At 44.5% G+C, this 70875-nt stretch overlaps 2 protein-coding genes across 7 annotated transcripts; one reads left to right on the forward strand and one right to left on the reverse strand.

The window, feature by feature from the left end:
• Positions 1-1936: 1936 nt before the first annotated feature.
• EIF2D (eukaryotic translation initiation factor 2D) lies at positions 1937-20562 on the reverse strand. Of its 4 annotated transcripts, none has more exons than XM_029231025.1 (15): positions 20384-20562; positions 19282-19472; positions 17708-17791; positions 17134-17224; positions 14464-14571; positions 12369-12622; positions 11751-11868; positions 9883-9928; positions 9388-9491; positions 9117-9266; positions 8657-8746; positions 7839-7934; positions 6653-6773; positions 3656-3830; positions 1937-2142 (listed from the first exon to the last, which is right to left on the reverse strand). In XM_029231025.1, the coding sequence occupies exons 1-15, from the start codon at positions 20437-20439 to the stop codon at positions 2072-2074; spliced, it is 1755 nt and encodes a 584-aa protein (XP_029086858.1). In that variant the 5' UTR covers positions 20440-20562; the 3' UTR covers positions 1937-2071. The 4 variants fall into 4 exon arrangements, with proteins under 4 accessions (XP_029086858.1, XP_029086861.1, XP_029086859.1 ...); XM_029231028.1 differs by having other exon boundaries at positions 19341-19472; positions 20384-20456; XM_029231026.1 differs by lacking the exon at positions 17708-17791 and having other exon boundaries at positions 20384-20544.
• A 21465-nt stretch (positions 20563-42027) lies between these two features.
• DYRK3 (dual specificity tyrosine phosphorylation regulated kinase 3) lies at positions 42028-58204 on the forward strand. Of its 3 annotated transcripts, XR_003794659.1 has the most exons (6): positions 42028-42266; positions 44118-44229; positions 49685-50814; positions 52198-52267; positions 54051-55997; positions 57240-58204. XR_003794659.1 is itself a non-coding variant. In XM_029231053.1 (5 exons), exons 1-5 carry the CDS (start codon positions 42190-42192, stop codon positions 54138-54140), a joined length of 1479 nt encoding a protein of 492 aa, XP_029086886.1. In that variant the 5' UTR covers positions 42028-42189; the 3' UTR covers positions 54141-58204. The 3 variants fall into 3 exon arrangements, 2 of the variants coding, with proteins under 2 accessions (XP_029086886.1, XP_029086885.1); XM_029231053.1 differs by having other exon boundaries at positions 54051-58204; XM_029231052.1 differs by lacking the exons at positions 52198-52267; positions 54051-55997; positions 57240-58204 and having other exon boundaries at positions 49685-51499.
• Positions 58205-70875: the final 12671 nt, after the last annotated feature.

Genomic DNA, 70875 nt, shown 5'->3' on the forward strand with positions numbered 1-70875 from the left:
GGTAACCGTGGTAATAACCACGTAAAAGTTATTAGAAAGAAATTCTCGCCTGCCTTCCGGTATTGATCACACACAGTGCAATGAATGGGGGCCCCCGGAGCTCATCCAGTCCACTCCCAGCCTCCCTCTAGGAGAGCACCCCCTGTCCAATAGACATTCTTAAAAGTGTCCAGGAATGGGGCACATCTGTAATGTGTGCTCACCTAGACCTCCAAGAAGTATATTTTTCAATAATTTTGCCAAAACCCAGAAATGAAAAAGTTTCTGCTTTTCACTGAAACTCATTTGGTTATAATATGGGATTAAGCTTAAAGTTGTACATTTGACCTTGGTATAGATTATTCAGTTTAGCACACAGAAAAAGGAATCCTTTGCACAGCCTAACTCTCCCCTGCCTCCTCACATGTACCTATGTTATTCACAAGGAGGAAAGGGAAGATGAGTCATTGCAAATGTGTCACCATTACTGGAAAAACCGTTCGAAGCACAAGTCCTGACAACACTGTTTCACAGCAGAATTCTGGGTCAAACCACAGTGAAGAGTTGGATGTTTATTTTAGATCCAGCCTCACCATCTACTGGCTTGTGTCTTTAGCAGGGATTAACAAGGCAAGACACAACCTCTCTCTGAGGCTCCAATCCCTCCAAGGTTGTGCAAAACAAATCACGTCTGTGAAAGAACTTTATAAAGTACTACATGTTATTTGTATTCATATGAGGACCGTATTTCATGACTGCTGTACATACTGTGCTCCCTTAGATGAAACTCTGTCTGTCCAAGGGTTCTGCTGTAACAGAATCTTGTTTGGGGTCAATTTCTAGAACTCTCTTTCTCAGTTTCATATTGCTTATGTCAACAGAGTGGATCGGTAAGAAAGGAGTTTACTTATAGTGAGTCAGCAGTGAAAAGGACAGTTATTCGGGGCCTAATAACAAAAGGCAAGGAACCTCACACACACATTTTCATACTCATCCCCTTCTTCTTTTTCAAGCCCCAGATGGGGAATTTGTGAATACTGTAGATAGTTTCAAGCCTTTATCTTGGTTTAAAAAAAACAAAAGTGGTATGACCAAGGGAAAAAAGGAAGTAAACTGAAGTGTGTTTTTTTGATGGTCAAACCAGAGAACTCTGCAGTTATTCAGCTCAGCCCTTCTTCCTATCGTACAAGGAGAGCCCTGGTACAGAAATGACTGCCACAAACTGAGCAGGGACCACAACAGGGGTTCTGAACCTTTTTGGCATCACATGATCCTGCTGGGAATTTGACAAAAGCATGGTAACCTCTTTTAGGAAAATGAGCATACAAAATCTTGCACACTCTTTCGGAGAAGTTCGTGGACCCTCTGAAGATCAACTGAAGACCTCTTCCATGAGCCCCAGGTGAAGAAGTTTGAGGCTAAAGAAAGCATTTGTTGGCTAAGACTTCACTGCAGCAAAGCCATCATCTTGCAGCCACATCACAACTTACGGCTGTTAGTGGCAGTTGCCAATGTTGGGGAAAAATCATTGCTCTATAGAATTCCATGTCCTAATATGCTTTCACTGTTTCATTTCTGTATAGCCTAAACTTTGCTATAACTTAAGGCCAACGCTTCCGTCTTTTGCCTTGATTGATGACAAATATAAATATCTATATAAATAGCCCTTTAAAGAGGTGAAGGAGTGATTTTGGGCTAGGAGGTTAATTAGGTAGTAAGAATAGCAAGAGGCTATTGAATATTTGGTAGAGGGACTTTAAAAATGGGAAGGGCCCACCTGCCTGAACTCCGGATGGGCTATTCAGCCTTGAAAGCAGAGGACGAACTAAAATGACTGAAACCACGTGAATGGAAAAGGCACGCCACAACGGCCTTGAGTGTCCATTTAAAATGGCTTCTGATCTGAAAACTTCGTACAACATTTTAGCTAAGTGGAGGAAACAGGAGGGAAATCAAATTTAGATTAGAATAAAAATTTATTTTGGTAAAGAATTATATATTTTTTTAATTTGCAAAAGCAGAAAATACTCATATAAATTACCAGCCCACAGCTTGGATTTCCTCTGGATCAACCACATGAAACAAGAGTCTGTCACTTCTTCTTGCCAGGTTTGGGGGCCTTTTCCAGGCCCTGGATGTGTTTTCGAGGAAGCCGATACTCTTCTACAATCCAAAAGGCAGAAACTCCTCAGTGAGGCATGTGTATGCTCTCCTCCCCGCAACTCCTTCCCCTTTGTCTACAATGACCCTCCTTGGCCCCGACCTCCAAGGTCCCCAATCTGCACAGCTACCTCCTGGCCCTCTTGCCCCACTGTGTGCTCATTCCTGCTGTCAACTCTCAGTTCAAACCATTTCCATCATATGACCTGCTCTTCTACACCCAGCTCAAACTCAACTCCGACGGGAATGGACCATTTATCCTTACACCTCGAGGATGAAGTGTGTATTTCAGCAATTTTCACATTGATAGCTACCTTCTAGGTGTACTTCAGGCATTTATAATTTTCTCACGAGACAGAATGTGTGTGTCTGAGTTCAGTCATGTGTTTATCTTTTTTCCTCTGTATTTCGTATGGGGTTTTTCACTTAAAGGAGCTCAACTGTAAAAGTTAACTGCTGTGTACTGCCTTAGACCATAAAATAAATTTGCTTATTGAGCATTTACTATGGGCCAGACCCTGGGCATGAAAAAAGGATGAAAAAGGTAAGGTCTCTGATTCAAGAAGTTCGGTCTAACAAGGAGTTCAGACAACAGAATAAATTAGCCAAGTTGTAGACACTAACCAGAAATACAAACACGATTGGAAAGTACTATGTTAGCAGTTTTTTAAATGTCAATTTAAGGAAACAGAAAAAAAAAAGGGGGGACACGTTCCAAGACAGGCTTCCTGTGACCCCTGAGCTGGGCCAATGAGCCTTTAAGGTCAGGCTGTGAGAGGCCACGCAAGGTGAGGCGACAACACAGAGGAAAGCACCCAGGTGTGAATATGCAGGTGCACATGGGGAACAGCAAAGGAGACCAGCACGGCTGAAGCCTGGCGTGGGGATCAGGGACCTGCCAGAGAACCCGGATGGAAGATGGGGTTGGGCTGGGAGGGTCTTGTTTATTGAGCTTAAGAGTTTATTCTGAAGGCATTAAGGAGATATAAAAAGTTTTTCAGAGAGGAGTGATGTGATCACATTGTTTCAGGAAGCTGACTCCGGCAGCTGGAATTGAGGACAGACTGGAGGCTGGGTGACTCAGGGTTGGCAGAAAGAACCTAGGCTTGGGAGTCAAGCAAATCAAAGTTCAGAGCCCAGCGGCAGCACTGAACAGCTGAATGTCTCAGCGCAATGTCCTGAAACTTAGTTTCCTCATCTGCAAAACAGGAACAGTTCTGCAGCATCATTATGATTCAGAGAGACCAAGCCTGCAAAAAGCCCAGCAAAGTGCCTAGCAAAGTTTGGGTGCTCAACAAATGTCTTACAAAAAAAGGAAAACCAGGAAGAAAACTACTAGCATGGTGGAGAAAACAATGAATTTGGGGGCTAAAGGATCTAGTTCAAACATTAGTTCCACCTCTCTCTGGCTGCTAAAAGCTACATATATGGTAAACTCACTAGAGAGAGTTTAGTTGGTAGGAAGATCTTTGCCAAGTTAGACCAATGTGTCTGCTTCTTAAGAGGGGATGCTCACCGAGCAACAGCCGGCCGAGGTGGTGGATCTGATTTCCCTGGATCTGAACCTGCAGGATGTCCTTGGTCCCAGGGGCAGGAGTGACAGTAGTGCTAGCCTGGCATCGCTGCTGGAGGATGGTAGCCACTGAGCATGGGTCCAGACCATAGGCCTCCAAGTTCCGGACCACAGTCACCTGTGGGGGACAGAAGACTGATGGTGGGTACAGACCACATGCCCTCCCCTCCAGAAACCTTCCAGGGCCTCAGAAGCCTCCTCACCCGCTATGTTCACCATCCCTACAACCATGGTACCTTCATCCAAATAATTAATTTTTGTGCTTCTAAATTGATTTTTTCTTTCTACCCCATCCAATACAGGCACACCTCAGAGGTACTGTGGGTTCAGTTCCAGACCCACCATGATAAAGCGAGTATCACAGTAAAATGAGTCACATGAATTTTTGGTTTCCCAGTGCATATAAAAGTTACGTTCTCATGAAAATCAAAACCACAATGAGGTACCACCTCACACTGTTCAGAATGGCCATCATTAAAGTCTACAAATAATAAATGCTGGAGAGGATGTGGAGAAAAGGGAACCCTCTTACACTCTGGGTGGGAATGTAAATTGGTACAGCTGCTATGGAGAACAGTATGGAGGTTCCTCAAAAAACTAAAAATAGAACTACCATATGATCTAGCAATCCCACTCCTGGGCATATACCCAGGCAAAACTATAACTCGAGAAGATACATGTACCCCTATGCTCGTAGCATCACTATTTACAATAGCCAAGACATGGAAACAAACTATCTATCATTCTATTTACAGATGAATGGATAAAGAAGATGTGGTACATATATACAATGGAATATTACTCAGCCATAAAAAAGAATGAAATAATGCCATTTGCAGCAACATGGACGGACCTAGAGATTGTCATACTAAGCGAAGTAAGTCAGAAAGAGAAAGACAAATACCATGTGATATCACTTATATGTGGAATCTAAAATACAACACAAATAAACCTATCTATGAAACAGAAACAGACTCACAGACATAGAGAACAGACTTGTGGTTGCCAAGGGGGAGGCGGGTGGGTAAGGGAAGGATTAGGAGTTTGGGACTAGCAGATGCAAACTAGTAAATACAGGATGGATAAATAACAAGGTCCTAGTGTATAGCACAGGGAACTATATTCAATATCCTGTGATAAACCATATGGAAAATAATACAAAAAAGAATATATACATGTATAACTGAGTCACTTTGCTGTACAGCAGAAATTAACACAACATTGTAAATCAACTATACTTCAATGAAATATTTTTAAAAGTTATGTTCTCACTATACTGTTAAGTTTGCAATAATATTATGTCTTAAAAAACAAAGTATATACCTTAATTAAAAAATACCTTATTGCTAAAAAGTGCTACCCATCACCTGAGCCTTCAACGAGTTGTAACCTTTTTCACAATGGTAACATCAAAGATCACTGATCATCGATCACCATAACAAATTTAATAATGAAAAAATTCATATACTTTTTTAAAGTTTTTTTTATGGAGAATTTAAAATATAAATAAAAGTAGAATAGTACGATGAGCTCCCATGTACCCATCATGAATTTTAACAGTTATCAACTCATGACCAACCTTGATTCATCTATATCCCCACCCACCCCCATTCCTGTGTTACTTTAAAGCAAATCCCCCTAGACATCAGATCTCGTCTGCAAATATTTCCGTATGTATCGCCAAAAGACAAGGGCTCTTTTTAACATAAAGACAAAACCATCATCACACATAATTACACATTCAAGAAATGGTGGCTGTTGCTAATCATTAAGGTTATCATTGTTTGGTTCTCATTTAGTGAATGTTTATATGCCAACTACTATTCTAAGTGCTCCGCCTACAAATATTCCTTCATTTGAGCCTCACAGTGCCTTATGAGGTAGGTATTATCCCCATTCTTCAAATAAGGAAACTCAGGCAAAATAACATTAAGTAACTTGCTCAAAGTCAAGCAGCAAGGCCACACTGGAACCCAGGTCTCTAATCTGAAAGCCCACGTTCATAACCACACACTACTAGAAAGTTCTTTATTTTGAACCCAAGTCTGGCTTCTTGGGATTTCTACCCAATAATCTTATTTCTGTCTTCTCAAGGCATACAAAATAAGTGCACTCCTTTTCCAAGTACAGCTTTTCACATATTTGAGGACAGATGTAATTTGTTCCCTACGACTTTGTGTTGCCAAGCTAAACACACTCAGTTCCTTCAGCGATTCTTTTTTTCTTTCCTTTCTTTTGGCTGCGTTGCGTCTTCTTTGGTGCGTGTGGGCTTTCTCTAGTTGCGGCGAGCAGGGTCTACTCTTCGTTGTGGTGCCCGGGCTCCTCATTGCGGTGGCTTCTCTTGTTGCGGAGCACAGGCTGTAGGCATGCAGCCTTCAGTAGTTGCGGCACGTGGGCTTCAGTAGTTGCGGCATGTGGGCTCGGTAGTTGAGGCACGCGGGCTCTAGAGCGCAGGCTCAGTAGTTGTGGCGCATGGGCTTAGTTGCTCCACAGCATGTGGGATCTTCCCAGGCCAGGGATCGAACCCATGTCCCCTGCATTGGCAGGCAGATTCTTAACCACTGCACCACCAGGGAAGTCCCTCCTTCAGCGATTCTTTAGTAGTTATTTTCACTGAGCAAGGCCCAAGAGGTAACAGAATGAGTAAGAGCTGAAAGCCCCTACCATAGTTCTAAGAAAAAAATAAATATAAGATCTTGTTTACTTTTAGAACCAGGCTCTAGCAAGTTTCCTAGCACAAAATCCTAGAGAGCAGTGAGGGAGGGGGTCAGCTTTACCTGTTTTACATAGGGCCTAGCCCAGTCACACAAACATGGGTGTTTCCTAAACAATCTTTGAGGCGTTTAAGGCCAATCTAGAAACCTCCGATCACATTAGAGACTAGAACTTAGCAGGGACATTAAATCACCATCTTCAAACGTTGTGTCTTTTAAAAATTACCTTTTTGTTAGAAGCTCTCTGTGCTAGGGTGATGTCAATTGGGCAGATTTTGCCTTTCTTCACAATGGGCTCTTGTCCCGGAAAGGTCACTTGATAGGCAGGCTGCAATTTTTCCAAACATCTGAAACGGGAGTTAATGAGTTGGTGACTGATAAAGCCGGCAGAAACCATTTCCTCATATCCCATTCCCAGCAGACAGCTAGATGGAAGCTGATCTTACAGGTGGCGGTTCACCTCTGCCTGCACAGTAGAATCATTCAAATCAGCTAGGGAACTAAACCCCAGACCAATTAAGTCAGAAACTCTCATCAGGAAGATTCATTTTTTAAAGCTCCCCAAAGCGTGGCCACAGTCAAGACCCACTGACTCAGGGAAGGGAACATCCGAGACTCGAGCCCCTAGAAACTGTCCACTTGCCTGGCCTTCTGAAAACCTGCCCAGGCGGGCTTGTGGAGTTTACTATCTCAAGAGTCTCCCTTACCCAGCAGAACAAAGTGCTGCTTCACATTTCTGACATGCTGCAATCATGCATCATTTATAGACACCTTTACCACAAGGAATTTCTACCTTTTGTCTAACCAGATTTTCTTTTGCTAGCATATATATTGAGATTGACAAACTTTTTCTAGAAAGGGCCAGGTGGTAAATATTTTAGGCTTTCAAGGGCCATATGGTCTCTGTTGAAATTACTCAACTCTGCCATTTAGCAGGAAAGCAGCACAGATAATATGTAAACAAATGGGTGTGGCTGCGTGCCAATAAAACCTTATTTACAAAAACAGGTAGCAGGCCAGATTTGGCCCACAGGCTATAGTTTGCTAACTCCTTATAGAAGTTATTTTCAGTTTTGGGTCTACGGAAAAGAAAGAGTATAAGAATCCTTCCTTTGAAAAGACTTTAAGACAATCCCCACCCACCACCCACACCTTCTTTTTTTGAAGCTCTTATTTCTAATTAATGTTCCTCTTCTCTCTCCTTCTCAAGTTCTTCTATACTGTGTTGGCTCATATCGCTCCAAAGACCCTCCACATCAGAATTACCCAAGCCTGTGTTTATGTAGACTGACATGGTGTGAATTATGGAAAGAAAGTCAGAGATGATGAGAGGGACAATTCTGAAGTCCAATGTGATAGACATCAAGGGGAGGGGATGGAAACATTGGGGAGGGGCTACCAATCCCCACTACCTGTTCAGGAGACTGTCCCATGGAAGCTTCATGACTGTGTGCTGTTCACCTTTCTCTAAGATGCAGTCACATAGGATGGGATCCAATTTCACAAGACTAAAGGGAAAGAAAAGGCAGTAAAGAACTCCTAGCCCCGCCCCTTCTGATCCCAGGGTCCACTCAGGATTCATGTGTTATGTGTTGTTTAAAGTCATTCAACATTATTAGAACCAATTAGGGGTTCACAGTCCATGAAGCAACGTACCCTCTGGATGGGAGGTACACGTCTGCTTTCCTAGAACAAAGGAGAAACAGGCAGTGGAGGAGAAAGTGGGATGGGAAAAAAATTCGGAGACCGGGATCCTGGCTCACTTCTGCTACTAACTAACCATGATTAATCCAGTAGTTCCCAACTTTTTGATCATGAGGGTATCTTCTGAAATTTAAAAAAAGTAATTAATGAAACACTCTTCATTTAGTTTACCTTCTATATCCACTTACTAAGAAAATAGAGAATACCAAAAAGCTAAGACGGCATTGGTAAAATTTTTTAACGTTTGCATTTCGTTCCTCACAAGAGCAAGTGCATTTGAAGATCAACAGCAGATACATATGAGATGATGCTTACTCAGGCTACAGTCAATGTTGACAGCATATCTGGATCTGACTACCTTAGACCACAGCTCTAAGTGTCCGCAGCCTATGGTTTAGAAACCACTGGCCTTGATTATTTCTAGCAGTCTGTGATCTCCTGCACCCCTCCCTCCCAGCCACCCCCCACATGTTCTGAAGATGAACACTGAAAGACATGGGGCAAGCTCCCCTCCCCATCCACTCACTTTTTGTTGTCTGCATCAACCAGGTCATTTTTCTTGGCGTAGTTGATGACGATTGTTCGGACCTCACTGCCCTCGAGGATGCTCCCCTTCCTAGGTGAGAAGTGACGGGGGGGCGTTATTCACGCTATGCTGGGAGACCAACTGTAAATACCAAGATTCACTTCCTGCTCAGCAGGGCGCTGTCCTCAGCTTCTCGACCTCTGGGTTCTTCCCTTTTCCTGCCAGGGGCCAGCAGGGCCGTGTGAAGAATAATTACAGGTAGAAAAGGGAGAGACCTACTCTCTCATTCACTTAGTCCAGAGACCCTTCCCAGGGGAAGGAGGCTTGAAGCTGGATCTGGGAGAAAGGGAGGAGGGGGCAGAGCAGGTTTTGCCAGTCACAGAAGAACACTACTCAGGCTGAAAGGATTATAGGCCAGAACACCAAGCAGGCAGAGAAGGGCTGCTCTCCAAAAACTCACTTGTGGCCAGACTCCTGGAAGAGCAGGGTCATGCTGGCTGGGACACAGTAGAGGGATTTTATATCTGGAGGGTGATAGGGCTGTTCCCTGCTACCCTCCTGGATTGTCTGGGAGGTCGGGGAGGGCTCGGGTATGACGAAAGATGTGATCCTAAAACCCAGCAGAAGGAAAGAAAAAACACATTTTATACTAGTGTCTCGGGGATTCCCGGTCCGTGGCCCAGGTGCCCTGGGGCCAGCTGAGCTGCGGTGACCAGGCCCCCTGCACTCACCTCGGGTGCTTCCAGTCCACAGCCACAATGCTCTCCACCCCTTTGCTCAGCTCCTGCACCTGTATAATCTGCTCCTGCTGCATGTGCTGCAGGAACTTAGAGAGCTAAGGGAGAGAGGGCCAGTGGTAGGGGACCTCATCGACTCTGCACACACGCTGAGCACCTGAGACATGCCAGACACCGAGCTGGGCAGGTCCCGGGGAGGGACGTGGGACAGTCCCTGTCCTCATCCAGTTAGGAAGGGAAGGGCCCCTGCCGGTGAAGCCTTTCAGAACTTGGATCAGATATAAAGGGGTGGGAAGGAGAGAGGGGAGTGGGTGCCCACCCAACTGCCTCAGCCCAGGGAGAGTTTTCTTCCGCCCCCTATACCTGGAATCAAAAAGCTTAATTCTAGCCTCAGCCCTGCACATAGGGCTTCCCCATGTCCACCAGCTCACGCCACGTGTGCCCCTACACAGCTCCCTGTGTGGGTATGCAGAGAAGGGACCCGCTTACCTTTTTGTAGCTTGACTTCTTTATGTCCAGTTGTCGTCCTTCGGGGCTGATGGCAGATGGAAAAGGCAAGTTAAGCTAACAAAGCAGTAGTGGTACGGCCTGCCTGACACTGAGAGGAGGACATTTTCCTCAGCCTTCCTCCTGCATGTTCAGAAAGAGGCCGCTGTTCCAGAACTCTCTGCCCATCGGCAGCATCAGAGAGAGATGCAGACTTTAGCTCCTCCAGGTCCTTGCTGTCCAATAGGCCTTTCTGTAAAGATGGAATGTCCTCTGCTACCAACGTGGTGGCCACTAGACAAATGTGGCTATTAAGCACTTGAAACGTGACGAATGTGACTAAGGAACTGAATTTTAAATTTTATTTAATTTAAATTTAAATAGCCACACATGGCTTGTGGCTACTGTACCAGATACAGTTTTAGATTCCTTTCAAACTAGACAGCCTTCTGTGGCCTCAGAAGTTTCACCTCCAGGTGAGCCTCTGCAACACCAAGCTCACTGTGGCAGCAAGGCAAACCACATCCTGCAGGCCAAATCTGGCAATGCCCATTCATCTACCGTCTATGGTTGCTTTACTGCCACAATGGCAGACTTGCACAGTTGCAATAGAGACTGTAGGGCCTGCAAAGCCTAAAATAATTACTATCTGACTCTTTATAGACTGTTAGCTTTGGGGGAAAGATCCCTAATGAAAGCTGTAATCATTCTATCTCCCCAGAACGTACATCTTCTCTCAAAATGTGACAAGCAAAAGCAGTGGGATTCATAGGGATCCCTTCTAGAACCCACCCCAGGTTAAGAACCTCTACCCCTTTCCCAGTTACTTGCAACCCAGCAAGGTCAGAACAAATTACCAAGTATCCTGCCACGCACTCCAGACCCCATACTTGTATAGAATGCCTTAAAGAAGCTCACATGTAGAGGAAGAGAATTACATTAAAACCACTTTTTTTTTTTTTTTGCAGTACGCGGGCCTCTCACTGCTGTGCCCTCTCCCGTTGCGGAGCACAGGCTCCGGACGCGCAGGCTCAGCGGCCATGGCTCACGGACCCAGCCGCTCTGCGGCACGTGGGATCCTCCTGGACTGGGGCACGAACCCGTGTCCCCTGCACTGGCAGGCAGACTCTCAACCACTGCGCCACCAGGGAAGCCCCTTAAAACCACTTTTTTAAAAAACAGAGCAAAATTCTCAGAAAGAAATTCAGACTTGAGGTGAAAATCAATAAGCAAATCTCCTGGCATGATAATATTTACTGGGTGCTTTTTAAATGTCAGGTTATTTGATCTTGACAGCAATCTTACAAGTGTTAGAAATCAGGGCTCAGAGAAGCCTGGTAATGGGCTCAAATACACCTTTGCTCCAACACCCTGGGGAGCTGGCTTTTGAGCCCAGATGGCTCTGTCTTCAAAGTCCAGGTTCAACCCACATGTAACACTCCCTCTGCTGGTGGCTGTGTGTGCGGGTCGGGTGGGGGGTTCACACCGATTCTTCCTGCTGACACAACCTAATCTGGCCCACCTACTCTTCAGAAAGGTGTGAGGGGATTGAAGCCTCCAGACAAACAGGCTGCCCCAGGGCCCTTCCGGGGCGGAACATGCTGCCCGATCAGTAAAAGAGCCCAGAATCACCACAGCAGAGGCAGTGCTCAAAGCGCCTTGCGAATTTTAACCTTCATTTCCTCAACATCCTTTTACTGGCTAAAACTTAAGTCTTTAAAACTCAGTATTTGCTAGATCAACCCTCCACTTCACTCTTTCCACATCATGTCCCTAAAACAATTCCCCCATCAGCCTTGTCCCATCCTACCACCAAAGAGCAAGAGACAGACCCGCCGCCCGGCCCCCAGCCCACACCATGCCTTCCATACCAGCAGGAGAACATGTGGCTGCCCAGGAGAGTGCTGGTGAGTAAAGGGAGGTCAGCCTTTTTGACGCGGTACTTCAAAGCATGCAAGAAGCATCTCTGCAACAGTTCGTCCATTTGCTCTGCAAGGAAAAGACAAGAACCACATCCTTCCTGAGGGCCGCAGAAGGCCCGCGCAGCACAGGTAAACTCCCCGCACAGTGACATCCATACCTTACCCCTCAGCTCTGAAGGAGCCCATTCCCAGGCACCAAAGCTCGCAGACTCCTAGAACACTGAGCCTTTACAGAGGTCTCACCCCACAGAAGGGGTCAGGCCACAAAGTCCCACCCAGCCAGGCGCAGATGATTCTCTGATAGAGAAGTCAGAGCCAGAAGAAAACTAAGAGGGCCGTGTAGCTGGGAACAGTCCAAATAGCAGAGTCGACGGGTATCCAGGGAAACGCGACATATGCGGAAGACTCCCAGGTAAGATGGCAAAGGGCTGTGGCACCACCCTCAGCAAAAATAAGGACTTTCCCCTCCCCTCCCGGAGCTGTAGTGCCGCTCTAGTCAGAAGCAGAGCAGAGCACTTAAGTCTCCTACACTGAGAGGAGACTGCCCTACTTCTGCCAGAGCTGTACCTTGAAGGGTCTTGCTGTCCGTGGGGTCTGGGTTCAGGCCCCCGACACTGGGGTCTTCTGTGGCTTCCGACAGGGACTTCTCCCCACACCTCTGCTGAACCTCCCCCTCCTCCTCCTCTCCCTCCAGGGTCAGGCGCCTCATGTCTCCCTGCAAGGTGGTGTCTGCGTGGACAGACCCCTTCTCTTCACTGAGATCTGGGGGATCCAGGGCCAGTGGAGCAATGGATGGTGGAGAGGACTTGTCTCCAGATCGCCTGCAAAAACCTCATGTCAGAAACACTGAGCAGCAGCCGCAACACTCTCCAGCCCCGGTCAGGGGGTCAGCGGGGGTCCAGAGAGAGTAAGACCCACAGGCAGGGGTGTCCAACAGAGGCCAGAGAACCTGGGTGTGCCTCTCAAAATCTGTTTCCAATTCTGGGCCCAGAGAAGTCCCATGCCTCAGTTTCCTCATCTCTGAAATGGGGAGAGTAATTCTTGCCTCCTCCTTAACCCAAAGGAATAATAATATTAACAGAAATTCAGGGACAGAGAAAAATTAAAGACAACATAGTTAAAGTGGAGCTCCCCTTCCAAAGTATTCCCTTCACATAAATTAAAAATAAAACTATTTTGAATTAAATAACCAAATTAAGATTGCAAACGCATCTGTAGTACCAGTTTGGTGAAATACAAACCCAAGGTTGAGCGTATGGAACAAATTACAAACACCTGGACTGCTCAAGACTGCAAAAACAGTTGCTTCTGTGTTAAATCAGAATGCAATCTAAAATAGATAAATGACAAGGACCAACTGTAGAGCACAGGGAACTATATTCAATACCTTGTAATACCCTTTAATGGAAAAGAATCTGAAAAGGAACATATATGTATATATCTATATCTAGAATCACTAGATATACTAATGATCACTAGAATCACTTGGCTGTACACCTGAAACTAACACAACATTGTACATCGACTATACCTCAATTGAAAAAAAAGGATGCAATCTAACCTGCGGAGTAGAGATTACAATGGTTTTATGCCATTAAGCCTTATGAAGACAGGAAAAAAAGGGATGCCACGTAGCAGAGCGGTAAAAGCCAAAAGCTTTATGTTAACTAAGATTATGCAAGTCGACGTTTTACTAACAGTTGCAGCAAGGCTTATTAGTATGGCTACTAGTGAGGCCACAGCGCATGTTCAGGCTATTCTGATCAGGTAAATACCACAAGTACTTTGAAAGGGTGGGAGGAGGGGAGACTGAGGCAGCCACTGATAAGACAATTTAGACAACAGGACCTTAATTGCCCAGACTAAGAGTCAGAAAACAAGGTGCTGGGAGTGCGTGAGTAAGCAGCCCTCAAACGCCTGCTGAAACCCAGGCTGATGAGGCTGGACCGCCAGCAAAGCAGGGCTTGGCCAATACTTGTAAAACAAGTAACTCCAAGACGGACTAAAAACGTAAGGGTAACTCTATACCAACAGGCCACCACACTTGGCCAAAAGACCAGGTATACTGCTTTCGAGAAAAGCACTACTTACTATTTTGGTTAAATGACAAGAAAATAACAAGAAAATAAACTCACATACAGCTCCAGAGAGCAACTGTCACAGTGAGAAAGTGCAAGTTCCATAATGAGGACGAGATCCGAAATGTGGAACTTGAACAACATGAAAGTAATCAGGTTATCACCCAGGTGCCTGAGGATCTACTCTACTTTGATTTGGATTCAGATGTGAGAATTCCCGAGCACTCGTCATGGGGTCAGAAAATGCCTTAATGTACACAGCAGAAAAGGCCACATCGACCAGTGCCATAAAAATAAAGAATATCACTGTACTGAGAGGCAGAGAAGACAATCCCTAAGGCCTTCTTCCAGCCCTAGGATTCTACAATTCACCTAGAAAATAAAGTTCTCCGTAATTTCTTTTCTAAACAGGCAAAAATATATATATATATTTTTTTCTCCACATTTTGCAAGGAAATTAATGTCTGGGGTCAGCAACTTGACTAAGGACACAGCAGGGATCAAAACTCTCGCTTCTGAATCCAGGCCCTGTGCTCTCTCCACACACCCAGCTCCCTATAAAACAGAAAAAGCATGGAACCCACCACAAGTGGTCCTGGTAGGTGTGGAGCACAGAGAAGCCCCTTCCCTTCAGACCTGAGGTCAGCATCTCGGCTGTGGACATGGCAGCAACTCCGATGGCAACGGGGGCTCTGAGAGGAGGAGGCCAGAGACAAGGGTCAGGGAAAGTCTTCCAGGAGGGCACATGTCAGGACCAGCTTTCTACACGTGTTCAAAGCAGCACGGTTGCAAATCTGAAGCATCCACTTGTATCACAGAGCTAAAACTCAGTGCAGTCTCAATCTTATTCAAATTACCTACACATATGACTTTCAAAAATTCCTTGACCAAATATTCCCTTCTGTGTAAGTAACTCCTCTACTGATGTTATCATTGTTATATTATTATGAATCAAACCCAGGCAGGACTCAGAAGGATATTTAAAGTTTCCTTTCTTTAATTTCAAAAATATAAATTATCTCCCCATTTAAAAAAGGCATAGCCATCCTATATGGAAATTCAGAAGGGAGGCCATTCATATGCCATAAATTAGGCTGAGGGATGCCACAGGGAAGAGAGAAGAGAGATACAGTGGTACCAACTAAAGGTTCCTTCTGAGTTGGTTCTTTGTAACAGGGCTTGCTCTGTATAACCGTCTATCTAAGAACTGGATGTGTCCAAAATATAAAAAACAACCACATTTACAATAACTACAAAAAACTACCAAAGCCCAAATGGAAATCTCTGTCACCCCACTGTTACTCAGCAATGCTCACACATTGCCTGTAAGGATTGGTGTCCAGCTGGCTAACAGGAGGGGAATATACAAGCCTGGCAACGTTGCCTGGACCTAAGGTAGACGATTCAAGGGCAGATTTCCCAACACCTGAACTTCAAAAAAATGTTTGCTAATCCGGTGGCTCCACTTACTGTGCCCATGGGTCAGTTCCTGCCACAGAATCTTTGAATTTGGCTTCTTTCCCAGTTCCTAAAAGATGGGTCTTTGTCTTCCACCCTTGGAACGGTCAATGGCTCAAGAACTTCGGTCTCGAACCTGGCTTGTAGTTTTAGTAAACTCCCTTGTACCCTCACCCCCTTCCATAAACCACCTAGGCTTCATTCCCACATACATTCTAAATGACAAACTGAGAGGCCAAATACACATTTATGTAGTTTTCTCCTATATTGGATAGAATACTGGGGGGAAAAAAACAATAATTTCACCATTCTTTTCAACTTCAAGTCTTGCTACAGGTAAACAAGGAAGGAAACATTTCTAGGTGCTTGGTTCCAAAAGGTTCAAGGAAAATAGGAGAATATGAGCAGCAAAAATAAGATCTTTAAACACTGAGCCCTCCCATGCCTACCATGTTTCTCTCTCAAAGAAGCAATGAGTAAAATAATAAGATGTCATTTTTCATTCAGGATGATACAAATGAAAATGACCCATCATATCCAGTGTCGGTGAGCATGTAAGGAAACAGGCTCCATATACCCTGTAGGTAGGAGGGAAAACTGACACAGCATTTTTATAGGGCAACAGAAAATATGCACGCTCTTCAGCCAAACAGTTCTGCTTCTTAGTATCTACTTTAGAAAAAGACTGGCACTAGTGTCCCTAGAGGCATCAGGAAGATCTTGTTTGTGGTAGAGACAAAGTAGAGGCAACCACAATGTCCACTAGAAGAGGACTTTTCCCATCACCCCACAGCAGGTAAAAAGATTCAGCTTATCTGTGCTTGCTGACATGGAAAATGTCCCCACTACCTGAAGTGAAAAAGTAATAGGGATAGTTTGTTTATTTGTATTTTTAAACATACACACCCCAGACCATACGTTTTATATGCACGTGTATATATGCATTGAATAAGGCTGACAAGGACATGCATCAGAATGATAATGGTTACTTCTAGGAGAAAAGGATTATGGGGTGAGAGGGTTTTGATTTTTCAGAACTGTTCATACGATTACTTCCTAATTTATTTTAAAAAAGAGACACTGTGGTGATGGCTGAACAACCCTGTAAATACACTAAAAAAAATCACTGAACTGTACATTTGAAACAGGTGAATTTTATAGTATGAAAACTATATCTCAATAAAACTATTAAAAATAATTAAAAGATGAGGATGATGATGTGGATGTTAGACAAAAATAATGTTGAAGCCATGAAAGGCAGGAAAGGCCAAGAAAATGTCACAGACAGGAGACTAAGAAGGCATGACAACTAAATGCAATGTGGTACCTAGACTGGATTCTTGAACACAAAAAAAGAAAAAAGACATCGTGGGAAAACTGGGGAAATATGCATCAAGTCTGTAATAGTGTCAAAAGGACTGTACCAATGTGAATTCCTTAGTGTTGGTAACTGTACTGTGGTTATACAAGATGTTATCATTACAGGAAGCTGGGTAAGGACTATTTCAGGACTCTGTACTATACTTGCAACTCTTCTGTAAATCTAAGAAAAACATTTTTAAAGGAGAAAAAAAACAAATAAATTTTAAAAAAGAAGCAGCAGCAGGAGCAAATACACTTGGCCCAGATGTATGGACACCCCAGAGGCTCACTGCCATTCCCCACTCTCTGATTGTTCAGGAAGAATCTGTTTTTTCTTTTAATCCTTTATCCATATGCTGTGAAGCTGTCATTCCCACCCCTCCCAAGTTTTCCCTAAGTTTTTTCCCCATAGGCACAGCTGACTGGCACAGTACCTGTTCCCCACCAAGGCAATGGCACAGAGGTCACCCTTCTGTACCTGAGGCAGACCAGCAGGGGGCACCACTAGTCCTGGCAGCATCAAATCTGCAGGAAACAAAAGCATTGCAACTAACTCCACAGTTTACTTCATCATTTATTCATTTGCTCAACAAACATACATTTATTAAGCATCAACTACATTATTCATAATGAAAATAAAAAGTGGCAAACTGAGGATCAGACCTTTTCCTTCTGGGAGACTAGTGGTCAAACTGAAGCACCAAGCTGAGGGTCCAGTTCCATGATCTATCATATTCTGGTTTCCTAAATTCAGTTTATTAATCTAAAGTATAGCATATGGCAGTTCACAAAGCACTTTCATGTCACTTATCTTATTTAAGCCTTACAGCAGGGTCAGAGAGGCCCAGAGAGCTCATAGAAGCAGCCAAGTAAGAGATGCAACAGACATGGGGGAAAAATTCTACTTTTCAATCATATGAATGCACAAAATGAGTACATTTATTAAAGTAGTTGGCCTTTACTAAGTAGGTTTCAGCCAGTATCCAGAATATAGGAAAATACTCTTACCTGCTCCCCCCACCAGTTTTTCAAGCACCAGGGGCCATGTTGTAAATGTTGGTAGAAGATCGGGATAAGACCACAGGGTGTACACTGTCCAAGAAGAGAGCCAGAAAACACTTACTGCCCAAAAGTCAACCTCCTGGGGAATGGCAAAGCCAAACACTAAGGGCACATTAATCAAGATGTAGAAAAGAAACTCAACTCAAAGCTAGAGAGAAGGTTGTAAGGGGTGCCCAAAGAAGTTGCCTTCTTTTTTTTTATTAGGTTACCCCAAGTTTGTGAAGCGGTTTATATGTTATATGCTATTTACTTTAGAATCCTTGCTCCCTTTAGCCTTAGAGACCTGCATTCTTTACATATTTATATTGAGCTCTTTGCAGTAGTTTCTCTCAATCTATGATCTTGAGAAGTTATCACTTTTACTGGTCGGAAGACACATGAAGTGAGCTACAGCTTTAAGAGTCTGTTTAATTGCCAAAGTTGGATATTTATGTGTAAGGCTAAAACTAGTGATGAAGTGAACATCTGCTTTTGCCTGTCCAGTATCCTTTTTCCCCTCTCTGGGAACTGAGTGCCCCTTTTCCTGTGGGAAACACATTCCATATAGTTTACATCAGGCTGACTCCCTTCTCAACAAGGCTGCGGTCTTGAAGAAGGCGGAGACTTAAGAAACTGGGTGTCACTTGAGACTTGGAGGCACCTATTGTTCCACCTGGATTGCAGCAGCCAAAAATGGCCATAGTGGATAAAAGTAGGGACAGAGGCCCCACGAGGATTCCTTTTATGACCTCAGAAGCAAGTAATCCGAAACCAGGGCACAAGCCTGTAAGAAATTCTGAAACTTTCCCATGTTTATTATTTTTATTTTCTCTGTTTCCACAGGGATTAGCAGTGAAACCCTTAGATCAAAAAGGGCTTGTATGTGTACAGCAGCAAAGCAGGGTGGGGGTAGGGGTGGCCTGGGGTAGGAGACTGCACTGCACTGCTGCAGCCAAGCTGGGAGGAAGAAAAGCCCCCAAATGACAAAGTAGGTGTCAGCAGCCAAGGAAAAGAGAAAAGGACACTGCCTCTCTGAGATCTGTGACAAAGAAAGCAAGCAAACAATCCTGAGAGCCAGACAAGAGCCTAAGAAAGAATCCCTGTGAGATATCTCAACCAAAGTCCACCACTAAGACAGCTGGGTATGGAGTTTAACTAACCCAGCTTCTTTCCCATCACAGTATCTCTTCAGTATCTTAAGAAAATTCCACTAGTGAACGTTTTAAGAAGCATTTTCTACATGCCCTGAAACTCCACCCTTTTCACGACCTCTGCTCCAATCCCTAGTTAACCCACTAGAAACAAGTGTTTCTTCACCTCAGAATTTCCCTTGGCAACCACCTTCTTTTTTGTGTTAACCCTTTTTTCCCTCACTTTTATAGCAGTTTCTGATCTTGAAAGACCCAATTCTAGGGACACTAAATCCAAAAAGATTCTTACGGAGATTTTGCATTTATTTGTTTTAAGGAAGACAGATTAATGGAAGAAACAGATATTAGGCAAGGACCATAGTAATGGCCATCTCCATCCCATTGCCATACCTGTCGGATATAGATTTTTCTCCAGTTCAAATAGGATGGGGTTACCACCACTCACGTACACAGTCACTGCATCCCCTCTGTGAGCATACAACTTCACAATGTTGAGTTCTTCCTTTCCAGGTACTAACTCAGAGACCTGATCCGTTCCAAGAGTGGGGAAAACAGCTGTCACATCGGCCCGAAGCTTTCTCCTGCAGAGAGCACACATACCTGGTATGTATGCTGCCTGGATGGATCTTAATAAATATTGAGGACTCAAGACTTACTATAAAATCACGAGGGCCAAGAAAAAGACTGGTTGATGATGCCCTATTCTCACTCTTCCAAAACATCCCATTCTCTTTCTCATCCAATGTCTCATCTATTTTCACATGTTCCTGGGGCATGTCTTTCCATTTTACAAAGAAAGGAAAAAACTGAGATCCGGTAAGCAACCCAAGTTAGCCTGCCACTGGAAACTAAGCCCTACTTTCCTGACTCCACACATAGCTCTTGGACCCACTCCTTTCTCATATATGCTTGACAAATCTGTCAACCTATGATTAAACAGCTCTGCCAGGGCACCAAGAATGACAACTATAGAACACTGGCTCCAAAATTCCCAAGGTGATACCTTCATTTGCAAAACAGCTCTTACCACATGTGCCTTATCCTCTCTCACCTCACCCTCCATCTGTCTCTCCTGCCAGTGGTAATCACTAGATACTTCTCGTATACTTGTAGTTCTCCGTGCCCCATCTAATCTCTCCCAAGGGACTCAAAGCTCTTGGTAGGGCAGGGACCCCGTTTTCCTTCATTTTTGCATCCTCCACGACACCTTAAACAGACTGCAGTCAGTACGTGCTGATTGAATTACGCTTTCTCGTAAACTCACTAAAATATCCAAAAGACAGCCTGGGAGATAAATCAGGCCTCCTCTCCATCTTCACTCTCAAAACACGTCTAACTCACCCTTGCCCGCCCCCCGGGGTCCCTTCTCCGGCTGTACCCCTCGGCCTCCACCCCAAGTCGGCTGACCCAGCCCAGAAAAGGCTGTGAGCCAGCCAAGCTTGAGAGATGTCTGGGTGCCCTGGTGGGCAGAGCAGGCTCTTCTCTCCCTCACCTGTCCGACCCCTTGATGGCCGTGTTGGACTTGACCCGAAAGGCCTTGGCAAACATGTCTGCTGGAGTGGCCTGGGGAAGAGAAGGAGACCACAGCAGCCAGGGACTGTCAGGAAAGCGCGAGCACGGCGGCTTCCCGACCCGCAGTCCTGGGGGCAGCCATGCTTGGGCCCGGCTGGGAAAGGGGCCCGGCTGGAAACCTGGGCCGCGCAGCTTCGCGGCCGCCCCTAGTGGCAAGGCTGGGAACTGAAGCGTGGGGGGCGGGGCCGGAGAAGGCGGGGCGGATCCCTGCGCGGAGCGGTGCACCCTGGCGCCTCACCCCTTCTGCTTGGCTCTGCGCCTACGCGAGTGGCTTGAGCGGGCGCGTCTGTAGTTATCTCTGGGGCCAACAGCGATTCCGTTCATTTTTACGCCATCAGCGTTATAGTGTGTTGAGTAGGAGCTCTGCCAGCTCTCATTCCGTTCAATTTAGTTCAGCTGCACAAAATTAATTGAACTCGTGTTTTATTAAACTTGCAGGCCTCTTGAATGCTTTTCTTCAGGGCTTTTGTTTATTAAAATCTTTACATTTTATTGTACACCTGGGGCCTCAGCTAGAATTCTTTCCGAGATTTTCTCCTTCCTGTTTTTTAATTTACATGAGGTGATAATAACAATAACAAGGAATCCACTTTAGTCCCAGGTTTGACCTCCTGTTAAGAGGAAAAAACTATACAAATGATCTTCAAATCTGTTATTTAAAACATTTTTGGTTAAAAAACCCCACAGTTTTGGACATTTTTATGTACCTTTTGCATTCTGGCATTATTTGGGGGGATTTTGTTTCCAAAGCAATTTTTAAAACTCAGAGTGCTTATAAAAAAATAATTTTGAGGCATAGTAAGATCAAATTATGGTTTGGCTTCTCCCTAGCAGTTTGATCTTGGGCCAACGGCTTATCCTTTCTGAAACTCTTACATTCTCTGTAAGATGTGGAGGTAATAATACATACTTCACTGGGCTTCTGTGAGAAACCACTGAGATAACGTATGTGATATGTTGCAGGGTGCTTTGAAATTTTCCAATAAATAGTAGATATTAGTCCAAAACAAACAAACAAAAACCAGTCTCAGGCAGGGGTGAGGGATTGGGTTTCCCTGAAAGGGACTGCTGTGTACCCTGGATACAAGGATTTTAATACCTGGGGTCCTGGCCCCTACTAAACTTAATTTTGCTTATGAAAATTTCAGAGCAGAGTGTCCATCCACCAAGAAAAAAAAAAAATCCTAATTGCTTTAATTTGGTGATACAGTCACACAGAGGAGAAGTCCATCTGGGCTATAACAAAGATTAGGCCTTCCACAGTCTCTGTCCACCACCATCTCTGCCCTTAATCTGAGGCCAGCCACAACTCCATCTCCTCCTGCGCTTCTGACCCACCATGCCTTTATTCTGAACCACCCCAGCCATAAAGCCAAAGTCAGAGGAGCCCAGAGGAGGAGAGTGCCACAGATCCTTGTCCGCTTGGGCCCCCACCCAGCCACACTCAGGGGGTGTGATGCCAGACTCTGTGCTGTTGACCAGGCCTATTGCAATACAGCCACGGAAGCAGTCTCTGTCCAAGGAGCCGAGGAAGGTTATTCAAGGGAATACTAGAAATTTCAAGCTGTGAAAACTATTGTACACACCAGATGTCCTGGCTAAGAAGGCACAGATTAGCAGCCTAAAAATTAATTCATGGTCGACAAGTAGGAGCCAAGACCCAAGGAGATTCTGTACACAGCATCCTGCCTCCCTATTGGCAGAGCAAGATCTCCCTTTCCCCAGGAGGGCGCCATCCCAACTTCTCTGCCTGCATCAGGGACCTGTCTGCTCCCTGCCCATGGCCCTGTTGCTAGGCAAGCTGGCTGAACCCTGAGTCCAGCAAGCCTAGATTCTTTAACTTTCCCTTTGTGGCTCCAGTACAGCCTCACAGGGCTACCAACCTGATGCCCACTCTTGGGTAAGCTGCAAACACAGGCTCTCTTTTATTTATTTTTTTTAAAAAAGGAAAGGTAGAAGTTAGAGTCCAGAGGGTAGAGCCAAGAATCGTCATTCACAAGACTTCAGCCATAATCAAGGAACTGGCAACACATGCCTTGATGGATTTCGTATTAGCTATAATCAGTGACGCCTGTGTGCCTCCCATTTTCCTCCCCTTTGGGGAGTGTCTACAATGGTTATAGGTGGTTATAATATGCCTGTCCCAACATTGTATGTCAAATTTGTTTGGGGCAGAAAGCTTGTGTCTTTTGTTCACAGATCTTCAGATCAAGAACTGTACTCAAGCAGCTATAGTCAAGGAAATACACCTGAGGCTCATTATCCACACCTGGACCTGATTTAGATGATGAGAGCCTTAATTTCGAACAGATAAAGGAGTGAAATTTGAGGGGACCTGGGGAAGGAGTTAATATGTTTTGCATTTAAGAGGCGCATGAATCATTGAAGGGCAGAGGGCAGCTTATGGTAGCCAGACTCCAAGAGGGCTCTCAGTGGTCTTCATGTGCTTATGTGGTCCCCTCCCACGTGAGACCAGGCCTGACTTCTGTGACCATTAGCATATGGCCAAAGTGATACTGTGTGACTCCTTATGGCTAAGTCATTGCCATTTCTACCTTAGTCTCCTAGATTTCTTGCTCTGGGGGAAACCCCCCACCATCTTGAAAGGACACTCAGGAAGCCCTGTAAAAAGGTCCGTGTGGAGAGGAACCCATCTCCTAGCACCAACTTGCCAGCCATGTGATTGAGCCACCTTGGAAGCACAGCCTCCAGCCCTGGGCAAGTCGTCCCATCCCACATGCTTTCAAGCCTTCCAGCTGAGGCCCCAGCCACCAGGGATCAGAGACTAGCCATTCCACTATGCCCTGCCTAAAGTCCTGGTCCACAGAAGTCATGAGATGGTAAGTAATTATTGTTTTAAGTTATTAAGCTTGGGGATGGTTTGTTATGATGCACTGGATAACTAATACAGGAGCCCAAGCGTTTCTCACTCCCAGTGCATCCTGAGATAGCCAGTTGGTCCATGTCACTGTGATTGAAGCCACAACTGTGTACAGTCCAGCTGTTCTCCCAGGAAATCATCCTCCACTGGCTCTTTTGCTTACGATGTAGAAATTGAACACCTAAAAGCCTAAGATGTTGAACTCACAATATAAAAGGGGGACACAGGAGGCAAAGATACGCACATCGGATGCTTGCACTTGCAAAATAAAACCACAAGGCAAATCTGAAGAAGGCAGAGTTCCACTATGCCCAGCTCAGCACTGATGTGTTGCCTGGTATTCAGGGATAGGTGGGTGCCAGCCAAGACCAGAGCACCCAGTCTGAGAACAGCTGCATCCACTTCCCAGCCAGCCTGCCCCACATGCCCTGGGAGCCCTGAGCTGCCCCCTGCTTCAGCAGGGTGAAGACTTTCTTTGTGAGTTTGATGCCCACCTGTCCTTTCTCTTTTCTTGGGACTGCTCAAACTAAATATTCAGCTGGGCTTTTGGAAATCCCCTTTCCTCTTCATTGCCTCCCCCAAACTCACACACCCAAAAGCTAATGAACCTGCGAGATCCCAAGTGAGGCCTGTAGGAACCCTCAGACACTGGCAATTGGGCAAAAAAAGAATGGTATAGCTGCTCAGAAGTAAAATCTTTTACATCTCAGAAAGTTACAGTTATTCCTTGCCTGGGATAGATCTGGAAGGGACTGATCTAAGGTTTCTGTTGCAGAAACCTGTCGTTGGAAACTCTCAGAACCTAATGGGAAAACACCACAGATGACCTGTATTCCCAGGGACCTTTGAGCTCAGAGCTGGATGTCTGTGGTGAGGAGGAAGGAAAAGCCAAGTGCATGGGGTGACTGAGGAGGAATGGAAGCCCTGCAGCCAGCTGTGGGCTTCTTATTGTGGCTGTAAGAGGGAAGACCAGGCAGGGGACAGGCAAAGTGTAGATGCAAAGCCCTGGGACTGAGTCAAGATGCTTCCTTAACTTCAAAGTCAGGATTTCACATAGTACCAGACCCTTAGAGAAATGTTCCTTTTTAACTGATGCCTGATGTACTTCTGGATCCTGTGATCAAACCTAGAGCTAGAACTGCCCCGATCACACAGCAGAGGCTGTAGATGAAAGAGGCCCAGGGGACAAGTGCTGCGGGTATATTGCTGAATGTCACAGTTCCTCTGGTTTTGTGCTGTCCACAGCAAAGCCAAGCCCAGACAGTCTGGGTTTTGTTTATCATTTCATTTCTAGAGGGCTTGAAGGCAAGAGAATTTCTAGAATCTGGGATGGGGCAACACTTCTGGAGTATGGGAAGGCTGGATGTTTAGAGGTGGATATACAGAGAGGGGAAACTCTGGGGAAGAAGGGCAGGAACATCGGCTTCATGTCTGCCAGCGTTGATGTCTGCTTCCTTTGCTTTGGAAAGAAGCAGATGAACGTCTTTGCTCGAGTCAGTGATGTCAGCCCAGCCTAGGGTTCAGGTCCAGCCTTCAGAGAGCCTGTAAATTAAGGGCGGGGACAGGATTGGACCCCAAAGTATCCATTACATCTAGTCACAAGGCCCCATTGCCCTGCTTATCTACCCAGTCCACTGCCCCTCAGGCTACACAGGATTAATGACAGGGAAGAACACCGTGTGACAGTGGAGGCAGAGACTGGAGGAATGCAGCCACCAGCCAAGGAATGCCAAGGGTTGCCAGCAGCCACCAGAAGCTAGGAGATGGACATGGAACATAGCCTCCCTCAGAGCCTCCAGAAGGAACCAACCCTGCTGACACTTTGATTTTAGACTTCTGGCCTCCTGAACTGTGAGAGAATAAATTTCTGTTGTTTTCAGCCACCCAATTTGTGGTAATTTGTTAACCGCAAACAAATACAAGAGAAACGAATACAAGCCCTGTGAAACTAATACAAGAGAAGTAAAAACATATGCTCACAAAAGGATCCATACACAATGTTCATAGGAACTTTATTCATAAAGAGCTCCAAACTGGAAACAGCCCAGATGTTCACTGACAGGTGACTGGATGAACACGCTGTGCTAAATCCAACTCAGTGGACTCCTACTCCTTGATAAAAAAGAATCAACAACTGAGATATGCACCCATACGGGTGAATCTCAAAAGCAACTTGTTGAGAGAAAGAAGCCAGACACTAAAGAGAACATACTGTATAATTCCATTTATATGAAGCTCAAGAACAGGCAACACTAATCTACAGTGGTTGTCTCTGGGGTGAGGTAATTAACTGGAAAGGGGCGCGAGGGAACTTTCTGGGGTTATAGAAATAGTCCATATCTTGATTGGGGTGTGTGTTTCACAGGGGTGCACATTTGTCAAAACCCATCGAAATATACATTTAAGATATGTGCATTTTACTGGGTGTAAAATTTACCTTAAAAAATTAGTAAATAAAAAAATCCAGGGCTTCCCTGGTGGCGCAGTGGTTGAGAGTCTGCCTGCCGATGCAGGGGACACGGGTTCGTACCCCGGTCCAGGAGGATCCCACACGCTGTGGAGCGGCTTGGCCCGTGAGCCATGGCCGCTGAGCCTACACATCCGGAGCCTGTGCTCCGCAACGGGAGAGGCCACAACAGTGACAGGCTCGTGTACCGCGCAAAAAAAAAAAAAAAAAAAATTAAAAAAGAAAGTGGGAAACAAGATTATACACACTTGAGTGTTTGTGTTTCAGGGGAAAAGGTGGGAGAGGGGAGTTACTCAGGGTGATTTTTCCAAGACCAGATTTCAAGTCTAATCCAAAGTAGTTCGGATAAAGATTTTATTCCCTACCTGTAGGGTTACCAGCTTTAGCAAACAAAAATAGAAGGTGCCCAGTTAAATTTGAATTTCAAATGAAAAATGAATAATTTTTTGTATCAGTGTGTCCCCAATATTGCATAAGACATACTCATACCCTACCTATGTATTGGGTCATATGGTGGGAATATGCTGATGACCTGTGAGGTCCAACCCAGGAAAGGCAGGTAAAGCCAGAGAAACAAGGAGTATTTACGAAAAGTGAATGAAAAGTGTTCAATTCCTATGGTAGGTATAACTTCAATAATACGAGCTGAGAACTGACTCTTAGTGTCTGAAAAACAAAAAGGGGCAGGGGAAAGAGGGGCTAGGGCATGGGGATTTTGGTGTGTGGATGAAAACCTAGATCCTCTGTGCACCTAGCAAAGGGCCTTGCCTATAAAAGACACTTGATAAACTCTGATTTTGGTGCACACACTGGAGGACAGGAAGCAGAAACTATGGGTTTGAGATCACATTCATGTTTATGGTATTTCCTGGAATGCTTAGGCCGTCTACAAATAAAGCTATTTGTTTAAAAAAAGGCTGTATGAGGGAAGAGGATGCCTTGCTTTCTAATCATCAAATCCCAGGGAAAATGAAAGCATTCTCATTGCTCTTTTAGAGATCAGTTTCAAAAAGTCAGATTTCCTTTCCACTACTCTTCAGTTCTCAGGACCATGGTATTTCTGGGAACACTTGATATGAGGACATATTGCTCTTATTTCAGTAAGGTTTTGTTTGTTTGTTTGTTTTGGTTTTTTTGGCCACACAGTGCGGCTTGCAGGACCAGGGATCAAACCCGGCCCTAGCAGTGAAAGCGCTGAGCCCTAACCCTGGACCACCAGGGAATTCCCCCAGTGAGCCTTCTTGAACTTCATGCTCAGTAGGGTGAAGGACCACAAATCAGAATATAGGTGGCATTTTCTAAAGATATCTTTTTCCTTATTGAAAGCTGTGATTTCCTAATTCACCAGTGCTTTCTGCATCTGAGAAGGGCAGCAGATGTAAAAGACTCAGGGGAGGGAGCAACCCCTGGGGCTTTGGACAATGGAGAAACCCACCAGGAGCTCTGGAAGGCTGAAGAAAAGAAGCCTGAAGAAAAGTATTACCACTTTCCAGAGCCCATTGGCAGCATGCTTCCTGCTCTCTGTGGCTCTTTGAGGGGCCTCAGTCCAGAAGGACTGTGTTTCTTCATGAGCAAGACCAGGCTTTCGTCTTAAAAAGCAAAGCAAACAAACAAAAGTGAAGACTCCCCAGCATCAGGGTGATCAGCAAGTACAATTTTGAAGGGAGTAGTGGATATTAAGGCAGGTTTCCATTTATCAGGGAGTGGTTTCTAAAATTCTGGTGACATTGACATCTTTGCTGAGAGCCTGCTATATGCCAGGCACTGTACTTGATGTGGGGAATATGAAGATTATCAATAAAACAAAGTTCCCGTCTCAGGGAGTGAGACAGACCCATGCACACATCATTATAATCAGGGCCAGTGGAAATACCCGGATTTCCCTCAGACCCAGATATGTGCTTATTTGTTTAGAGGAGAGGGACTGAGCTCGTCAGGGAAAAGGGCAGAGAAGAACAGCTTTCAGACCTAAAATCCCTGCAGACAACTGGACCCACCCTCCACAGAAGGCAGTTTCGACATCATGTTTTTCTGAAGGTCTCTTGGGAGTCCTACACTTGTCCCCCAACTGTCCCCACAAGGCACTTATCCAAGAATTTCTTCCAGGCACATATGGTTGTCTCCACAAGAGAAATCCAGAGAAAAACAATATTCTCCATCTTTGTACATTTCTGGTTAATTTTAACCCTCCTAATGGACTAACTCCCTGGGAAAATGTTTGACTACAACATCCCTTAATCCAGCTTTTATTGTAATACAAAGAGGTACATGAAATTAGAGGGTTATGAACATTGAGACATATTGGTAGGGCCCTTAGAGTTGGGATTAAATTATCTCTCATATGAAGTGCTTCACAAGTTGTTTTACAGAGCATAGGGGGCATTTTTGACGGAGAGGGCAACCTGCTTTCCTCATTCAGGTGACAGGTGAGATGCATTTCAAAGCCTAGTGTCCAGGCATTTGAGGTTGGGAAGGTGAAGATTTCCAGTAGCCAGGTGGCTCAATGTGGATTATCAGGATTTAAGTGACACCAGTAAAGCTAATCTCCAATGTCCAGCTAGTAAATGTCAGCTAGTTTTGCTGCCCAACATCCATTCATCCCTTTTCTGGAACCTACTATAGCAATTTTTCTCTGGAGAATTGCTGTCTCCCTAACTCCTTGTCTAATGTACTTCAGATGACACTGCTATTTGCTCCAGGTGGCTCTAGCCTGACCAATCAGAGTACTGCATTTTCCTGGCCAGAGATTTGTTTCAAGGATGGACCCAATCAAAGCCCACAATATATAGTGAGACTGGAAACCACTGAGAGAGCTTTTCCACCGAGTTGATCCTGGAACTGCTGGTACACATCTTGTTTGCACAGAAGAAGCCTGAGAATGAAGCCAGTGTGAGACAAGCAATGGGGAGAGAACAGAACATGCACCATATCTGAATTAAGCCCTACTGCTTTTAAAAATTGTAAAAAAAAAAGTTTATAATACATCTTCTTTAAGCAGTTTTAGTTGGGTTTTTTGATACTTGCAATAGAATAAGTCCTGACCTGTACACTAGGTGATAGAGAATTGGTGTCCTTGGCCCAGGTGCCATGAGTAGAGCAGACTTAGTAGGCTTCCAAAGTACAGGTGACCCAGTAGAACTTGGTCTCCAAGGTCTACACTAGTGAGTTCCAAACCTTGTTGATGACCAACAGACACAACAAAAATATCAGTGGAGCTCCTTACCAAGAAATTCTTGATCACTATATCTGGTGAAATGGAGGATAGGCAGAAATGGATGTTTTTCAAAAGCACCCATATCATTTATCTATTGCAGCACCCCAAAACTTAATGGCTTAAAATAACAATACCTATTTGCTCGCGGTTCTCGAGGGGCTGCTGACTTGGTTCTTCTGTTAGCTTTGCTTGGGATCCTCATGTGGCTGCTGTCATGTGGCAACTCATCTCCTGCCTCAAGTGCTAGCAGTTGATGTTGGCTGAGGATTCTCCACCAGTCTAGCTGAAACTTGTCCATATGGTGGCAGCAGCTAAGAGAGGAGAGAGAGAGAGAGAGAGGGAGGGAGAGAGCGAGCGAGAGAGAGAGAGAAAGAAACTGTAAGGTCCCTGAGGCCTAAACCCATGATCACACAAGACCAATTCCATCCCATTCTATTGGTCAAAGCAAGTCACATGGCTAGCCAAAGTCAGGAACTGGGAAACGAATCTCCACCACCTAATAGGAGTAGCTGCAAAGAATATGCGGCCGTGTCTAATCTACCATAGTCCCCAAGCTTCTTAAGCTTTAATGTAACGAGTACCACAAACTTAATGGATTAAAACAACACAGATTTAATATCTTACAATTCTGGAGGTCAGGAGTCCTAAACTCAATTTGTTGGCAGAGCTGTGTTCTTTCTGGAGGCGCTAGGGGAGAATCTGTTTCCTTACTTTGTTCAGCTTCTAGAAGCCACCTTCATTCCTTGTTTTGCAGCCCCCTCCTCAAGCTTTAAGACCAAAACCAAGCGTCAGATCTCCCCACCTCCCCGACTTCTGCTTCCATTGTCACATCTTCTTCTCTGACCCTCCTGCCTCCCTCTTCCATTTCATAAAGATGCTTATGGTTACACTGGGCCCATCCTGAAAATTTAAGATCATCTCTCGAATTTAAGATCCTTAATCACATTGCAAAGCCCCTTTTTGCCATATAAGGTGACATACTGACAGCTTCTGGGGATTAGGACATGAATATCTATGGAGGGTGATTATTCCATCTACCACGTTTGGGAATCTTAGATCAAGGGAAACTGTCACATAATTCAAAGGATCCAGTGATCTAGTCTGGGTTACCCTGACAGGCTCTGCGTGCTCAGGCAGTGCACAGGCAGTCAAAGGACTGGGCTCTATTTTTTTTTTTTTATATTTATTTGTTTATTTGGCTGCACCGGGTCTTAGTTGTGGCACGCGGGATCTTCGTTGCCGCATGCAGGATCTTCATTGTGGTGTGCAGGATCTTTTAGTTGCAGCATGTGGGATCTAGTTCCCTGACCAGGGATTGAACCCGGGCCCCCTGCATTGGGAGCATGGAGTCTTAACCACTGGACCACCAGGGAAGCCCCAGGACTGGGCTTTAGATTCAAGCAGACCAAGGTTTGAATTCCAGTTCACCACTGTCAACTGAAAAAAAGTACACAGCGTGAGAGTTGTGATTAAGTTTTATTTGGGGCAAAATGAAGACTATATCCCAAGAGACAGCCTCTGAGATAACTCTGAGGAACTGCTCTGAAGAAGTAAGGGGGGAGGTCAGAATATATGTGATTTTGGTGAAGGAGGATACGTGCAATCAAGCACACATTTTGGTAGAGGGTTACTGCTAGTCACAAGGAACAAGCGTCTCCATTAATGATTTTAGTGCTTTTCTAGATACGAGAAGATACAAGAAATTGGGCTCGTAAAATCTTCTCCTAAAAATATCTATCTGAAGCCCAGTTCTGCCAGTTTTTCCCAGAGCACAGAGTGCCTCATCCCTTATCTCTCCCCTGAACTCCTTTCAGGGTGTGTTGAAGGTCAGCCACTGCAGTAGCTAGTGACTTTATTCTTGTGGTGTCAGATGGCAAGTGACAATTTTGGCAGTGCCCGATCATGGTCATAAACTCGACCATGGTTTGGGAGGCACATCGTGACCATTTTGTCCCAGAATGCTAGGACATTCCTGCAACAGGTGAGGATTTTGTCAATAGGCAACTCAATGTGCTGTTACTGGACTAGGCCCTATTAACAGTAGCCGAAGTCTCTGGACCACAAGACAGTCTTACTAGTCTGTTATGGTACAGGAAATGATTCCCTCTTGTTGCCTTTTCCCATATCTAGAGTTACACTATTACGATCATTGATCTGATATAGAACTATATATCTGGTCAACTGCTTCAAGTTTACCTAGTCATCATTTTATCAAAGGCTCAGTCACACATTTGATAATGCAAAAAACAACAATTTTAGGGCTTCCCTGGTGGCACAGTGGTTAAGAATCGGCCTGCCAATGCAGGGGACACGGGTTCGAGTCCTGGTCTGGGAAGATCCCACATGCCACAGAGCAACTAAGCCTGTGCACCACAACTACTGAGCCTGCGCTCTAGAGCCCGCGAGCCACAACTACTGAGTCCACGTGCCACAACTACTGAAGCCTGTGCACCTCAACAAGAGAAGCCACCGCAATGAGAAGCCTGTGCACCGCAACGAAGAGCAGCCCCCGCTCGCCGCAACTAGAGAAAGCCTGCGAGCAGTGACGAAGACCCAACACAGCCAAAAATAAATAAATTTATTTAAAAAAAAAGATTTTGTAAAACAGGCAAAATACAAATGATATAGCTAGTAGTATTAGTAAGGTTATAAATAAGAATTTAAGCCTAGAACTTCTATTAGGTGCGGCCCAGTATATCCCCAGGTCATCTGACTTAGCCTGTTCTATACCAATTCTTATCTTTAAAGGAAATTATATATTGGTATTGTTTATAAGGCACCCAACCCAATTTCCTATTGTTGTTAGCTGGTTATCCTTAGTATGATTTAATATACTAAAGGAGCCTTTAATCTTGAGCATAGCCTGGTGTTAGCCACATAGATACATACCAGAACTGTGGGAGGTTTCCTTGTCATAAACAGGAGGTTATGGTTTTTGACTGAGATTCAGCTTGGTGTTCTGATTGAGCTTGAGTGACCCTAAAAGAAAATTCATATTTATGGTCAGAGTCGGAGCAGGTATTATTTTAATTGGCCAGGTGAGGGATCCCACCTAGTAATATCAATAGTGGCCTAAAGAGAACTATAATTTCTTTCTTCTAGGATAAATTTCCTAAGGGCTATCCAATTAGAGCCTTGGAGTGAAGAAATCCACCAAAGTAATCCAGAAGAACTGGATATAGGTAATTAGCCATAAAGCCAACAATTGGATTAACTTTAAACTCAGTATAAGATTGTGAAATACATTCAGTTCATAAGCAAAGTTGTGAGCAATTATCAAAGTAATTGGTATACAGGCCTGGTCCAGCATCTTGGGTCAGATGTCTATTTCAGATGTCATCTTCTTCTCATCCTAGGCTGGAAGTTTCTCCTCTGTTAGAGTCTTGTTTTAAGGTGATTTTAAGGTCAGCAGTCCTCTCTATAGGCCAGTCCAGTGCAGGGGCCCTTTCTAAGTGGAAACATTAATCCAAGAGTCAATTCCCTTCAGTTTCGCTGTGCATGATCTAGTTAAGAGTACCTGATAAGGGTCTTTCCATCTAGGTTGGAGATAGTCCTTTAAACGATGTCTTTTCCAGTATGCATAATCCCTGGCTACAGGTCATGAGGCATCTGATCTTCATCCAAAGATAGATTACTGAGATAAACTTCAGAAACAAATTAGAGTGTCCTTTTAGTAATTCAATTAAACTTTACAATTATATAACATAATAGCAAGGAGCTGAATCGGAAGTGAAGCTTAGGCAGTAAATACAGACCTCAATTAACAAAACTAGAATTTAATATCCACTAAAACATAAACTTTTTCTCTCTAAAGTTACCCTCATTTTTACCAAATATAGCCAAATTAAGATTAATTTGTTTGCATATTAAGTCTAATTTTAATAAACTTGGCCTGATTACTTAGATAAGTGTAATTGATCATATAGGGTCTTTTATATTGGCTGTTGGGAACTTTTCATAAGGAGTCTCAGACTGAATTTTTTTTTAAAAAAGCCCTCTCAGGGACTTCCCTGGTGGTCCAGTGGTAAGAAATCCACCTTCCAATGCAGGGGACACGGGTTTGATCCCTGGTTGGGGAACTAAGATCCCACATGCCACAGGGCAACTAAGCCCGTGCACCACAACTACTGAGGCTGTGCGCCACAACTAGAGAGAGAAAGCCCACGTACCACAACTAGAGAGAAGCCTGCGTGCTGCAACTAGAGAGAAGCCCTTGTGCTGCAACGAAGCACAGGCCAAAAAAATAAAGAATTTTATTTTTTTGGAAATGTGCTTTACGTTTCTCAGGAAATTCTCAGCACAGCCAAAAAAATAAAGAAAATAAATAAATAAAATAAAGTAAATGAATATCAAAAAAAATAAAAAGGCCTCAAGGGCAAGGAAAGCAATGCCAAAGGCTTGTCACAGATTTTGCCTTACAGATTTGGGTGAATTCCTCCCTTTTCAAGATCCCCACAATATCACCAGCCAGGAGGTTGCCTTCCTTATTTACCTGATAAGGCTACTGGGAATCTATGAGTTTCCAATTTCTGGAGGAATCAGGTAGACAGAAAAGATAAATGTTTCAATTCTGTTTACAGAGGTATAACTTACCAAATTGCTGTAAGTCATAACTAGCTTGAGGGAAGGGTCTGCTTATATCTGGAAAACAGATTAAAAGCCAGTAACGTTTTAGACAGAAACCATAAAAATTATAACCACATTCATCAGTTCACTCAGTCCTATGTAACTAATCATTTCTGTTAATAGTTTCATGAAGCCATCCGGTTTTCCACTAGAATTTTTAAATTTCTTACCCAGTTCAGCAGTATGATCTGAAAGTTATCAGAAACCTGTACTTGCCAAAAAGTCCTTGCTATGAATCTTCTTGAAGAGGAAGCATTTTTGCAAAGGCATAAGTGTAAGACAATAATGTCTATGAACGACAAAAGACTTAAGAAGGCACAGTTAAAGACCTGATTACAATGCTATTGACAAAGAAACTTCGTTACTGCTGTGACATTTTAGGATAATAACCAGAATTATGACTGATAAATTTTACCAGGACATACCAGATTTTTAGGAATTTTAGGTAATTTCTAGACTATGTATATTAATAATATTTACCCATACAATACAACCTAAGACGATTTATTACTCATTTGACAATAGTTCCCATGTAATTTAACATACCAAATGAACCTAATTAGTTTAGTACCTCTCTTTGTGATGTTTCAGGGAGCCCTTTGAAGCTAACTAGAGGTCAAAGTTAGCTAGAGGTCAAAGGAACTTCATTAGAATTTGATTTGGGAACTTTGTCAAAAAATATCAAAAAGGTTTTAAAACTCTTGGTCAAATAGGATCGTAGGTCACTGTGAAACAATGTTTATCCACTTAACCAAAGTGACAAAAAGATTTCAAAGGCAATTACAGACAGTTATAACATATTACCAGTTAAATGTAAAAGAAACTTTACAATCTGTTATCAAAAGTGGATCAATATTCTAAGAAAACTTTGTCATCTGAACAGAGAGAAGAACCAAATTCAGGCTTTGCACCAGCTTATTTCTAAAATTCATTCACTCAATTAAATTTATTCTAAACTTAGCCAATCCTGAGCATGCACAGAACTTTTTTCTCAGGATTCCTTTTCCATAAACCTTCTGTAACTTTCTGTATCCATACTAGTTTGTCCCTTATTTTTTTCCCATCCATAAACAACCAGCTCTAGGACAAAATTACTTTTTTTCCCCTTAACAAAATGCAATTCCATTCCTCATACCTTCTTTTACTGAAAACACACATCCTACTTTGCTACTATATGCTGAAATGTTTCCTTTATTATTTCTAGTAGCTTTAATTACATATTTAAATTAGAATTCACAACTCTTAAAACCTTAGTTTCTAGTGAAGACTAAGAAGTATGCAATTATGAACTGTTGTTTACATTTTCATTCTGTAGATTGGCAAACATAAATGCCAATAATAATTTGTAAAAAACATGTTTTCTTATAGAAAATATCTCAATGTGGCACCAGACATGTTTATTAATAGTACTTAATGCCTTTAGTTTCCCTGTAAAAGGAAGCCAGTGTTCAGTAACTAATGTTTCATTATCTTATTTTATTTGGGAATGACCTAGTTATTCAATAAACTTCCATCATTTAACTTAATTTAGTACAACTCTAAAATTTAAAGCTGCCAAGTATCTGGAGAGAATATTTTTAAATAGATATTCCTAAAACAATTTTCCTAAAGAGTTCACCCCAAACCTCTTTTCTCATTTAAATTTAATCTACTAATAAAAAATTTCATTATACCAAGTTATTTTTATTGTGGACAAATTTGCAACAGATATAATAAGACCTTATTTGACTTTTATTAAACCTAGGTACAATAAAAGTATACTTAATGTTGATGACTCTAAGACATGTCTGTATTAATTAAATCTACAAACAAACCTTAATACCAGGTATTAATTTAATGCTGAATATTTTCCAGTTCACATGAACTTGAAATTCATTCTAGATAATTTCCTTTTATATTTCTGAGAATTTTTATAAATGCTTAATTTACTTTAAGCCAATTAAGTAGATCTCATTTACAAATTAATTTTGATAATACCATCCAAAGGTAAAGACATATGTGCACACATAGACATATAGACAGACACAATCAGAGATCTCATAGTTTTATTTTAAAACTTAGTCATGAATCAGGTGTTACAATATAAAACTCACTACTTTATAACAGCTAGAATAAGTCAAATTTCAAAAGGCCTCTTTCCTCCCTTTTTTTCTCCTCAGTCTCTGGAATTAGAGATGGTCTAGATAACTGTTCCTGAGAGCCCTGGTCTCAAGGCACAGGGAGAGAAAAGCATGCTCTCCTAGAAGGACCTGTTCCCTCAAGGGTCAGAATTCTGAAAAGATGTTTTATTAAGCCAGCTTTCTCTAACAACTGCATACGCAATAAAAGAGCCCATATTGGCTATTTTCAGGGCAAAGTTTTCCTTTAATTCCAAATAAGTAAGTACTTGTAAATGTAAGTTTTGTACATACATAAACCTGGCGGGGGTGTTAGTCAGAGGCTGGCTTTCTGATGCTCCTCATTTCTCTGTTTGAGAGGCTCTATTTCCCATTTTAAAGTTGAATTTGTCAGGGGTAAAACTTACTAATGAAATTGTGTGATGGACCAGTGTGCTGCTTGTAAGCTGAACTCCTCTAGGCATCACCCTAGAGTCATTTCAGCCCTCTTATGTGGCTCAGTTTCACCCTTCGGTGGTCTAAGACCACTGTGAGTGCTCGGATCACTGAATGGCCAATTCTTATACATGATTCCTGGATGAGCAAGTCTTTTAATTAATGTGTGGATTTCCCTGTGGGACCACTGCACCGTATGAGGACTCTGCCTCCACCACTCCCGCACATATCTCAGTTGCCTGAGAAAGCTCTAACTGACCAGGAGGAGCCTTGTCCCTCTTCTTTGGAGCAAAGCTCTCATGTAATATCTTCACTTTTATCCTGACAAATTCTATTAAGGCAGCCGAATTGAGGAAAAGAGTCAGATCAGCTTCTTAGCAAACTACTCAGCCCAGACGGCTCAGTGTCTTTAAACTGAGCAAACCCCATTGTTTTTCAGCCAGCCCACCCCCGCCCACCCCGGAATCTTTCAACGGGGGCCGGTGGGGGCCAGGTACCTGTTATACACTGCCAAATAAAACTCAGGATCATCAACCAATACAGGAGATCCAAGAACCAGGAGAGACTCACCCAAATTCGTCTGGACTCTCCAAGGAGGTGGATGGGCACAAGAGGTCTCTGCTGGTATCAATGTTCCAGTTTCTCCCAGAGTTCAGGTAAAGGAGAGAAGTCTGCTCTGCGTCCCTTCGTGGTCGCCAAAACTGTCGACTGGAAAGATATGCACAACATGAGAGTTGTGAGTTAAGTTTTATTTGGGGCGAATGAGGGCTATAGCCCAGAAGACAGCCTCTCAGATAACTCTGATAAACTGCTCTGAAGAGGTAAGGGCAGAAGTCAGTACATATGTGATTTTGGTGAAGAGGGATACGTGCAGTCAAGCACACATTTTGGCAGAAGGTTGTTGCTAGTCATGAGGAGCAGATGTCTCCATTTATGATTTTAGTGATTCTCTAGATATGAGAAGATGCAAGAAACTGGGCTCATAAAATCTTCTGAACATATCCAACTATCTGAAGGCCTGTTCTGCCAATTTTTCCCGGAGCACAGAATGCCTCATTCCTGATCTCTACCCTAAACTCCTTTCAGGGTGTGTTGAAGGTCAGCAACTGCAGTGGCTTGAGACTTCATTTTTGTGGTGCCAGATGGCAAGTGACAATTTTTAGTTGGCACCACACACCAGCTGGGTGAACTTGGACAAGTTGTTAATCTTTGAGAATGTTTTCTGAATTGTAAAATATGGATAATACCTATCTCACAGGACTGTTATAAGTTTTAAATGAGAAAATATATGTAAAGCACTTCTGATGGTACCTGGAACATAATAGACTTAATAAATGGTAATTAGGGATTTCCCTAGTGGTCCAGTGGGTAAGACTCTGCGCTCCCAATGCAGGGGGCCGGCTTCTATCCCCGGTCAGGGAACTAGATCCTGCATGTATGCTGCAACTAAAAGTCTGCATGCCGTAACTAAAGATCCCACATGCCTCAACGAAGATCCTGCGTGCCGCAGCTAAGACCCAGTGCAGCCAAAATAAATAAATAAATATATTTTTTTTAAATGGTAATTATATTAGAAAGAGTCCTGGTTAGGTTTTAAAACTTCAGAAACATAGTTTCATATGGCCCCTCAGGTCTGTTGGTGGAACTGGTCGTGTTGACTTGGGAAGAGTAAGTGAGAAGAGGTGACAGATATTTTGGGAAAAGATAAATATTTCTGGGGTTAGGGATTAATAAGGACAAACTTCAGGATTTAGGAGATATAGAATCAAGTGTCTACAGTATTGAAAGAAGCATAGGGCTTTTATTTGTTGTTGTTGTTTTCAAGATACAGAAGCATTAATGGGACAACTTTCAAAGCTTGGGGAAGAGAGAGAGAGGGAAGAAGTACAGGAAGTGAAACCTTGCAGGACCCTGTAGGGCCCTCCAAGGTATAAATCCTTTCCATGTCCCCTGTTTCTTATCTGTAGGAAATAGTCTTCAGTCAGCCTCCTTGACCTTTCCTGAGTTCCAAAGGGCAGATTCAAACAGTTGTTTATCAGGGGAGGGAGGGATTGCAGAAAGAAAGGAGGAGCAATCAAGAAACAGTAGAGCAGCATGGGGCAGGTTCCTGGTTCCTCTTCAAGGAATATACATATCAATATATGTTTGAGTTCTTCTGCAGGAACTAAGGCCCCCTCCCAGGTGGAGGATGGTAACTTCAGGCTAAGCACTAGATTCTGGGAACACCACCCTCTTACCTCACCACCAACCAATCAGAAGTCTGTACAAGGTAGAAGATAATGAAGACTCTGACCCCCTCCCCAAATGATTCTCCTTTTAAAAACTTTCATGGTCCAGCAGAATCTCTGGAGTTGGTTTTTGGACACAAGTCTGCCTTCTCCCCAGGTTGCCAGCCTCCTGAATAAAGCAACCTTTCCTTTCCAACCAACTCTTGCCTCTCAAGTATGGGCTTTCGAGTGGTGAACAGCTGAACCTGAGTTTGGTAACAGAAGTCCATGAGGTTCAGAAGAGTGACAGCTTTCTGAAACTTCGGAAAAATGACATGGTTTTAGTGTTTCAGTGAGTTAAATCTCTGTTTCTGAAAATAGCTATACATGTTTCTGGAGCTCAGGTGAACTTGAGGTCGACATAGCTTGGGGAAAATGGTGAGTTTCATAGGTTCTCTCTAAATGATTTTTTTAAATGCATTCCAATTTTGTGATTAATATGGTATACTATGCATTATGGCACATCATGCTGCAAAGAATAATTTACAGTTATAGAAAAGAATTTAAACTTAACCAACCAACAGGTGTTTCATCACAAAATTCCAGTTGCATGTGGCCATTGGAATATTTTCTTAATCTATACATTTGAAACTGTTATAATCGAATTCTGAATGTTCTGATGATTTTTGAAGACCCTGGAATAGTTCCATTTTTCTTGTTCATTTTTTAGGGGTTCCTTATTTTGCAGATGTATTAGAACTGGCTTCAACAAGCAAGAAGGTATCTTATATGATATTTGGCTAATCCACGATAGGTAAATCTGGCTTTAGCTGCACTGAGAGAGACAATGGAAATTTTGAACTACTCTTGAGTGGGGCTAGGGAGCATAAGCAGATAGGGTAGGGGATCCTTGGAGAAAAAGAACCAGGCATGGCTTTCTTGACAGAAGCCACTCTGTTATCTAAGCCTGGCCACAATGCTTGCCCTTGAACAGGTCTCAGTAATTAATGATCTTAAGGGAAGAAAAGAATGCAGAAACATTGCCTGTTATTAGGCAAGAGATGTTCTAAAGAGTCCCAGTTCTCCTTCAATGGCAAAGATTAGCCTGGAGGGCTCAGCTACCAGATCAACTGGAACCTAAGGGATAATGATGTTGACGTTTTATGACCTTCATGACTTCAATCAACTGAAGCTTGAACTCTGTCAACCACCCAAGCCCTTTCATGAATATGCTTAAAAGCTCTTCAGTTTTGGGCTTCCCTGGTGGCGCAGTGGTTGAGAGTCCGCCTGCCGATGAAGGGGATGTGGGTTCGCGCCCCGGTCCGGGAAGATCCCACATGCCGCGGAGCGGCTGGTCTCGTGAGCCATGTGAGCCATAACCGCTGAGCCTGCGCGTCCGGAGCCTGTGCTCCGCAGCGGGAGAGGCCGCAACAGTGAGAGGCCCGCGTAACGCAAAAAAAAACAAAACCAAAAACCAAAACACCCCCACACTTCTCCAGTTTTACAGTTCTGGGAGACACTGCTTTGGGAAAGATCCCCAGGGTTCTCCTTACTTGCTGCAAGTAATAAATCCTTCCTTCTCTCACTCTTTGACTTTGTTGCGTCTTTTGGCTCAACACCCACCAAGAGGCAAACCTTGCTTTTTGGTAACAGGAAGGGAAGAAAAGGCGTAAATGATGTAGAAGCTGCTCAGGAGCTGGAGAGCACAGGGCAGCAGTTCAGCTGGGGTGTGGAGGCTCCTGCTAGATCCCTCACTGGGCTTTAATCCAGCCACACTGTTATGAAACAGGGGCTCTTTGAAGAAATTACTTGGGTCACTAAGGTCGGAGACTCCTGAAGTGCCAGCACCCTCGTGTAATCCTCCCTCCCGTGACCTTGGGATCAATAGCCTAAAGACAAAGGAGGCCTCTGTGCTTCCCACCTCAGGGGCAGGAAGGGGAGCAGAATGCTTCAAGGTGGCTTACAAAGCTATGTCTTAAAACAGACTTGGAGAGAGCAGTGATTCAGAAGGAGGTAAGAAAACTTGGGGGGGGGGGCAAGTCCTATTGAAACGTTTAGCGCAGTAAAGTGGTCTGAGGGGTCCACATAAGTACTAAGAACAATGATTATTTAATACAATTTTGCAACCTTAGAGCTGGAAAGGACCTCAGCAACAATCTAGTCCAAACCTTTCGCTGCCATGGAACTCTTCCTTCAAACAAAATATTCCATAGGAGTCTAAGTACAAACCCACATGAAAGCAGGATTGTTCTGGTTGGGGAAGGGTGGAGGGAGGGGCTGGGCGAGGTTAGGAAAAAAAAGCTTATTCATAAGATTAGAAAAAAATTTTAAATCATCATGGAAGAAAATCTTTGAATTTATATTTTTATCATAGGCTAAAGAAAACATTGATTGCAAAGAGTAAAGTTCCCCAAACTGACACATTGTTAATTTATAAAGTGAAGTGCCTTTGGATTTTAAGGGCCTTTTTACTAAAGCCATGAGAACAGGGACTATGACTTTTAGTCACACGGAAATGAGCCTTGGATGGAAATTTGCAGGTTTATGGACTATGCAATGAGTCCCCAAGTCCCACCAGGTGGCGCCCGTGTTCGGCATGTCCATAACGTTTAGTTCTCTCCTCGAGGGTCAGACAGCCTGCCTCGTGTTTTGTAGGTTGAGATAATCCGACTGGCTGTTACGCTCAAGAAAACAACACTTGTGTTCTTCTGTTTTAACCTCCTTCCCTTTCACTTTCGTTCCAACTATCCAAAACCGCTTAACCTTGGTGTTGCCGAGGCATCTTAACTTTTCAGAAAAGTAAAGGGAAAAACCCCACCCATTCCAAGGAAAAAGACAGGAAGAGCCTTCTTTCCAGGGGGTCTGGTGCAGCAGGACGAAAGCTGGGAATTTGGAGACATTTAGTTCAGGCTTCGCCAACCACATGATCTCCTCTGGCCTCAGTTTCCTCATCCTTAAAATGGCTCTGAGCCCTACCATCCGTGGCATCCCATTGCAGGGGAGTCAGACATACCTCAGCTTAAATTCCGGATCCTAGTTAAATCTATATAAAAGAGGGATGTCATCTAGTATGGTTACCGAGGTTAAATGAAAATATTCGTGGCGCCGGTGGTGTCACAAATGGGTTCATTACTATTGGTTTCCTTTGTTAACTCATTACCCTCCGGAGGGACGCCCCTCAGTGAAGTCTGAGAAATTACTCATGTCTTTCGTTCTTATTTTATTCATATTCAAGGGAGGTTTTAGAATTCTAGGCTGCAACTTGCTAAGAGATAGCTGACCGTGAGGTGCCGGCTGCCACTTCTGAGGCAGAAATCGGGGGCTGCTATTTCACAAACCCTCCGTCAGGGCCTTTCTCCCTCCCCAGCCGCGGCCCTCAGGCCTCAGCCAGCGACCAGAGATCCTCAGGCGGCGGGTTCCGAGCCTCCCGCCTCCCACCTTCCGGAGCCAGCTAGAGCTTCCGAGACACGCGCCGCTCAGTGGGGAGAGGCCTCGGCCCCGCCCCTGTGCGTGTCCGCGTAGTTGCGCAGAGGCGTTTCCCGGGGCGTGCCGCGGTTGCTAGGCGACCACACCACTCCCCTTCCCGCCCCTGCTGCGCCTCTGGCTGTTCTCGACCCCAGCCAGTCCCGAGCGACGGCGCGCGGAGCTGCAGTGTGTGCAAGAGAGTGTTAACCGAGGAAACGTCGCGGCCCGGGAGGCAGCCGCCCCAGCGCAGGTGGACGCTGCTCGCCTGACCGTCCGACCGCCGCCCCTCCCTCCGGGGGGTCCCGAGCTGACGGATGGGAGGCACAGCTCGCGGGCCCGGGCGGAAGGATGCGGGGCCGCCAGGAGCCGGACTCCCGCCCCAGCAGCGGAGGTAACGGCGCCGGGGGATAACGGTCTGGGGCGCCCGAGTGAGCCCCTGAAACTGGCAGGCGAGGTCGGGGGGCGTGGATGGACTGGACTGGAGGTTGAGCGAGCCCCCAAGCAGGAAGGACGAGGGAAGGGGTCTGACTCCCTCCCTGGGACTGGCCCACCCTTTTCCTCTCCATCAGCTCCCCTGCCCCCAGCCCAGCGCGGGAGTGGGCCAGAGCGGAGTTAGGGAAAGAAGAATTCCCACCCTGGGGATTATTTCTGAAGTCCTAGATCGGGGGTATATCGTAAGGAGCTCTGAGAAGCTGGGATTTTTTGTGGGGCTTTTTAGCAAACTGGGGGATACAGGGAGCAATACCTTTTCAAATAAGCCCTGTTGCTCAGAGCAGATAACCAAGGGCTTTGCCGTGAGGGGCTCTGCTGAGTAGGGCTTTCTGTGGATCATGTTTTGAGAGATTCTTCACCTTGCATTGTATTTTACACCTTAATGGAGAGTAGGGACCACCTGCCCACTTCATTTGCATGGAGACTACCTTTGGGTAATTTTCTTTGGCTATTTATAGGAAATCTTGTAGGTCTTCAGTTGGTCTTTTTCTCTGTAAATGTGGACGTCTGTCCCATTTTGTTTGTTTTATTCATGCTGTTGGCAAAGAACCAGTCACATCCAGAATTTTTGGCTCTTGTCAATGAAGCAGTTCCCGTTAAAGGTATAATTTTATCAGAATGTAAGCATGTTTTTTAGAAAGAACATTCCGAAAATATTTGTAGTGGATTTTCTGTTTGGTTTTTGTTTTTCGTTTTTTTTCTCTTTGTATTCCTATAACACATCGATTAAGAAAACTCTAGAACTAATTTGACAAAACAGTTTTTATAAGCCACTAAAATATTTCAGCATAGTTTTAAAGATTAAAAAAAATTCTTCCCTTGCAGCTGGCTCATTAACATTGTATTCATAGTCTATCATGTAAAAATGATACAATGAAATGCTGATGTGTGTTACTGGGAAATCCGTGTTCTTGGTGGCAGATGAAATACATTATTCAGAGCCATCTTGTGGATTAAATAAATCCTCTCCGTCTTTTGTGTTCCCTTACAGCGGTGGAGGCACAGTGTTAAAGAGCAGAGAAATGATCATTTGGCATTTAGCTTCCACCATCCACCAGAAAATTAAGTGGGTAAAGATGTGGAATCCAGTACATTTTGTAATTTAGAGAATCCCTATAGTATTTGCTGTAGAATTCACTGTATTTTTCTACAAGTTAGATAGATGTTAAGTAGGAAAGTAAATAAATAAAGAGAAAACAGCCCTAAGAAGGCCTTTTATTTCTTGCTTGTGAGACCCAGAAGTGCGTAGACTGGAACTACTCTTCCCTTTACAACATGTGGCCAACGGCTCAGAGAGGAAGGTAGAGTAGCCAGTGGTAGAGCTGAGATTAGAATCCAAGTCTCCGACTTGAAAATACAGTTCTCTGTCTTGTTTGTTTGTTCTGGTTAGCTTTTAGGCTTCGAATTTCAACTAGCCTTCGTTTTCAAGTAGTAAGTTAAATGAGATTCTTTTGATAGCCCCTATTGTTAACAACATTCAGAAAGTAAGACTTATGTTAACGATTTCAAAATATAAACCTAGAGATGCTGTCCTTTCTTTAAAAATAAAAAAAGGAGGAAAAGTTGGGTTTCCTCTCTTCCTCTGCCAAATACCCCTGTGGTGTGTATTCAGTGCCAAAATGCAGGACATTTGTTTGTCTTAATTATTCTTTGTAGCAGATATGAAGCAGTTAAGACACAGGGTATCTTGGAAATACAAATTTATATACTTCAGTTACTGACAGATTTTATCTGTAATCCTTTCAACTAGATTGGGTGATGGTGTCTATGATACCTTCGTGATGATAGATGAAACCAAATGCCCACCCTGTTCAAATGCACTCTGCAATCCTTCTGAACCACCTCTACCCAGAAGACTAAATGTAAGTAAATGAAGTAATTCTTTGAGCTCTAATGGGCCTGGAAAGGAGGAAGTGCTACTTTGAATGGTCAAGGTACAGTTACATCTCACTGGTAACCCAGGCTCTTTTTTATTCACTTTTGGTTTCTCTTGACTTTGAAATAACAATTTCTGTGGTCCAAGTTCAGCTTTTCAGAATGATTTTGATTTGGAGCCCACCTATTCCTTTCAGTTACTGGGGTAAATAGGGAAAAAAACAACATGCTACTTTTATCTAGATAGTGGTTATTTTTTTAATAGAATGATATGTACAGTATATTATGATGGCTCATTTTAACAAGAACAAGAAACAGAAAATACCTCTGAACTTACAGATCTGCAGATTTTCTCTGCACGGTAGAAATGCAGTCCTAGCTTATTAGTATGCTTAAGAGAACCATTTTATAGATCATAAATAGAACTTGAACAATACATTTTGGTTTCGATGCATTTAATCATTTTGGAGCTTGCAGACATTTAGCTTTTGACACCGTTTTACGTTTAAGAGAATAAATTAATTCCCATTCCCTCGGCACTCATGGAGTGGTAGGGAGAGCAGGGTTTGGACAAGTTCCATGATAGGGAGAATCTCTCCTGTGACTTTAAAATTTGCTGCATGTATCATCAATGAACAAACTGAATAATTGAGTAGACTAATTTATCAATAAGTCTCCTTCATATTTCTGTTTAAGACCTAAAATTATTTCTATGTAAAAAACTGCTTGCATTTTTCATAGTCCTTCCCAACCGTTTGTCAGCTTTTGCCATTGAAAATCAACCCCTTCACTACTTTCAAGGCTAATAATATTACAAAATACGGGCTACGTATATTTGGAAGGCTGGTCACCCTATTTTTAATCTCCTTTCTGAAGTGCAGTAAGTTTCCATTCTCCACAAGCTTATTTTTTTTAATATGTAAAAACCTCTAAGAGCTCCAGAGCCACCTATATACTCCTTGTGCTGACTATCAGATTTCGTGGTTACTTGCTGACAATTAGCGCATCTCTCTGGGAAACTTTTACAGTCGGTCATCATGTGACTTAAAGTCCATTTTAACTTTACTTCAGAGTTGGCCAGTGCTAATCACCATATAGTAGGGCAATTAAATTCTATGTTTCAGGATCAAAATGAATTTTTTTACTGTATGGTATTCAGAGTAACACAGCTTGCAAAACACAAGATTTTAGATTCTAAACCAATGGTGTCTTTGCAAATTTTGCTGAAAAAAGTGCTTTTGACCTCTTAGTAACACTTATAGTTCATTATGCCATGACTCCATTGCGAGACGCTATTGCTCATTTCACAGAGTCCTTTGGCTTCATTGTTTATCCAAGATGCCCTTACATTCTTGTTGTAAACTATAAAGCATCTGCTCATAGGCTTTTATTGGGTTAGCTTTGTGTTGCAGAGATTTAGGGTGGAGAGCGAGGGAGAGGGTGGTGTTCTATATCTGGATGAGAAGGATATTCCTTTTCTGAATTTCTCAGCAAGATCTTTAAGACTTGATTAACACAGTTGAAGATTCTATTTGAAATGTCAAGAGTGCTCCAAATTGATCAGCTCGGTGCTTTGTGACCACCTAGAGGGGTGGGATAGGGAGGATGGGAGACGCAAGAGGGAGGAGATATGGGGATATATGTATATGTATAGCTGATTCACTTTGTTATAAAGCAGAAACTAACACACTCTTGTAAAGCAATTATACTCCAATACAGGGGTGTTAAAAAAAAAAAAGAGTGCTCCAAATTAAAAATGTATATGAAGCATTCTTAAATAAAACATGATTAATCTGGCATCATTTGTCTCTCTGGATATAATTACATAGTTAAAATATTTGAAGTCGATTGCAGACATTGGTCAGTTATTGTGATTATAACCCTAGACTAGAAATATATAGTGTTTTGTAACTACTTTAACATGTGTGAAAATTGTAGATTCTCCTAGAACAATGGAAGGAAGATTTTATTTATAGCACAGCAGACTTGATACATAATTGATTCAGACCAGTATTTGAGTTATTACAGGAAAGGAAAGAAAGCTAAGGCGAGAACCCCCTCCCTGTGTGGAAAAATTCCTTTCTGGAATTCTTCAGATTCATTGGAGGTTCAAACCTTGACAGTCCACAGAGGACTAGACCTGAAGTGTCTTGTTCTGTTCTGTTCTGGGAGCCACACTTGCAGAGAGACATAACGTGCAGCCCATAACGTGTTGAGAACGTGAATAGGATATAGTAAGGCAGCCTGACCCAGGCTGTGTGAGGTGGAGGATGTGATGGGTATGATGAGCCTAGAGAAAAAGTGGTGAAGGCAGGACAGCCCCTGTTAGGCATCTGAAGGGCTTTAACGTGGAAATTTGGACACTCCTGTGTAGTTCCAGAGGGCAAAATAAGACTTAATTTGCAGAGAGAGAGATTTAGGCTCACTTTAAGGAAAAACCATGAGTCAGGAAATCCAAATGGCATCCTTAATCTTATTGTAATAGTTCTGTGGAAATTAAATTTCTGTTCTTATTAACATTCTGTACCTGAGACCCTCTCTTTATCACAAACAGAAATGAATACCTCCAGAGCCAGCACAGCCTTACATGTAGGCAGAGTAGGTGAAATACCCAGGGGTGGACCCTGGACCACAAATACCTTTCCTACCAGCTTGTCGTTGATGACTGCGGGTCCTAGAGAGTCATTCCCTTGGGTTAAGGCATTGAGCTTGTTAAAGGACAAATATCTCTGGAGAGATAACCCATTAAATTGCATGGCAAGTTGAAAGGAGGTTTTATGTGGGGGAGAAAGTGGGTGAGGTGTTTCCATGCATCCTAAGGGAGGGCTGATTGTGCAGGCCTTCATGGAGCAGAAGGCATAGTTAATGCCAGATGTCTGGTGGAGGGAGTCTGGAGCTGCAGAGGAAGGTACCACAGAGAGAAAAGCTAAGCTAAAAGGGGAAAGGGAGGGTGTATTGGAGTTTAAACAATATACTGAGAATTTTGCCTAATTGTTACCAGTGTTTTTAACATGTTTTATAGTTTCTGAGGGTCTTTCACATATATTATTAATTATACTTTGATTCACACAACATCCTGCAAGGAGGTATTATTATCCACATTTTAAAGATAAAGAAATTGAGGCTAAGAAACTGGGCTAAAGGTTAAGCCTACCCTGGGACCTACAGTTTTGGAGCAGTGTAGCCAGGACCCCAACCTAGGCCTTCTGACTTCACATTTCTTCAGAATGTGTCCCCAGGACTTTAGCAGTAAATATTTAGATGCATTTAGGTTAGGTAGTAAAAATTTAAGGAAAACTGGTTTAGATGCATGCAAATATTTGGTTTTGTTATGTAAATCTACCTAAAACCAAATAATTATAATTCCCTAGTTCAGCCAAACCTATCTCCTAATAGATTGTAGTGCCTTGAGGTAACCTGTTTTCTGGCACTTTTATAATTGTGAACAATTAGTGCTCATGTGAATGTTAGATGGATGGATGAGACCTTTTTTTTTTCATCCCTAAAAACAGGAATGGTTATTTGACTTCATTGCTGATAAAAAAAATGTTGCATTATATTTACATTTTAGCAAGGTATTTAGGTTCTGTCTGCAAGCCTATTTTATTTTCTTGACTAATGATAGTTCTCTATTTTGGTATCAGAGATCTCTCCTGGTCCGTATCTTGCCTCTTTATTTAGAAACTCAATGCCAAAGTATGGCTACCATCGTACTGGCTGCTTTGCTTATACGTAAGATGGTGCAGTGCCTCATTTTTGTAACGGTAGTACTATATAAATGTTTAAATTGATTAAATGACCTAAAAGAAGCAGGCAGGAACTAATGTCGTGCTTTTATAACTAAATTAGGGGCTGTCTAAAGTATGCCAACACTTAATTTTTTTTCATCCCTTTTTTGTTTTTTATGTTTTCATCTTTTATATTTTTATAAATGGGTCAGGTGTTGTTTGCTTAGGTTATATTAAAATTCTCCTTTTTAAATGGTTGGCCACTTTGAATCATTACCTTATAATTTGTGTTACATTTTAAGAGATCATAAATATAGCTCAGAGCTTCTCTGGAATTATCTATCCCTGATCATAGAGGCTCTCAATCATACAGATCAGGGGTACAGTTATTCAGGGTCTGTTAAGAAAAATAGTTGTTCTTTGAAGTATCCCAGACTTTTTTTTTTTTTAGTGGTACGCGGGCCTCTCACCGTTGTGGCCTCTCCCGTTGTGGAGCACAGGCTCCGGACGCGCAGGCTCAGCGGCCATGACTCACGGGCCCAGCCGCTCCGCGGCATGAGGGATCTTCCCAGACCGGGGCACGAACCCGTGTCCCCTGCATCGGCAGGCAGGCTCTCAACCACTGCGCCACCAGGGAAGCCCAGCCGGCCTTTTTTTTTTAAACAACAGATTTAGCACTTTTTTTCTTCTTTCCTTCTAGCACATTCTTATATTTTTCTTAGTATTTTTTTTAGTGTTTGGCTTTTTCGTTGTCTTTCCCTCCATCGAGTTTCAAAGAATTGTATTTCATTTCAGAGGTATTTAATAAGTAGAGTTTTCTTCTGTGGGTTATTGTTCCTTGCAGGAAAAGGTGATGCCAAATCAAGTAAAAAGAGTTGTATGCCTTTGTCACGTAGGCTTTTGTTGAGGGAGACTAGTGTATGTGTCTATGAGCAAGGGAGGGAGAGAGAAAGGAGACTCTTTGTCTTTAGGAGAGTTTTACAAGAAGCACCCTGGGGCCTTAGATTCTCACTGCTATTCATCAGATACATAAAGAGTTGGCCTTGGTGATCTCCAGAGAGCTGGATTAGAAATTTTGTGATTCAATGAACTGTGTTAGAAAGATGTGATCATTTATTTGGGGACCCAGGAGTAGATGATGAGCCTTGGTTGATTCCAGGCCAAGGTCAACGTTCAGCCCTACTGGAGGATAGTACAGGCACTAGGAGAACCTGGTACCAGGTTATGTTAATGTTCTGGACCAAGATTCAGAAGACCTGGGGGTCACTTCCTGCCTCTGTCCCTTTATCATTTACAGAATACTTTAATATGTATTAATTTGCTCCTGGTACATGCCCTTAAGATTTGGGAAGATACTTGAAACAGTTTGTAAACAATATAGGACAGTATATATATAACAAGTGCCAGATTACGTGGTAGACTCGAAAAGCTGCAGTTAAGATGTGAGTGGAGCCATAGTTAGTACGGGCTTGGAGTAGTTCTAAGTGGAAGAGGGAGGCCTATGTAGCGGGGTTGGGGTGGCCATAGCAGTCAGGGAACCTAAGGATTAACACAACACGAGTTTCTAGAGACTCCTGCTTTTCTTATCTCACTTTTGGGTCTTTTAACTACACAACTGGCATATTTTGTTGTTTTGTTCAGTCAGGGGGACGATTCTTTCATTCTTCCACCGTTTTTAGTGACTCTAACATGGATTCACTTCTCTTTGCCGTAGATCACCACTGAGCATTTAACAAGAGATCCTACTCAGCGCTTTCTGAATGGAGGTGAGATGAAGGTAGAACAACTATTTCAAGAATTTGGCAACAGAAGATCTGATACTTTTCAGTCAGATGGCGTCAACGACTCTGAAAAATGCTCTCCTACGGTTTCTCAGGGTAAAAGTTCAGATAGTTTGAATACAGTAAAATCCAGCAGTTCATCCAAAGCACCCAAAGTGTTGCCTCTGACTCCAGAACAAGCGCTGAAGCAATATAAACACCACCTCACTGCTTATGAGAAGCTGGAAATCATCAATTATCCAGAAATTTACTTTGTGGGTCCAAATGCCAAAAAAAGACATGGAGTTATCGGTGGTCCCAATAATGGGGGTTATGATGATGCAGATGGGGCCTATATTCACGTGCCTCGAGACCATCTAGCTTATCGATACGAGGTGCTGAAAATTATTGGCAAGGGCAGTTTTGGGCAGGTAGCCCGGGTCTATGATCACAAACTTCGACAGTACGTGGCCCTGAAGATGGTACGCAATGAAAAGCGCTTCCATCGCCAAGCAGCCGAGGAGATCCGGATTTTGGAGCATCTTAAAAAGCAGGATAAAACCGGTAGCATGAACGTCATTCATATGCTGGAAAGTTTCACGTTCCGGAACCATGTTTGCATGGCCTTTGAGTTGCTGAGCATAGACCTTTATGAGCTCATTAAAAAAAACAAGTTCCAGGGTTTTAGCATCCAGTTGGTTCGCAAGTTTGCTCAATCCATCTTGCAATCCTTGGATGCTCTCCACAAAAACAAGATCATTCACTGTGACCTGAAGCCAGAAAACATTCTCCTGAAACACCATGGGCGCAGTGCGACTAAGGTCATTGACTTTGGGTCCAGCTGTTTTGAGTACCAGAAGCTTTACACATATATCCAGTCTCGGTTCTACAGAGCTCCAGAGATCATCTTAGGAAGCCGCTACAGCACGCCCATTGACATATGGAGTTTTGGCTGCATCCTTGCAGAACTTTTAACAGGACAGCCTCTCTTCCCTGGAGAGGATGAAGGAGACCAGCTGGCCTGTATGATGGAGCTTCTAGGGATGCCACCACCAAAACTCCTGGAGCAATCCAAACGTGCCAAGTACTTTATTAACTCCAAGGGCCTACCTCGCTACTGTTCTGTGACCACTCAGGCAGATGGGAGGGTTGTGCTTGTGGGAGGTTGTTCACGGAGGGGTAAGAAGCGGGGTCCCCCAGGCAGCAAAGACTGGGGGACAGCACTGAAGGGGTGTGATGATTACTTATTCGTAGAGTTTTTGAAAAGGTGTCTTCACTGGGACCCCTCTGCCCGCCTGACCCCAGCTCAAGCACTAAGACACCCTTGGATTAGCAAGTCTGTGCCCAGACCTCTCACCATTGAAAAGGTGTCAGGCAAAAGGGTGGTAAATCCTGCAAACGCTTTCCAGGGCCTGGGTTCCAAGCTGCCTCCAGTTGTAGGAATAGCCAATAAGCTTAAAGCTAACTTAATGTCAGAAACCAGTGGTGGTATACCTCTGTGCAGTGTATTGCCAAAACTGATTAGCTAATGGACAGCTGGTGTGCTCAGAGATGATATGTAGGTATTTTTAATTATCTTGCAAACCTGAAAATGGAAGAAAAACCCAAGCCCATTCATGGATATGGTTTTGGTAGACTAGATATCTTTTTTTAACGAGGCAAAGCATTTTTATATGACTGTAAAAGAACTCTTGAAGGGCTAATTACCTAACCAGCTTGTATTGTCCATCCTGGGATACATAGTAAAAGGCATTTTATAGGCCAGTGCATCTTTTGTTATTATCGTCAGGTGTTCATCAACCTGTGTATTATTCTGTTGGTTTAAATCCCTTTCTCTCAAGGTAGACGATGTACCAGAAAGTATATCCTGAACATTCACTTCTAGTCTCCCTTGGCATCTGTTGCAGAGGGTTAATTTGGGACATGGCCGTAGTTATAGATGAGACTCAAAGCTAGATCTCTGGCGCCAGCAGCCTGTCCTGTGGGCTCATGCTAGGTGAAAGGGCTCACAGCAGAGTATGGGGTGGGAGAAGCTCCGGGAAGCTGTGGGTCCCCTAGAAAAGTCTCGTCACTGCCTTCCAAGTGGCTCATTTCTCTGCCCTTCAATCCTGTGATGCATGGTGTTTTTATTGTATGTTGTCGTTACTATTTTTATTTATTATTATTTTGCCACTGGTTTGTTTCCTGGGCACTCAAAGCATTTTACAGACATCTTACCACTTCACAAAGTACTGGCTTTAAAACAAGTCATATGCATCCCTCCTCCCATCTCTAAGGAAGATAAAGAAGTTCTTGGCCCCAGAACGTTAAAGGTAGAATCAGCCTGCAAACTGCAGTTCTGCATTTCCATGGACTCTTTCCGTATAAAAGTGATTGCTATCACATAACCCTAACTACAGCTTCATTGCTTTCGCTCCTCTTTCCAGCTATCTGCCACCTTAATGTGCCACAATTTTCTCACTTTCAGTTTAAACCGAAGACTATTCCCTAGACTGGGAGTGAGCTTCAGATATAAGAAGAAAATCCAGAACCTGGTGGTAATCCATTTCATTTTTTCTTCACTTCAACGTCCTCTCTTTTTCTCTGCTAAGATTTAAACAGTGAGGGCAGGTGATAAAACTACTTGCTAGCCAGATGCCTTATTCAGAAGGACGGTGAAAGGGACAGTAACTAACTCACTGCTTCCCCCTGCCGTGCCTCTACTTCCACCCTCCTCCAAAACAAGAGTCCACCTGAACTCTGTCCTGACAGTGTGTCCTTCAGAGTAGACTGTTGCTTTCTCTAACACTGTTCTCAGGACTGTCCAGTTGCATTTTTATGATAGAATTTAGTCTCTACAGATTCCATAAGGTCGGAACGAGGCTGTTTTTGTTGGGCAGCACAGTCACAAAAAGAAGGAAAATGCCATGGGCATGTTACTTAAGGGACTTGTGCCTTAACCAAAAGTATTCCTCACAGCACAGGCTGTGAGAACAAATGTCCAGAGCATGGCCCCAGCCTCTCAGGCACAAGGACCACAGGGCAGAGAAGGGTTCAGACTGTGACCTCAGCCTCTTAAAAGGGGGATGTCCTGGTACTTCTGGGGACTGAGCAAGTGGACTATTTAAAACCTTAATTATTTCCCCTACCCCTAGTTTAGGGAAGGCAATGGCATATGCAACTCCTTTCAGCCCCCTAACTCCTGCTGAGTGCTCTAACTTACAGAGAAGTTGTGTAAGGCTCCTGCCTTATCTAGGCAGAGCATATGGTGAGGTGGCCTTTCCAGTCGTTATCTGTGTGGGAGACCTGCTCTCTTAAGCAAACTGTGTTGAAAGGACTGCAACCCCAGACGCATCTGCCACGTGCAGGATTTCGATGTTTGTGTTGTCAGTGAGATGTCTCCTTGGTCAGCCAGCATTGTGTGTGACTTGGGAGAGAAGGGAGCCTGTGGCTGAGGTTGGCATGTGGTCTGTTTTTGTGTAGTGAATGGACCATGAGGTTACAGAACCTGGGCCAAGCGACAGGATATAGACAACCCATGACATTGTACCAATTCTAGAAAGCTCTGGGAGGGTGAATGGGTGTGTTTATGCCTAAATTTGGCAACCTAGAGGGTGACGCAGAGCAGAGTCATTCAAGTTGGCATGACTGTCTTCTGCAGGCCGGTTCAAGTTCGGGGAGAGTGGGCTGCTCTAAAACATGGCATTTGTGCCAGATGGATTTGAGGAGGTTTATGAGTGTGTTTCAACTTTAGGGACAGTTGTAGTTTTTAGAAGCTGTCACCCTTTTTCCAGCCACTGTCAGATTTTTGCTTGGATCCCTGCCCAGCCATAGCACTGAATGACCAAACTGGATCAGAGTTAGTACAGAGATTCAGGCTGTGTCTTACAGTTGCTGGATTGTTCTTCAGCCACTTTACCATTTCAATTAAACAGGTCAAGTTGGTTGACTTTTTTTAAAAAATATTTATTTATTTATTTGGTTGCACAGGGTCTTAGTTGTGGCAGGCGGGTTCCCTAGTTGCAGCTCGTGGGCTCCTTAGTTGCGGCTCGCCGGATCCTTAGTAGCAGCGTGTGGGCTCCTTAGTTGTGGCAGGCAGTCTCCTTAGTTTTGGCTTGCAGGCTTCTTAGTTGTGGCTCACCCGTTCCTTAGTTGCGGCACATGGGCTCCTTAGTTGTGGCATGTGAATTCTTAGTTGCAGCATGCATGTGGGATCTAGTTCGCTGATCAGGGCTCGAACCTGGGCCCCCTGCATTGGGAGCGTGGGGTCTTAACCACTGTGCCACCAGGAAAGTCCCACCTTCTTTTATTGATTTTTTTTTTTTTTTTTTTTTTTTACAGTGTGGAGTTGGAGAGCAGAAAGGTACTCCAAGGTTTGTTCCTGGGTGTGGGTTTGGGGGGCTTGGAACTACATTTGTTGAATCACAGTAAATGAAGTAGTATGCAACATCATGAATGAGGAACACTCTGTATTGCTATTTGGAAACTTGATATGAGGCTCCCAATCTCAAAATCAATGCAACTTTCTCCAGGGGTCAGCTATTCAGAAAATCTTGGCTTCAGTAGGAGGTCTAAGGTATATGGGCATTCAGGAGGATCTGCCCAGTCTTCCAGACAGAAACATTTCCACTATCGTGACAAAGGGATGAGGGCAGTTTGGCTGGGTTGCGTTGTTCCCTGAAGTGTGTGGGTAGAATGGCTTTTGTAGGTAGAGGGCAGGGACCGGGCTGATTCATCTTTGCAACACCCTCACTTGGGAGCAGCAGCCAGCACCTTCCCCACCCTTCACCACCACCATCATCACTCCCTCCTCATCTCACTTGGTTCCTCTGAATCTGGATCCCATGATTGTGTCTCGTTGGCATCCTCAATTCCCCTTCCTCCTTGCCCTTCTCACTGGACTAGCCTCATAATGCCTCAGCATGGACCGATTATACATCTGGATTCTCACCTGCATTGTCCACTTTTGGGGGAAAGGATTTTTCAGTTGTGAAAATGGGTACCCCACAAAATACCAGGCAATGAACCTGCAGCATTGTCTCATTTGCTACCTCTGCAGGATGGGAGTTATTATCCCCATTAACCAGATAAGAAAACTGAGGCTCGGTTAGTTCTTTTTCGGTGGTAGATTTGAGGAGCATCTTGGGGAGATAGAATTATTTATGCCTGCCTTGTTTGTCAGCTAAGAATAGCTGCTGATATTTTAATTTTATAATGTCAGTGTTTGACGCCCCGCCCATCTTGATTAAATTATCACTTTATTTGGTCAAGATTTTTTGGAGCCAATGAGAAGATTGACAGTAGAAACCAAAAGTGTTTGTTTTCCTTACATCTCTGAAGGTGACAAAATCTGGAAGAGGAAATGAGGGTGAAGTCCCAAGTTTCTGATTGAGCTCTAGGAATGAGGTGGCAGGTTTCTTTATATCACCTGTTATTATCATTGTCACTAGAATACAAAGGTCACTGAATCTTACTGCATGAGTTAGTTTTATCTTTAACCACTCAGCTCCAAGAGAATGCCAGAAACTGTCTGCTAATTGTCTTCCGTGTGTCTTCTCCATGTCTTACTTCTGGAGATGATGTTCAGGTTTTTTAAAGATACACTGTTTCTAAGTTGAGAAATGGGAGAAACCGTGTTCTAATGTATTTCCTTGACTGATCTGTGAGCACCGCCTTCCCAAAGCCTTGCCAGCTACTACATGGCTTGTCAGCAGTCCTTTGGGTGTTTCCCAAAGTTCACTCCAATTCAGTAAGAGTCAGCAGTGAGGTGTAGCACACAACAGGGGCTTAGCAGGGAATGCAGAGATGGGTGGGTGATACGGTCCCAGCTCTTCCTGACCCAAACTTGCTGTGACTGACTTTTAGCCAGTCCACTTCAGTGTCTTCACTAGCAGGCAGTGGACTTCTCTTGCTGCTCAGAGTGGGCTGTGGGCCAGACCAGCCTCATTAGCATCTCCTGGAAATGCAGAGTGCCGGCCCCATCCCAGACCTTATCAATCAGAATCTGCCCGTTAGTTAACAAGATTCCCAGGGGGTTCACGTGCACATCAAAGTTTGAGAACTGGATTCTGAAATACACGCTAACAGCCGTCATTCTCCCCTTGCCCCAGGAATGAATAAAATAGTGAGGAGACTTGGGTTTGACGCCTGACTCTGAATATATTTCATCTCTGACTTGGGCAAGCTGCTTCCTCTGGAGCATCACAACATTGAGATGTTTCTCCTGATTCAGGAGAATGGAGCTTAAACGCCCAACACCCACACAACTCTGACCCGACTTTTCTAACGGTAAAGTGAGAAACAAAAGCCAGGACGCAAAGGATGGAGCGGGGGTCACTGTTTTTCACTTTATTTTAATTTATAGGAAAATGTAAATACAATTCTAGGTGGAACTTTTAAACGTGTTTTAAAAATTACTTGAAAAAAAAAAAAGCATTTAAGTCAGATCCATTTGGCTTTCCTTGCAACCTTCCCAAGCTCTTTCCATTCCAAACTGCCATCCAGGCAGGGACTCTTCTCACCCCTCTTATTGATTTTTAAATTTACAAAATCAACCGAGTTTCCAAATTGTTATTGACACAGTACAGAGCTGGGTAGGAATGTTTGTTTTATCTCATTCCTAAAATCATGTTTTTCCTTCAACATGGAAAATTGGCTAACGCAGCCAATACCTGCTCCTTTTATTAGACTCCACCCCACTTTCTACCCTCACGGTGATTGATCTGTCCATCATGTGCCGTCACGACTTCTCCTTGTGTTAAGAGTGCCGGCTTCAAACGGGCACTCCCGTTCATCATGAAGCTCTGAGTCAATCGGTTGTGATGCTACCGAGCATGTGTAGATGGTGAGGGTGCGTTTCCAGCCATGTACCAGGAGTGTGCTCGCCTCTTGTCTTCTTTCAAGTTGACCTGTGTAGTCAATCTCCCACCTCTTCTTTTTGAGAGAGGGTAATTGGAGAAGGGTTATGTGAGGCCACCTTCTTCTGGTCCGGTTTTTGACACTGATAATAATGAAAAGGAGAATGCAACCATAACCTATGATATAAAGATTCTGCTTCTGTCTCCCAGGGGCTCTGTGAAGAAGGAAAGAGTCTAACCCGCATCTCCTTTCCCAGATGAAATTAATTTATGACCATAGTAGTATACTTTATTCCTAGGTGTTTTAAGGTGCGGATTGGGACAGACAGGTTAGCTGGCTAATGTCATTATATTTTAGTTTTCATGACACTGAATCTGTTAAGAACGGGGTTTCTCGCGTGATCAAAAAACTGAACAAAAGATTAAACAAAAATTTCAACTGTGAAACAGTCTGGATCTGTAGCAGCTGGTCATGTTGAAACTTTCTGTTTTGCTGAATTCCTAACTAGGCATAATTAAAGTTAAATGCGAAATTTTAGGTAGCAGCCGATAAATTGTTCTGGGATTTCCTAACAGAATACTGCTACTACTTTAGTGAATCATGGATAACTCTTTCTCATTTACTTTTGATTATTTCTCTTTCATCTATTATTCAATGTCATGAACACGGAAGTTGGAAGAGTGACAATGATTGTTCCAGACTGCGTCTGTATGCTTTTTCTCCTTTGAGAATTAAGGATAAGAGCTTATCCTTTGAACCAGGTAGAACTGCCGGAACACGCTCTCCTCTGTCTCTTCAGTCTCGCCAGAGGTGACCAGTCTGTACAGCCCTATAAATATGCACAGAGCAACTGCAGGCATCCACAACGTGAACAACCTGGAGTCTTCCAAACAAGGAGAGAGAGACAAGGCCAGGGATCAGCAAATCAAGGAAGAGTTGTCCTCTGCCAGGAAACAGCCTCTCAGTTTTTAATAATATTTTTCATATCCTCTTTTCAACATAACATGTCCCACTTTCACCTTCAAGCTGTGCTTCCTAAAGCCCAAGATTTTAAAAGAATTTACTTCCAAACCTGGCCTTCAACCAGAATGTGATTAGGGGTAATCCTCTCCAAGTGTCTGTCAAATTATGCCTGCTAATTTCAGCGAGAAAAGTTTTTAAGTGAACCCAACCATGTAAGGACTAAAAGCTCTCTGGTCCCTGAGAGCCATAGCCCCTGAGATAAGCCAGAGCTACAAATATATCGTCTAGACTTTAAAGAAAGGATATGATTCTTAATATAGCTCAGCAACCACTAAGTGAAGCCCAAGCTCTCATAATTTTTTCTATGACAGGAGAAGCCTGCCTGACAGTTGACTCGAAAGATTCTCACCTCTTCTGCTACCACAGAAATAAACCAAAAAGAAAGGACTCCCCTAAATCAGGCCAGATGGTGACCTGTGGCTATTTCAGCTCAGGATGTCAGCCTCTAAAGCATCAGGTTTGAATCATTTGGGATCATGGGATTCTATCATTGTTCACTTGAATCTGCTGACACACTTCCTCTGGAAAGCGCAGTTTGGCATGGATGAGTCAGTGTTTCTTTGGTTTTTTTTTAAATTTTAGGTTGTTCGTTTTTTAAAAAATAAAAATTGCTTTGAGAATTTTTCAGCATCTCATAACTGTTTCAAAACCAAGGCTGACAACTTTCCCAGCAGGCCCTGAGTGCTATACTCTGAAATGTTCCCAGTGTGGTAGGCAAGTTATCAATCACTGAATTTTTAGGGCTGTGCTGCAGGTACAGCCTCTCTTAACTTGATGACAATGACAGAGAAAGAAAATGCTCGAAAAAGAAAATATTGGGATGAGAAAAGGAGTGGAATGAGAAACAGCCTTGTAGAGATTCATCCTATAATATCCTTTTAGTCCCCCAGAGCGCCTGTCCATAAGCTCTGGCATTGTCGTAAAGAAGGGAGATTGGGAAACAGGCGCAGTACTCAGGGATGGCCTGCTTCCCGGAGCCCTAACAATCAGCTCTCCCATCAGGAGAGAGTTATCACGTTTACTCTCCTGGGGCCTAAGCTTAGCTTAAGGATGAGGTCTGGCAAGCAGTTTAAGGAATGCAGCTTATTTGGGAAGTTTCCGGGGGGCTTTTGTGTGTGGGTAAGTAAAGCTTAAGGGAACTGAGCAAATGGAAAGGGAAAGAATGTTCTTAGGGGCCCTCAGGCACCTTAGCTGCTGCCTGCTTCTGATTGGCCCTGAGCCCTTCCTGCCCTGGCAACAGGAGCTAAGTGGACACGGAAGAACTGCCTTCTGCCACCCTTGAATTGTCCCTTGGATTCTTGAATGGGCTTCCTGCTTTATGAGAGCAGGGCCTAAAGCTAGAAAAGGACCTTCCCATAACTCACATGAAGCTGCTGCATGTTAGAAAAACTAACTTCGGCTGGAGAAACTACAGGCCAGGGGGAAGTTAAAAGAACATAGCTGTTCAGATTTCCCCATGATCTAGTACACCCCAAGCCAGGACACTCCTATGGTTTTTTGTTCCATTTAAGGCAAAAGCTTATCAGAGCTTAGAAAAGGCAGTGAAATGGCAATGAGAGCTCAAGGTGTGTTGTCCTTTGCCTTGCAATGTCCGGGAAGGCATCCGCCCAGAGGCACATGAACTGACTGTGGCTAGACGGTGCCAATGCTGAGGGCTGATCTTGACCTTTCTGTAGCATGCGTTTGGGTGCAATGCGCCCTGCTTGTTTACAGAGGCTGCTCAGCCCTGCCTCTGCAAGTGGCTGCTGACAGCTTCTGATGGCAAGCAGACTCGGGACACCCAATCCAAACCACCGCGGAAAATTCTTCATCATCCCTGGTGGGGAGCCCTGGCCCAAACTAAACTCACCTCTGCCCTTCTGAAGCCCGTCCATACAGGCCTTCATTGGTGCATTTATTCTCTTGACAGTGACTTACTGAGCAACTGCTGTGTGTGTGAAAAAGTGCACTCGAGTGGCATTTGCCAGGGATGGAGCGCGCCAGCAGCACTGTCGACTGTTCAGAATTTTAAAAAGCCAGGCAGTGGAGTTAGAGAAAATGCCAAGTTATCCACAGTCCGTTCTGGTTTTAAAATTTGAATAAATCTGCAAGTGAATGGGGTGGGAAGGGGAGAGAGTTTCAGAAGAGAATGTTCTGAGTCTGCCGAGAGTTGGAGTCTTGTGTTCGGAGCTGAAGGCTGAGGAGGAAAGATGGTGTAGAGACACGCTATCCCCTTGCTACGTGGCTCTCACTTCCCTGTTTCTGACCTTGAAGATGAGATGGGGTCACCCTCGGGGTTCCTCCGACATGATTTCAGGTCAGGGGTGTGACGCTTGCTGTTCCCTCCTCAAACATCGATTCTATTTCTAAGTTGCCCTCCAAAGCAACCCCGGGGGAGGAGGAAACGGCTGGCACCAGGCTTCCCCACCTCTCTTGCCTCTCTCTCCTTTATTTCCCTCGACAATAAGCTGGCTTGCGTGGCTGTTTTCTCTGGTTGCTAAATCAACATTCTTTACTCCTGTCCCGTCATCAAACCCTGTCTGAGCCCAAGACTGAGGTGAATACATGGGAAGGAGTCAGGAACTTCATCCCTGAGATCCTTTCCTACAGTTTTTGAGCAGCCGTCCCACACTGTCCCGGTCCCAGTGCCCTCTCAGTAAACCCTCGTCATCCAGGAGTCCCTTTTCTCTCTTAGAAACCCAGAGTCCCTCTCTGCTTTAAAATGTCAGAGCGATTTCCAGGCAAAGCAGCACGAGTGACAGGGAGAAGGCTCCAGACCTCTCTAGGAGACCACAGGTGCTTCCCCTTGATCCTGCTAAAATAAGGGTCCAGGGTTTCCGCGGTGGATCTTCCTGCAGGGACAACTGTTTCCCAACTGCTGTGTCACACCCAACACCCCTACTACCTCAACCTGGCAGCTGCATGTCAAAGAGTAATCCCTCCGTTCTTGATTTAGTCCCAGCCTTCCATTCTACTTCGTCCAGAGGAGAGAGGTGCAACTTCAGTGGGGAAAGCCTGGGTGGGGCTGAGGCTGGAGGAGGTGCTGCCGAGGCTGAGAGCTCTTCAACCACAGAGTCACAGTTTGTAAAGTCAGAAGCTGGAGCCCCGGGCTCTGGGAGCGTCCTCTCCCTGCCCCCAGCTGTTTGTTCTGCAGGGGCTCCCCCAGTGGGCAGCAGTAAATGAATGTGCCAGCCAGTGTGCTGGGCGATTCACACGTGATTAAGACGTTTGTCCTTGCTCTCAAATTCAGTGGAAAGTTAAACTCTGGTGAAGAACTGACATACAATGGGATACATATGACGATAGACGCAGACTAGATGCCCTATGGAGTCTCCTCCTGTCCAACCCCCCCCCCCAAAAGAAGAAGGGTAGGGGTGGACGTCAGCAAAGAGTTTTTGTGGTGACTGCCCTGTCCATCACTAGCCATGACCATTTCACCCACTGACCACCCACTATCTACGATGCCTCCTGCCTCAGTGACCATGGGTGAATGGTGCCCAGGCTCTTCGAAACTGAAAATGTGGGAGACTGAGGCCCAAACTGGAGAGAGCAAATACCCATGTCCCTTTGGTCAGTAGCAGAGCCAAGGTTTGGAGCCAGACTCTCCACTGCTGCTATCAAAAAGCCATGCCCCATCCAACACCTGGCCTCCATGCAGTGTTTACACTGCGCTCCCAGCAACCCTCCTTCCCCAGTCCCCAACCAACTCCCCAAAGGTGCCAGAATGGGGGGGTTATTTTTACCGACAGGGTTGGGAAAGGGGCAAAGGCTGAGGCTGGGGCAGTTCAGTGGCGCCAGCTGAGGCTTAAATACAATGAAAAAGCCCCACCCTGCCAGCTCTGCCTGAAGAGAACCCAGCAGGAGATAAATAGCGCTGTGTGCCCTGCCTGGAGCGCTGGCCTGCTTGTGTCTGCCTGGATGAAAGCCGGTCACATGAGCCGAAGCTGCTTAAAAGGAGCTCCGGTAATCTCCCGGCTCAAGTGTCTCCTCTGGCATGGGGAGCTACGTGGGCAAGGGTGCCAGCTCTTCTTCATGGGGCCTGGGTGGGCAGGGACGAGCAGGGGGAAGGGGCAATTCGGGCCAGGGAGAGAGCCGGCCCGTGGGCCTTGACTCCAGGCAAAACCATCAGTCCGCAGGTCCGGGCACTGGGACAGGGTGATAAGTCTGGTGAGGGCTGTGTGGATGGAGAAGTCGAAGGGAGAAACGCTTGGCAGAAGTTCCCTGATCAGGTCTTAATATGGCCAAAGCCATTGTTGCCAGCATACCCCTTGCCCCCTGGTATGTGTGTGCACACCGCCCCACCCACGGTATAACTTTTCTCTCCCATAGCTTTGTCCCCCTGCATGCATTCCTGCCTCACCTCCAACCCCCCCACCTCCCCCAGCTCAGAATGTCAGCATCCCTCTCCCTTCAGCAGTGCACCTGACCCTGCTCCCTTCTCCCACCCACCGGCTCCTGTGACACAGGCCAGTGGCTGCTTCTCTCCAGGCCTCAGTTTCCCTCCAGGCTGCATGTTTCAGATCTGGTCCTCAGGGCTCTCCAGGCAAACTAGGGCAGCACACAGAGAGGCTCCCGAGAGGAGAGTTTTTACTCTGGAACTGATCTTTTACTGAAGTCCCTGAACTAGGTGAAATGATTCAGCAAAGCTCAGGACCTTCTTGTTCAGATATGAGTTCCCTGAGATGTTGGGGAGCCTTGAGCCAAGACACTCATTTGCTCAGATCCTCCTGGTGAGAAAACACCTTGTGTAGAATGGCTGGAAGCGTGTAACCCCATTGCAGTGGGGTGGCTAGATAGCAGCCTGGGGATAACAAGGAGACACAACTTGTTCTCTGCAGGACCACACGGTGCTGCTGTGGAATGGGGAGGCCAAGGGAACAGCTTGACCTCGAGGAACCTGAATAGGGTGATGGCCTGGGGGTGGGCAGGCGGGGCTCGCTCAACAGCTCTGGAGATTCTTACTGACTAGATGGTTGATTGTTCAAGGGGGAAATCGGGACCTCACCTCCCCCCCCAAAAAAAAACCCACTCCCAGTTAGCAAATCTAACTGGTCCAGAAAAGCACTGACCATATAGGGAGGCAACAGGATCATTTGTGATTTCAAGAACTATCCTGGAACTCCAAACTCCGTAGAGTTTCCTCCTAAGGTTGGGGCCAGATGCCCGCATTCTCTGGCTGGAAAATTTATGAAATCAGTGGGGGATTGGGACATAGGCAGAAACATCTAAGTTCTTGTAATTAATACATTTGCTTCTGAGCCAACTTCAGGCACCAATGTAGAGCAGGATCTGAAGAAGCCGGAGAGGCACCAAGCTACACATGAGGATGAAAAAGTTTCCTATGGATACTGGGTCCAGTCCCCACTCAAACACGGAGGAATTGGGGAGAGTCTGATGAAGAGGCCACTTACAAAATGTGGACGAGCACACAGGCATAGCCTCATGGCCAAGAGAACCTTAGAGAACATGGCTGTGGGTGAGGCTGCAGGAGAGGCCCCCTCTACAGGAGGCCCTTTGTAGAGGAAGGTGGCCCTGCCAACCTCTGGCCAGCAAGGAGGAACCAAGGGGACAAGTATGCTGCCATCTCCTCTCCCTCCTGTGCCTCCATTGACCAAACCTAACCAAAGCCAAAGGACGGGAGAGTCTGACTGATGCAGTCCCAAAAGGCCAACTCCCTGGGGCACAGAGCACAGTGGAAAAGGCTGGGGAGTGGATCCAGAGGGGCAGAGTAGGTACAACAGTCTCCATGATCCTAAGCAGGCAATTCCATCAGCATCAATGAACATTTTTGGAGCATAGAACATGCACCAGCACTGTGCCACCCACCTGGGGTAAAACTTCAAGAACCTGGGACTCCTGGGGAGGCAGGAGCAGGAGTGTCCAGGGAAGCCTTCTTGGAGGAAGTGGGAATGTGAGATGGGGCTCGGAGGAGAGGTGAGACAAGGGCTGGGAGTTTTTTCCTTCTGGTAGCAGAATGCCACTTTGCAACTGGATGCGTCCCAAGGTCAAGTTTCAGATCTTCTATCCCTGAGATTTTACATCCTAGCCATGGCCAAAGACACCCACCTGACCGGGGCTGTCTTAGTCCACACGTTACTTCTCATCTCCCCCCGGGAAGGATCAATTTGCCGAACTGTTTATTTTCCCCCTGGAGTTTCTGAGGACAGGTTTCTCCACCTCCAAGAGTGATGTCCTAATTCATCAAGCAATTCATCAGTAAAAATTCACTTGGACTTCCCTGGTGGCGCAGTGGTTAAGAATCCACCTGCCAATACAGGGGACATGGGTTCGATCCCTGGTCCGGGAAGATCCCACATGCCGCAGAGCAACTAAGCCCGTGCGCCATAACCTCTGAGCCCGCTGTGCTGCAACTACTGAAGCCCGTGAACCTAGAGCCTGTGCTCCGCAGCAAGAGAAGCCACTGTGATGAGAAGCCCACACACTGCAACAAAGAGTAGCCCCCGCTCGCCGCAACTAGAGAAAGCCCACGCCCAGCAATGAAGACCCAATGCAGCCAAAAATAAATAAATAAAAATAAAATAAAATCATATTAGATGATCAGGAAAACTAAAGGGAAAAAAACACATTGTTTAAAAAAAAAAATTCACTGAACTCCATGCTGGGAGTACGGGTGAATAAAACACACTCCTTGCCCTCAGGAGGTCATATTTTACACAGAACAGAGACATGTAAAAAAATTATTAGAATGTGCTTGACAGGCGGTGTCATGGAGGTATGATCCAAGTTCTAGGGAAGCACAGCAGAGAAAGTGACTAATTCCTGGAGGTGTTAAGAAAAAGACTTCAGAGAGGTAATATTTGTACTGCAAGTCCATTAATGAGTAGAATTTGCTAGACTGAGAAGGGAATTCCTGGCGGAGGACTTGAAGTGTGTTGAGACAGCAAGAGGTGAAAAGGGATGGTGAAAAACTCAGGATGGCTAGTGTATAGGATGGCAGGAATTGAATCTGGTGAAAAAGGTTTGGGCTGGTTTAAAGGGTCATTAGGAGTGCAGTTAAGGATTTTGTCAGTGAGGCAGACAATTAAGGAACCAAAGGATGGTTTAATTGTAGAGAAGTAATATGATGAGTTTTCTTTTTGGAAAGAAGGTAATTTTCTGGAAGGAAACAGTATTTGTTCAAATGCAGGTAGTGGAATGTGAGCTAGGGGTCAGGTACCCCTGCTCCCACCCCACATCCTACCCCCGGCACCCTCCCCGACTCCTGCCATTTTTCTCCAGAGACCAATCTATATTTGGTCTGCTGGTGCTGCTCTGACTTTGCAACAAATAAGCCAAATAAATCAGCTTGTTTCTTCTAGGACAACGTGGGATGAGAATACCCAAGAAGATATGTCCCCTTCTTTCAGATTTTATCCCATCCCCTAATTTGATGACCCAGGGAATGGGATGGAACCTTAACTGGAACAGCCAGCCTATGGGACTTAGGACCTGACAATCCTAGAATAACCAGCCAACCCCAGAGCTTTTCAGCCTCCCTGTGGTTCCTTCCAAACTTTGTGGCTATTCCTCCAGGTCTTAGCTGAAAAACACCAAAAATAGGCCAGCTCTTTTCAATTTAATTAGCCATTCCTCTGAGGACACCAGATGGAATGAAGCAGAGACAGATGCATTGGGGGCAAGGAGGGGTGGGAGTCGATGTTAAATGGGGTTGTCTCATGAGCCCAAACTCACCTCCACAAAGGGTGCCTCTTAAAGCAAGGAGCTCAAGAGGCAGATGAAGGGGCTCCAGCCCTCGGGCTCACAGGCAGGGGTCTGTTGCTCTCAGGCCTGGTCTGCGAGGCAGCCAGAGGATGGAATCAGGTACCTGGGTCTCCTGGGCAGGAGAAGGAAGCCGCCTCCCTCCACAGGGGCTAATGCACAGTTGGCCTGCCCCGAGGGGGTTCATCTGCCCTCACCTGGCTCCTGTCTCGGTGGCTGTAGGCAGCCCACACTGAGAGCCTTGTGACAGAGTCAGGCGCGTTGCTGGAGTTTATTTCTGGAGCTCTTTAAGAGCGGCGGGGGTGGGGGGGGGGGCGCGGGAAACAGCCAGCTGTCTGGGACCAGATGATCCCTGCAGCCTTCCTTATCTAAGAGTGAGGTTTGATGAGTAAATGCAGGCAGCTCTGGGGCAAGGGAGAGCTAAAATGACCCTTAGAGCCTCAGGGGGTCTCACCCTTCGCACGTACCTTCTCAGCACTGCAGGGACCACCGATGTGGAGCAACTGCCCCCTCTGGTGGTGAATACGGGGATAAAGTTACACTGCCCCCTCTGGTGGTGAGTGAAGGGATAAAGCCACTTCACCCTCTACCTTGGTACGCAGCAGGTTCTTCTAAGCTCAAAAAAAACACCAAAAAACAAAAAGGATAACTGGAGACTGGAGAGTCCCTCTAGCTCCCTCTCTATTTCCTGATTGCAGTTATGGCCTCTAGCCAGGATCTCCTTTCAATTTTACAGATTGACATATTTAGTGGAAAAAACACTGGAGCTATGCTGTGAATAGCAGCCTGGTTCCAATGAGAACATGGAGTCACTTTTCCTCTTTGCTCCACGGAGGAAAAGAACTACCTGTTTGTAACTTTAGTCAAGCCTAGCACTTTCCATATTTGTAACGTGGAGATGATGGAGACACTGCCTGCCCACCCTCCAGAGGGGCCACTGCCTCTCCTAGTGTTGCAGGTAGGAAGTGGGGAGTCATTGTATGTATGGGGAAGGGGGGCACTTCCTGATCCTGGGACCCAGTTAGTCCCATTGCTGGGGTGGTCTTCCCTGTCGGAAGCTGGCTGTCACTCCAGCCTGGACCAAGACACCCCACATGGCTCAGACCCTCGTGGCTGCCAGGCTCCTTGCATCCTGGTCAGGAAGTCACTTTTTCCAGCTGCCCAGGGCTGCCTGCCAGGGAAGGTCAGAGTGACCTGGTGATTGTGGCGCTCAGGCTGGAAAGACAAAGTCCTGGGTCTATTTTGTTGTTACTGTTGTCACTTAGTCTGTATGATTTACAATTATTTTTAGGAACCTTACTGGACATTTTAAAAATGTGCACTGTGACTCTATCTATCAGACACTGGATGCTATTGGTGGGAAACAAGCCAGAAGAATAAATTCTATGCTTCAACTATGGTTGTGACTCTTTCCATGTGTAAATTAATTGAGGTTTTGCTACTGTTTCTCCCCTTCCTTCCTCCCTCCCTCCCTCCCTCCCTTCCTTCCTTTTTGTACTGATAGCTCAAAACTAAAATGAATTGAGTACATGAATGCTCTGAATGGTTAATTCTTTGGATAGGTGTATATTTAGGAGCAATGTTGCACAGTGTGTTTCAAGATTATTTTCAAGACTTTATTTTGCTACGTGTACTTTAATTTTTTTATTGTGATAAGATGTATATATCATGAAATTTACAATGTTAACCTTTTTTTTTTTTTTTTTTTTTTGCGGTACGGGGCCTCTCACTGTTGTGGCCTCTCCGGTTGCAGAGCACAGGCTCCGGACGCGCAGGCTCAGCGGCCATGGCTCACGGGCTCAGCTGCTCTGCGGCATGTGGGATCTTCCCGGACCGGGGCACGAACCCACGTCCCCTGCATTGGCAGGCGGACTCTCAACCACTGCGCCACCAGGGAAGCCCTAACCATTTTTAAAGTGTATAATTCTGTGGCATTAAAGGACATTTATAATGTTGTGCAACTACCACCACTATCCATCTCCACAACTTTTTCATGATCCCCCAAAGAAACTCTATACCGGGCCTCTTTTTAACACTGGACCCTGGAAGAGACTGCTAGAGTCCAGTTTGACCACTGAACTTCTCGGTTACTCTGCCTTCTACTGTTCTTCCTAGCCTGGGCAGAAAAGTAGTGTCCACCATGTTCTGGCCCCTTCCCCAGTGGCAATTCATCAGATACGGACAACAGCAGAGAAAGAAGCTATGGCTGCCTCGGTTTCCTACAGTTGCAGAATTCTGTAGCCAGAAGAGACCCCTAGAGGTCTTTTGAACACCCCTCCCCAGAGCAGAACCACAGCTAACCTACAGCCTAGCTCTGTGTCTGACATATAATGGGCTCAAATAAAGATTTGTTTAATGAATGAATGAGCCTGTACAGATAGATCACTATCGCTGGAAAGGAGACTTCATGGCTGTTCATGGTCATAGGGAGATGACAAAGCATGTGCTTTAGGGTCAGAAAGATCTGGGTTCAAGTGCTGGCTCTGTCCCTTACAAAATACGCAGCTAGGTTTTTCTTTGTTAGGTCACAAATGGGAACAATTCTTACCTTATGGTGTGAGGCCTGAATGAGGCAATGTATATGACGTATTTTACCTTAGAGTAGATAGAAGTTCAATTACGCTAATTCTCTTTCCCTTCCACCTACGAGAGGATCTCACAGATGCATTTCCAGAAATGACTTTCTCCTTTTTGATTCCATTTCTTATTGGCTCCTTTTGTGTCAGGTCCTCTGACAAAGAAGAAAGAGCATCTTCCCCATCTTCCCCATTGTCTGAGCTCTGACCTCAGCCTTTTAACGTTGGAATTTTAATAATGAGAAACCATGAAAGGGGAATGTTACTTTCCCCTATCTGACATTGAGCCTCCCGATTTCTATTTTATTGGATATGGTTGTTGTGATTTATTTGTTCATGTTACGCGTTTTTTCTCTCCTTCCACCCACTCCCAATACACAATTACCCACACAGGCCACTCCTCTCATCCTTTAAACTAAACTTTCACATCTTTTACTATTTCCAAATCCAAAACCTTGGTTCCACTCCCCTGGGACAGAGGACATAGGGCTTATTATGGGCCCCAGGTTTTAATAGTAACAAGATCCTATCAATCATTCATTGGAGGCAATGCAGTTATATGGCTTCTGCAGTGAGTTTGCTGGGGAAGGGAAGAGGAGAAAAGGGGCAGGTGTCAGGGAGAGGCAGGCCTGAGGGCCAAGGATACTTAAATGTGTTACAGGATCAGGAGAAAGAGTCAGTTGAGTGGGAGTGGGGCAAATACTGTCAGTTACCTACTCAAAACCCATACCCCTTTTTCTTCCCTTGGGGAGCGCTCCTCCCTCCAGGCAGGGGAGGAGTTGGAGAAATTCCACTTCCTCTGTCCAGTGATTGGTTGAGGATCAGCATGTGACCCACTTCTGGCCAATGAGATATAAGGGGGAATCTGTGGAGGTTCTCTGGAAATATGTTTTCCCATGATAAATAGGACAGTCACCGGAGGGAAAAAAAAAGCATTTAAAATTTATTTGTATTCTCTTTTTCACTCCTGCCTCTTTCCTTGCTCAGTTGAACCATGTCCTCTGAGGATGAGAAACTTGGAGCTGCTGCAGCCTCCTTGGAACAGTGAAGGGATGAGCTAGCTGGAGGGTGACATCCAGTCCGCTGAGGATGGCAATACAGGAGGATGGTAGGACATGGATCCTTGATGGTACTTGACGAATTTGTTGAGCTGCTGAGAAACCTGAGATCACCTCTGTTAGGTCTTATTAAGAAACTCTTACCTGCTTTATGGGTTAAACCACTGCTAGTTACCTTTCCAGCTGAGTTCATCCTTACTGATATGGGGAGGTTGTTATATTCTGGACCCAAGGTAATTTAGGTTGGTCTTAAAATGGGATCAGGGTACCAGTAAAACTTTTAAAGATGTCAAAGTAAAGCATCTCTGATTGGGACTTCCTCCCTAAAGTAGCAGTCAAGACCATCACTCTTTAAAACAATCCTGAGTTGCCGATTACTTTGTGATGGGTGGTGAAGATTATGGAAGTCAGATCTCTTTGCCTTTCTGCTTGAAGCCAGGCTAAACAAGACCCTACATCTACAGTTCTAAGCAAGAACTGTCAGTTAGCCCTCTCCATGCCTTCTAGTCCTTATCGGTCGTTCTTGATCCACTGCGAGGCAGATTTTCCTAACCCTTCCAATTGGCCACACTTTGATCGTAATAGGAGACAGAACTTTGGACGCCATACTTTCCTCTGGAGTTTAGACAGAAGAGCAGTGCTCTCTTGATTGAGAGTTCAGTAGGCTGGGTTCCAGTCCAGAACATGGGCCTGAAGGAAGAGGAGAGATGTGCAAAGGAGGCATTGCAGAAGTAGCCAGGAGGTACAGGCTGCTTTTCTCAGGGCTACTGAGGAACGTATAGGTGACTGGGAGTAGAGTACCCACCCTGGAGAAATGTACAACCTAGGGGAGAGAAAGTTTTCAAAAGTAACTAATAAAAGCTTAAGCGTTTCTGTTTCATTTCTTTCTGCTCTGATCTTCATAATTTCTTTTCTTCTACTGACATTGGGTTTTCTTTGTTCTTCTTTCTCTAGTTGTTTTAAGTGTAGGGTTAGATTGTTTATTTGAGATTTTTCTTGTTTCTTGAGGTGAGATTGTATTGCTATAAACTTCCCTCTTACAACTGCTTTTGCTGCGTCCCATAGGTTTTGGGTCGTCATGTTTTCATAGCAAAGATTAATAAAACTAAAAGCTGGTTCTTTGAGAAGATAAACAAAATTGATAAACCCTTAGCCAGACTCATCAAGAAAAAAAGGGAGAGGACACAAATCAATAAAATTAGAAATGAAAAAGGAGAAATCACAACTGACACTGCAGAAATACAAAGGATTATAAAAGACTACTACAAACAACTATATGCCAATAAACTGGACAACCATGAAGAAATGGACAAATTCTTGGAAAGGTACAACTTTCCAAGACTGAACCAGGAAGAATTAGAAAATATAAACAGACCTATCACAAGTAGTGGAATTGAAACCATAATTTAAAATCTTCCAACAAGCAAAAGTCCAGGACCAGATGGCTTCACAGGAGAATTCTATCAAACATTTAGAGAAGAGCTAACTCCAATCCTTCTCAAACTCTTCCAAAGAATTGCAGAGGGAGAAACACCCCCAAATTCATTCTACGAAGCCACCATCACCCTGATACCAAAACCAGAAAAAGATAACACACACAAAAAGATTGTAGACCAATATCACTGATGAACATAGATGGAAAAATCCTGAACACAATACTAACAAACAGAATCCAAAAGCACATTAAAAGGATCATACACCATGATCAAGTGGGATTTATCCCAGGGATGCAAGGATTCTTCAATATATGCAAATCAATCAATGTGATACACCACATTAGCAAATTAAGAAATAAAAACCATATGATCATCTCAATAGATGCAGAAAAAGCTTTTGACAAAATTCAACACCGATCCATGGTAAAAACTCTCCAGAAAATGGGCATAGAGAGAACCTACCTCAACATAATAAAGGCCATATATGACAAAACCACAGCAAGCATCATACTCAGTG

The sequence above is a fragment of the Monodon monoceros genome, unplaced genomic scaffold (genome assembly GCF_005190385.1).
Source record: "Monodon monoceros isolate NGI ecotype Baffin Bay Population unplaced genomic scaffold, NGI_Narwhal_1 Super_Scaffold_18, whole genome shotgun sequence".
Taxonomy (NCBI): domain Eukaryota; kingdom Metazoa; phylum Chordata; class Mammalia; order Artiodactyla; family Monodontidae; genus Monodon; species Monodon monoceros.

Coding starts and splice junctions, on each gene's coding strand:
- EIF2D (XM_029231025.1), bottom strand. CDS start 20,439: ATGTTTGCCAAGGCCTTTCGGGTCAAGTCCAACACGGCCATCAAGGGG. Junction 7,935..8,656: donor GTTGATGCAGACAACAAAAA/GTGAGTGGATGG, acceptor CTTTCCCTTTAG/TCTTGTGAAATTGGATCCCA. Junction 3,831..6,652: donor AGAGAGCTTCTAACAAAAAG/GTAATTTTTAAA, acceptor TGTCCCCCACAG/GTGACTGTGGTCCGGAACTT.
- DYRK3 (XM_029231052.1), top strand. CDS start 42,190: ATGGGAGGCACAGCTCGCGGGCCCGGGCGGAAGGATGCGGGGCCGCCA. Junction 42,267..44,117: donor CTCCCGCCCCAGCAGCGGAG/GTAACGGCGCCG, acceptor CCTTTCAACTAG/ATTGGGTGATGGTGTCTATG. Junction 44,230..49,684: donor CTCTACCCAGAAGACTAAAT/GTAAGTAAATGA, acceptor TCTTTGCCGTAG/ATCACCACTGAGCATTTAAC.